The 63068-nt window shown below is 36.8% G+C and overlaps 1 protein-coding gene across 1 annotated transcript; it reads right to left on the reverse strand.

Annotated features, from left to right (window-relative positions):
- Window positions 1-8864: 8864 nt before the first annotated feature.
- Window positions 8865-49475, reverse strand: EBS1 (EMS-MUTAGENIZED BRI1 SUPPRESSOR 1). The gene is made up of 37 exons (XM_059591627.2): window positions 49155-49475; window positions 35593-36033; window positions 35346-35499; window positions 34035-34206; window positions 31348-31421; window positions 30428-30524; window positions 30221-30333; window positions 30005-30120; window positions 28926-28983; window positions 26707-26859; window positions 26508-26606; window positions 26244-26399; window positions 25962-26030; window positions 23936-24024; window positions 23641-23803; window positions 23266-23400; window positions 23071-23170; window positions 22888-22982; window positions 22625-22737; window positions 22295-22505; window positions 22107-22175; window positions 21846-21991; window positions 17414-17515; window positions 17038-17185; window positions 16565-16621; window positions 16352-16482; window positions 16096-16184; window positions 15635-15981; window positions 15438-15512; window positions 14255-14319; window positions 12526-12628; window positions 12228-12386; window positions 11969-12109; window positions 11811-11854; window positions 11603-11717; window positions 9743-9895; window positions 8865-9446 (listed from the first exon to the last, which is right to left on the reverse strand). Exons 1-37 carry the CDS (start codon window positions 49316-49318, stop codon window positions 9273-9275), a joined length of 4890 nt encoding a protein of 1629 aa, XP_059447610.1. The 5' UTR covers window positions 49319-49475; the 3' UTR covers window positions 8865-9272.
- Window positions 49476-63068: the final 13593 nt, after the last annotated feature.

Here is a 63068-nt window from a genome sequence, read left to right on the forward strand (position 1 = left end):
CTATATGACCAAATTTGCTCAAATTTTTGTTCCCCGCTTTAATCGCATTTACAATCTGCAAGGCATCTCCCTCCACAATTATATCATAGAATCTCAACTTCTTGCAAAATTTCACCACATGTAACGCTGCCAAAGCTTCAGCAATAATAGGGAAAGCCAGTAATCTGATATGACAATCATATAGAGTGCCTATGTCATAAGATTCTTAGAAGATACCTCACAACTCCTCCTATTCGCAATTTCTGACTGGTTCCCATTTTAATTTGAAGCAATTATTTGTAGTATATGCCTCCAAATAAGACAGAATCGGATCCTCTTCAATTCATTTTCAATCCCTTACATTTGAAGGACAAATTTGTCATATTACTTTTTCTACACAAATTTGCCCCTCAAATATAAAGAACCAACTCCTCCCAAATTCCATTCATGCCATGCATTGGAGTAGCTAGCTCTAGTTTTATTCGAACTATCAAAATTTAGTTTGCGCTAACGAAGAAGCAAGGAATTGAGCTTTTAAGCCTCGTGATGGATAGATGGGGGCAAAAAATTCATGTAATTGATTCGTGGATTTGCTTTTTAGGTTATCGGGGAGACCCGGGGGATAATAATATTCTATTGATTAATTTTTTTTCAGAGCATATTATTATCATTAATCAGTATAGGCAGTATATTGAGTGAAAATAACCTTATGAAATGATTACAATAATTTCTGTACAAAGATGCCAATTGCTAAATAACAAAAGGACTTTGGCAATCATCTACAACCAATACCATTTACCCAAGATGGCAAATTTTATTGGACAACTCTGCCCCTTTTACACTACTATTAGGACAAAATGTTCTTAAATTAAAATATAATTTATGCACATCCCACCCTTGAATTGTCTTTGAATACCATCATTAAGGCAATGTTTGTTGTGATGTAAAAACTTTTTGGGAAAATGTTGTCTTTTTTTTTTTTTTTTTTTTTGGTATGTGATACGATCGAAGGTCAAACCGAATCATTTTTGATTGACCAAAACAACGTTCTTTAAGCTGCCAAAAATGGTTTTCTTTTTTATTTTTGTAAACCATTTTTTCGAGCTTGAACTTTTCTTTCGCACACTCACTCTTTGTTGCAGTTCATTCTCTGTCTCCGACGGAAGTTACCGGCTGCCTTCTCCATCTCTGTCACAAATTTTCCGTACAAATCAAAGGCCGAAAAATATTTTCAGCTAAAGTAAATTTTTTGAAAAATAATTTCGCTAGAAATATTCTACATACTAACTCTTAAAGTCAAATCATTATTTATATATTCAAATATTTTCGCTACTAATTATGCCGAAGGATATGGTTTCCTAAAACACAATCCTCAATCCAAAGAAAGATATCTTTTCCATTACCAACTAGCCAGCTAATACCTTTACAGAAAGAAAAGATTCCCTGCATTCCAAAATGTTCATCAAAATCCGGATCCTTAAGCTGAAAAGGGCTAAATTTTACTTGTGCATCTTCCCCTAACCATACATACAAATCCAAAGCTTCTTACGTTAACTAAGGATTCATTTAGGTTTGCGATTTCAAAATGTGATTTCTAAATACGTAGTTAACTATTTAGCAAAATCGCAGTTTAACCTTTAAAATTGTGCATTTAAAAAAAAAAAATGCTTTTTGAAAATTTCAAATCGTATTTTTTAAAAGACACAATCACAAACGATCTATTTTCTACAATTTAGATTAAAATCGCACTTTTTGTCTATGAAATCGCAATCTCAAACGTGCTACCTATTTTACCAGAAAAAAGTATGGTCTCATTTGATAACGTTTTTTTATCTTTTTAACAAATATATATATATATATATATATCAACAAACAACTCCAAACATTTTAGATCAGATCAAAATATTTTTTAACAAAAAATATAAAAAAAAAAAAATCCTCTGAAAAAGCTTTCTCAGCTAATTAGTTTGTATTGTAATATAGGAATATACCTTAAACATTCAAAATGGCTCATTGTAAATTACGGTTGGGACCAGAGCATCTGCATATAGATTAGTTAATGGTGTGGGCATTGAGATAAAAAGAGGAAAAAGTGTTGCCCCACAATCTTCGAACTTCTGCAATGATGGTGACTCCCTAAATTCTCCACCGCTTGGAATATCACTTCTCAGACGTTTTCTTAATGTTTTCTTCTTTGATTTCGAAAAGCATCTCGAATAGGGCACCTCATGTCACCATCTCAGAAGGATTTCAATCCGGATGGGAAGGACTTTCTAGGGACCATTTTTTTTGTTTTTGTTATTTTATTCCTTCGAGATTGATGTAACTTTTAAAATTATCATTGAATTTGTATTTGAGAAGAGAATCACTTTATATAGCATTATTCTACTTTTTGTATAGGACAAAAACTCTATATCCGGATTTTGAGCTACATCTGTTTGATTATATTTGTTTGTGTTTTGAAATCATTTGTTCGATTACTTAAAACAATATGTTAACTGCGTTTTCACAATATTATAAGAAAATTAGTCACAATTTTTTTTTTTTTTTTTTGAAAGAAGTCGAGTGATTATATAAATATGAAAATCAAATCAAGTACAACGCTCAGCTAAGATAATAGCATAAATATATTAGGGAAATTCCTCTAGGAGAATATATTCATTCCGCAACATCAACGCTTCCTTAGCAAGCCTATGTGCCGCGCCATTTAGACAACGCTTGACATGCTTTACCTCCCAATGTTGAAAGGAGTTCAAAACCCCTCTAGCTTCATCAATTAGGTGTCCATACCTACGACAATTCCATCCCTTTTTGTTTAGTGCTTGCACCACAATATTATAAGAAAATTAGTCACAATTGAAGATATATATATATATATATATATATATATATAGGCAGAATGCTTGAAATTACATTTTTATCTTATAATTATCCCATAATGTTAACCTGAAATCTCAATCAATCTTTGGATCAATTCTTGTTAGGGTTACATGGAATTGCCACGTCATCATTGTGGGAAAACAAATGATATATTGCATTACTCATATATATAATACATGCTTTTTTTAATATAAAAAAAAATAAAAATAAAAAATGAACTACCTAACAAGAAACTCAAAACAAAAATAGAGAACAGAAAAAACAACATAATAGTAAGAAATTGACAAAAAAATAACCCGGTCCTCAACACAAATTAGCCCAGCAAAAAGGTAGCCAAACTAGTACTCCCATTCCCATTGAAAGTGGTTCGGCCACCCCCTCAATTTATTATTATTATTATTATTATTATTATTATTTTGAGGTGATTCGGCCACCTCCAGATATGGTCAGTTGTGGTGGCCAACCCTGGGGGTTGTTCGACCACCCTCATTTAGCACATTAACAAATTTTGTCTACTCTTTCTAACACTAGTGACTAATTTGTTTCTTCTTTTTTTGCTTATCCCAGTGAGCATTTAATTACTTTTTAAAACCTGGTGAATTAGTTGTCAAAACTCCAAACTACATGGACCAAAAATGCATGTACCCCTAATTAATATTAATAATGTGAAGCTTAATTTGTGTAACCTTGGTGATAGGGGGAAATTAGAGTGACAGAATTGATTGCCATACTCCTATGGATCCTGTCATACATTTCAAATCTTGTATCTTGTCGTTGAAGGTGGGTGACAATGAGTGCACTATATCCATGCATCCATTGATCATCATCCATCTCTACACCCATTTGTTTAATTGGCTGTCACTCATTTGATTTGAATATTTTGTGTCTCCACAAAGCATGCATGAATGGCAAGCAACAGATGGTGGACACTCATGCATATACACTTGCATTCAAATGAATATTTGCAGTATGCACTTTGTCATGGCCACCATGAATAATTTGTACACTACTCGTACGTACAAAAGCTGTGCAAAGGCACACAATTTATTTATCAATTCATATTAAACATATCTAACATCCATACTCACATGTCTCTATCATCAACTACAGAAAAGAAGATATTAATCAAACACGGTGGATACACGAAGTGGCCGGACCTTTGAGGGTTTTTGGGCATCAAAAATTTGTTCATCAGAACACATCGTATGCTGTGATCGACTTAAAAAAAACTATTGACTGGCTACACAATGTATGTGAGAAGCTCTTCATCCATCACCTCCCATTTTTGCTTTAGTTTTCTTCTACGCATTGAAGATTTGTGTAGAAGATTACTTCCAAAAAAAAGTAATTTTCACATCCATTTGGCGAATTACTAGAGAATTAAGAGCAGCAAGAGAAATTAAAACTCTAATAGTGGATATCTTTTCAAATTGTATATGTGTCAAAATATTCATCTCTTCTCTTTGTCTAAATCCTTAGCAACTAAACAGGCTTTGAACTTTGTAAGAGTACCATCAACATTAAGCTTTTCTTAAATATCTACTTACATTATATCGTTTTTTGAACCAGAAAGTAAATCAACTAATTTCCAAGTTTGATTGGAAATAATTGATTCCATTTCATCATTTATAATGGTTTCCAGAAAGCTACATCTTGTGAGGACATTGCTTGTTGATAAGATGAAGGATCACTATCAACATTAATTAAGCACAAACTTAATTTCCTTCTTCACCACATTTCTATCTTCTTCCAGGGGCGGAACCACCCATTCAGCCCCCACAAGCCATACGGTGGTCTCCCAATTTTATTTATATATATATATATATATATATATATATATATATATATATATATATATATATATATTATTTTGCCCTCCATTCTACAAGCTAGATAAGAAAATATGGTCCAAGACTCCAAAAGGTCTTTTACTTCTTCTTAGTTCAAATTCATTAGGATGTTTATTTTCATTATCAACACTAGTAGGATTACAAACAATAGTACTATCATCCTTTCGAAAATGATATTTAGTCAAATTTTCAAAAAACTCAACTTCGCTAGATTCATATTATATCATTTGAATCTAAGTTTAAAAATCTAGAAGTCATGCTATTTTGTGAATTTCCAATAAAAGCACATTCAATAGCATTGCATTTACCAATTTTCCAAGAGTTCTATTTTTTTTGTTCTACAATGCCATTTTTGTTGAGGTATACAATGTGTTGTGACTTGGTAATTGAAAAAAAAAAAAAAAAAAAAAAAAACATCTTTGCTTTTTAAGTAAATAAACATGGATATATCTAGTGCAATCACCTATGAATGTTAGAAAATACTTATTAGCACCATGTCATTCTACATTTTTCCACAAAATCCCACTCTTGGACTAAAAAAAATTAATCGATTCATACATCACCTTGAAGCATCTCTTATTCAAAAGATTGCTAGAAATTAAATTATCTTCCATTTTAGAAACATGATGTACTTTTACAAGAGTCAACACTTTTCTAGAGATGAACTTTAGCACAACGGTTCCTTTTCCAATGACCTTGGTTCGAATGTTGTTCCCCATTTTCACCTCAGTCTATCATCAACCATTTCATAAGTCTTGGAAAACGCTTATATCCTTTGAGATATGAATTGTAGCTTTAGGGCCTGTTTGAGATTGCGTTGGAGGGGCCTAAAAGTACTTTTAACACTCAAAAAGTCTGTTTGAAGAAAAAAAATACTCGTTTGGTAAAAAAATTAAAAGCACTTTTAAGGGTCTAAAAAGCCTAAAAATAGCCAAAACGAACTTTTGGCAAAAACTTAAAAATGAAGCTTTTGCCCAAAAATACTTTTTAACTTAAAAGCTCTATTTTTCAAATGCAATCACAAACAGATTCTTAGTATCGAGCTACCATCCATTATCAGATATCGCATGATTGGCTTTGGTTACCGTTGCAACGACATCTTCATTCACGACATTTACTTCTTCTTTCTTATACCAACATTGATAGGAGCGATTCCCATACTTGTCACAAACCAAACAATGTTCTTTCTTATTATTGTTTTGATTTTTGAGGTTAGGATCATTCTTCTTGAACTTTTTATCGTTCTATGCTTGAAACTTTTTTTTTTTTTTTTATTCAAGTCTTCACATCATAATTATCATAATTTCTATCTCTATTCCTAGAATCTTCTTCATTGCGTAAGTAGCGTTGAAGAGATTCTAAGGAATATTTTGTATCATTATGCTTAAAAGCTGTCTTTTGTCATTCCATGTCGAAGAAAATTTGTTTATAATTGCCCAATTCTATTCTCATTGTTTTAAAATCTCCAACGATAAGCAATAATTCATACACTTGGCTTAAAACCAGCTTAATGTTAGACATCTTGAACTCCATAAAATTAGAGATGGTATAAGTTTGGGGTAACTTCATCTTAGACCCCTGAATTACCACACGATTTGACAAGCCCTCCTCAAACTTTAAAACCTCTCAATTTGAACTCCTGAACTTTCAATTGCAATCAATTTAAACCATTCCGTCAGATTTTAAACATTAAAAGTGAGATAATGACATTTATACCCTTGAGTTTTTAATAAAATTCCAAATTTAACCTTAATTCCAGATTTTAAAAAAAAAAAAATCAAGGATATTTTGGTCTTTTTAGGTATTGTCATTAGAAGTTAACGGCTAAATCTGATGGAGGGGTTCAAATTGACTGTAATTGAAAGTTCAAAAGTTCAAATTGAAAGGTTTTGAAGTTTTTTTTTTTTTTTTTTGAGGGGAGGGAGGAGAAGGCTTATCAAATTGCGTGATAATTCAGTGGTATAAAGTGAAGTTACTTGCCTCCTTGATTTTGTACTTTGTTTCTAAGCTTTTCCAAAGTTCTTTTGCTGATGAAGATATTTGGTACACATATTTTGTTTGTCAAAGCGATTAAGACAAACCAAGTCCTAATTCATCACTTTAATTGATTGTGTTAGTCTCCATAACCGAAAAAACGCTCTAAATTTGTTGGAAAATATGTATGGAAAAGGTAAAATATGAAGGAAAAAAAATTAAGGACTTCGAGGGCTCGACCACAATGAGATTTCTTTAGAACGTATTTTGTGCCCTTTCTGAAGTCCTAAAAGGATTGGACAAAATAGTTTACAAGATACAATGAAGCCAAGAAGTTACTCTAGAATTGAACTTTCTAGAGTAACCTAAAACACCCTTTTTATGAGAATAGCAGAAAAAGATTATAGGAGAAGGAATGATGGCTATTGTGTTGTGTTTATGGAGATGACCATATGGTCATATTTAAAATGGTCTTGGACTCATCTCAGCCTTGTTTTTTTAAAAATAATTTAGAGCCTATCACTTTCAATGTGAAGTGAAAAAAGTGTGCTTCATAATCCCAAAGCCCAAGCATGCGCCCATGATGTGGGTAGCGTTGTCGCTGCTAAGTGGCTAGCTCTCTTCTCTATCACTCAAGTTATAGTTAAAATGATAATGATAATGAAATGATTGTCTTCACTATCTCTAGCTAATGTGGGGCAATTTTTCTCCATACACTTCAAAATTTTGGATTGATATAAATAATGTAACTCTTTCAAATAAATGCACTTAATACTTTGGATAGAAAATACATTTTATAATTATTTAAAATATTCAAAATAAATAATTTTATTTATTTATTTAATGAAATAATTTAGTGTGCAACCCACATTTTTTGATGAATGTATAGTCGTCACAATCCAGCATTCATTAAACCAAAGGAAGTTACAAAACAAACTTTGACAGCACAGACATAAAACTAATACAAGCATAGACAAAAAAAAAAAAAACCCAATCCAGACAGACCACTAGCACCTCAAGGAATTGAAAGGAGATCAAAAAAATGAAAGTCACTTGCGAATGCAGTCAATGAAAGCTACGGCGCACTATGATGGATACTACCATCTAGAGTAAGAATACCTCTATATTACATCTAAACAAGCTTCCAAATACCCTTGTAACCTTTTTCCGCATTTGATTAAACAAAAAAAAAAAAAAAAGCTTCCAAATAACTTGTGGAGATTTAGATGAAAATGAACAAAGGAAAAATGGTTCCCTTCACAAATAGCGAGTCTGAAGCTCAACCGGTTCGGGTTATTTTTAAAAACCTCATCCAGACAGACCACTAGCACCTCAAAGAACTAGAAGGAGCCCCTCTCCCGCATTGATTAGAAAAAAAGAACTACATGGAGACCAAAAAGGTGAAAAAAAGATAAACTTCACACAGAGTCTAAAGCTAAACTAGTTCGGTTTAAATAGTAAGCAACGGAACACTACAGAAAAACATATAAAATAACAAGAAAAACTCAAAAAATAGCCACTGCGATGGAGGAAGGCGTCAAGAGGAATCTACTCGGCGCTTGTGGCCCACACCCCGGCGTGTGGGAGCCGGGAGGAGGGACAAGTATTTGGCGCATGGTATTTTACCTCCAAATTGACGTTGGTCACAAGACTCACAACCCAGCCAAGCCAATGCGGGCCACCAGCCTCTTTTAAACCTCAATTGAATTGCAGATTCATAAAAGGCGAAGTTCAATCTAACAGATTATCAATTGCACTAGGATGTCTTAAGTGTGACAGTTCGTATTCACATATTGAATTCATATTGAGTTGACGCGTAAGTATAAGATTATATAAGTCAATTATAACCCGACTTATTTAATTAAGTGGGTCAGACCACTCAACTCGAACTCACTAATTTCATATTGAGTTCGTACCGAGTTCAAGTAGTGTCAAGACGAGCATAATACTATATACATCAATCATAACATAGCCCATTTAATTAACTAGATGAGACCCCTTAACCCTAACCCACTAATTTCATATTAAGTTCGTGTCAAAAATTGTTTTGCTTAAATTGCCTCATTCCCTCGCGTACCCACTTGTGGGATATGCCCAATACCATGAAGCACTAAGCACCAAGCACGCATGCCACTCACAACTCAAGTCTCAGTTGTTAATAGAAAAAGAAAAAGGGTTGGCTTAGAAGCAAATCCCAACTCAAATCAGATAATTGCCTCAAAATTTGTAAATGGAAACAATATTTCTCATGTTTTCCCTAGTGTTTCCATATAAATTAGCTTTAAAAAGTTTCTTCAAAGCTTTTAGAGTAGCTGGTATAGGGATCATAAGCCCCAGGGCAAATGATAATAACATCAACAGCTAACTAGTTCTACAAAAGTCATGACTTGAAGTTCTACTTTCTGAACTATATTAGATAGGGGCAGCACAGCTCTACAGCTTGTTTTGCAGAAAAAAAGAATTGCTGAGCTTAAAATCCCTCCTTTGGCATATAAATTCTGGTGAAAAGGAACACTACCTCAGATGATGCCTCAAGATCTCCTTGGAAGGTTCTATAAACTTTGAGCTGAAACTGTATGTAAATTATATTCACAACTCTGACTTTGATTCCAGGTCTTCCTCTGAAGAACTGTCTCTTGTTGAACTCTGTGATTGAGTAGAAGATAGCTCTTGGAGATCCACTTCATCACCTAAGATTTTTGCGGTGAATCGTCTTGCTTCCAAGTCGAGATCTGGCCACTCTGAAACTATTCTTCTAGCACCCTGTGAAAATCACAACTAAAGTTAGTAAAAGCTAAATGGAAAAGTGAAAGACAAAAAAGAAGAAGAAGAAGAAAAAAGACCATGTTTAATGATTATGTGGTTTCAACTGTCTAAAGGACCATGTTTAATGATTTGTAGGGAAACTTCCAAGGGTGCGGTGTACAGGACTGGGGTTTACTCTACAGGGGTGGATCTGAAGGGTTCTGCCTTGGAGTGGTTCCCCAACATCAAAAAAAAAAAAAAAAAAAAACTGTCTAAAGGAAGAGGGAGCACAACTCCAGTGAAGAAGCATTTACCTGAAGCTTGGGTTCCTTTGTCATGGGATTGTTGCAAAGATCAATGGTTTTTGCTCTGGATTTTGTGGCGTTACCACACCAGGACTCACACCACAGCCATTCTTGCGGCAGTGAAAAAATGGGTACCATATGCTGAGCATAGTTTGGAAGATCCTGAAATACGAAGGCACTCAGCAATCTAACTTTAAAGACAAGCATAAATGAAAAAAGAAAATCATGGGGAATTTGAATGTTCATGAAATATACACAAGTAAAATTTTTGTACAGACCATAACTTGACCAAAAAAAAAAAATCGTTTCCGCTGAAATACAATAGCTCTAATAATGCATTGTTTGGCCTCCATTTGGTATCACTACTTTAATGGACTTATTTGCTTATGACTCAAAATATCTGGTTTTAAAACTTGCCATCATGTTTGCTAACTCTTAAAAATCGTGGTCATACAGAACCACTTATCATGCCCCTAAGAAGTGATTTTCAAATGAGTTCTACTTCAAAATAACCACTTAAATTGGCTATAAAAAATTTCTTTTCTTTTTTCTTCAACCCATCTCTCTCTCTCTCTCTCTCTTATTTTTTCTTTTTCCTTCAACCAAAGCCTTCTCTCTCTCTCTTGCTCTTCTGACACTCGACCCACACTGTCACCCCAAAACATTGTGATCTCCGGTGTCCAGCCCTCACTTTGGCCCCACTTAAAAATTAAAGGACTATTTTTTATTTTTTTTATAAAAAATAAAAAAAAAATAAAATAAAAAATGGAAAAAGGAAAAATTAAAGATGGAAAAAAATGACTTTTCCAACTATAGCAATATGAAAAATGGTAATTTTTCTAACTACTGTAAAAAATAGGTTGATTTTTCAATTAGCAGAACTACTTTTCAGTTTCAGATAATTGCCTTTTGCTTCAGATCATTATTATTTTTATGAATAATACCAGACATTATTTTTCAGCACAACTAATTTTCAGATAATTACTTAGAAAAAATCACAAATTCAATACACTTAACGTAGTTCATTCCTCTGCCATCTCTGCCATCATTCCACCAAGGATTCAATAAAAAATCTTATGATAATAATGGTAAATTGTGCAAACCTCTCTCAAGGTTTGAAGAAATGTCAGGAATTTGCCTCTTATACTGAAAAATGACATTCTAACCCTTGAGATTTGTGATCCATATGATAAATACACCTTTATGACCACTCATGCATCATTATCAACTGACAAAATATTTCTTTCTCAAACTATATTCCCATCTAAAGTAACCTCAAGTGATGGTTACCAAGCAGATTGGTCAGATGACAAGGAAAATTAGGGAAAAAAAAATTACAGTAACCGAGGGGTAGAGTTTAATTTCCAAATTTAGGAGGCAAGTTCTTGACATTTCCCTAAATTGTGAAAATCATTAATTAGCTTTTCACTATTTGTGGGTAAAAATTGGAAATGGCAAGGTTAATACTAAATTAAACATCTATAGTTTCTCATAGTATTTTAAAATTGGTTAATTTGCATTTCACAATCCTAAAAGGCTTATTTGTTGCATGTGCATGATCGGTTTTTTTTTTTTTTGGCTGGAATGAATATGATTTATTCATAGCTTATAACATGATGTTGATTACACTAAAGTTGAAGACTCCACAATCTCATAACATCGGATGAATACGATATGACTCCAAAATTACAGAAAAAAATGGAACTTATCATTTTCACAAGTCATACAGAGTCAGAGAAATGCTAATAGTAAGTAACTGTTCAATAAACAATGGGAAAACATGATATTGCTAACATAAGAGGAACTGGAATTGTTAAGGAAAAAAAAATTAACTGAAGACATTGAACATCTTGAACTTAAACCACCTACCTGATCCAGATTAGATAGACTGTTTGGATCCTTGCTAAGACTTTCGTAGAAAACTCTTAGATTATCTCCTGCTGCAGTCTCTCGGAATTTGTTCAGATCAACAACATATAAAGCACTGAAAAAAAGTAAGTTGCTTGTCAAGCCCAACTGCTATTCTTGGAAAGGGTTATTTAATTTAGCAACACAATGAACAAAAGCAGTTACGTACCTTATATGGTATTGTTTGCCACGTAAATGATCTTTCCAGAAACCCTGTTCCACAGAAAATAAAGGGAAAAAATAGGTAGCAGTGTATTAACATGTGTATGACGGATCACCTAAAAAAATTAGAAGATGAATAAAATAAAAACAAAAAGTGGAATCTACTTGTCTCCAAAATCGATATCCATCCATATCCTTGTTGTTGTCACAAAAAGGAGTATATGCAAGAGGTCTTCCTTTAATATCCATGTCATAGAGTTCTCCCATGTCTGCCCTGACAATCTGATCTGCATCAACAAAAATAACCTGCAGATAACGGAGGACTTTTAAGCATATCGTATTATGTGAAGCTGGCAAGCAAGAGAAGATAAAGAAGCAAAAATAAAGCAAAATAATTTTAAGTAGAACCAAGAAATGTTAACACCTTTTCCAAAGAAATTGGGAAGATAACATCAAGGAACAAGATTTTATAGGCCCAAATAATTCGCTGCTTCTCTTTCTGCTTATGCAACCATGTGGGCCACTTGTAGGTGACTAGCTCATAATCAAAACCATATTCTTGTGCCATATGTGGAATCACATTCTGCATGTTATATAAACCACCAACAGAGTGCATGCACGTTAAGACGATTTTCTTTTATATTATTTTTTCTCAATTAAGTTTATTGACAAAATAATATGAAGATTTGACAGAAAAAAATGATCATAGATAGACATACAACCTTAAATTGAGGAGAGAGATAGTTCTTAATGAACCAGAATTTAACTGGACGGTGTGTGTTCTTTAGGACGCTTAGAATCATGATTTTCAGAAAACGTTCATACCTGCCAAAACATATTATGAGAACGTTACCCAAAAAAGCAAACACAGTTTGTGAAGGGGGGAAGAGGGGGAGAGAGAGAGAGAGAGAGAGAATCACTTGGTCAAACCATGAAAAATTTGTCAATAAATGAAGTATGGATTTCAATTCAATATGCAGCTGTTATGTGTGGGATAAAGGGTTGCTGTCTATTCATCAAAAAATAAAAAATAAATAATGGGTTGCTGTCTATTCATCAAAAAAAATAAAGGGTTGCTATCTACCACCTAAAAGCACTGGCAATGAGTGGATTGTAAAAGCATTGGCAATGAGTGGATTGTTGTTGTTTCCATCTCTCTGACACACACATGGTCTGAGCATTATCACAAGCCAAATAGTCTAACAATTGCATCCCCTCAAGGAATTAACTAACAGTATCAGCGGAGATATCCAGGGTCGTCAAATGTGGAGAATGAGAATCAAATTTCAAAACATCTCACTTTAATTTTTCAATGAGATTACAGGGAATTGATTTTGAGAACCTGTTCCACAATACAGATACCAAAACAAGCCAAAAAGTGCAAAATGCATGCTCCTACCTCAAACTCCATTAGAATGCATTTTTTTGTAAAGATACCAAATTCTCTTTCTCACACACACACACACAATGCACACACAATCTGACCATTACCACTAGCCAAATAATGTACAGCAATCTCATTGCCCACAAGGCATCGAAGATGATATCAGCAAAGATATCAAAGGTGGTCAAATATGGAAGTACCCATAACTATTTCGAAAAGATGTTCTATTTTAATTCAAAAAAAAAAAAAATTAAAGGTGTTTGAGTGCATTTCAGAATATGAATAAATATTATGCAGTACAAATACTGTCTGTAGTTACACAATGTGCTACCATGCTTTTCAAAAAATCTAAATTATTATTATTGTAACACTCATATATTAGCCAAACATAATTTCAAATTCAAACAAAGTTCATTTAAACAAGAGAAGTCTAAAGAACAACTTACCAGCCAATATCCACAGTATCTCTTGAAAAGGAGCACAATACATAAATAATAATAATAATAATAATAATAATAATAATAACAATAACAAAAGCAATAAATATATTTTAAAAATAAATGAACTTTCTATAGATTTTAAGATACAATAAACCATCAATCATACTCTATTTAAATACTCCTTTCATTTAGCTTCTCATACTCCTGTATTTAGAAATTTTTATTAACAATTATAATGCAAAGTTTGAAAAGTTAAGGTTGGTGCAGTAGGCTGTCCTTGAATAAACAGTGACTCAGTGAATCAAACTAACCAAATATCAATAGTTGGATTACTACATAGTTAATGAACTTAAACAATCTATTTTAAGTTAAATAATTTTACTGTTTTGGGTGTGTCTTACAAAACATCTTGATAATGACAGAAGTACTAATCAGAGCAAAGTCATTACTTAAAGTTGAAACCTCATGTATATGTATGCATCAGACATATGCAAGTATATTTTAAACAGAAGACCAATATGTAAGTATAATTTAAACAGAAGATCAAAATTATAAACTGATACCAGAAAATTACTTCGAGGATTCTATAAAATTAGAGGTGAAAGGTAAAGAATAATAAACACTTACAGATGTCCAGAAGCGATAGAAAAAATATTAATTGTTTTCCCAACTCGCCCACCCTTTCCTTGCTCCTGAAGGGAAAAAGAGGTCTAGTTTTATCACCATCTTAATCACAAAAGACCAGGTAATCAATATATCATTTGTCAATGGTCTTTGTACCAAATGGCATCTCCAACCTTTCTAATAAGGGGTGAGATCAGGGCTTCATTCCTATTGGATGCATTAGTTATCTTTGTCATTTAAAAATAAATTATTTTGATCTTGGTGTATAAAATTGGTGAGGATACGTCATTAGCACTTTTATTCATCAAAATTAATAAAAGAGAAGCTAGGTCATGTGAAGTATTATAGATTATATAATGCATAATGGCAGAAGGGGAACATGAATCAGATGCAAGATGCAAGTGACAACTGTCAAGATAAACAACATAGAATTTCCCAAGAAGTTACTACGTTACAGTGAAACACAATATCAGTACAAATATGTGGAGAGCCTATCGAGCACCTTCTTCTTCATTGTAAAGTAGCAAGAGATTTCTGGAGCTCGCTATGTAATTTGTTTCGTGTTGATTGAGTTATCCCTAGAAGGGTGAGAGTTGTTAATGAGTTAAGGAGTTCAAGTGAGGCATCGTGACATTTTAGAAGTTTGGAGGTTGGCTCCTTTATGTTTAATGTGGTGTACTTGGAGAGAGCAAAATGCACATAGCTTTGAAGTTAGAGAAACTTCAGTGGTGGAGCTGAAAAAGATTATGTTCAACTCCCTTTACACATGCATAGCAACTCATAATAGTTTGCTTTTTTCTAGTTTTTCTAACTTTTTGAACCTTTGTTCTTTTTTTTTTTTCTACTGAATAGAAAATTCTCTTGTATAATTCTTCTGTGCTAGAGTTGTACACCTTTGCGCTTTTCATTGAGATTAAATTACTTATCAAAAAATTTCTGCTCAAGTTACCAAGGTATGCCCTCATAAGAGAACAACATTCACATAGCACAGTTGGAAAATTAGGAATAGAATTTAAGACCATGATTGACAGTTGATTTCACCATATGATGATGGGCGAGCTGAGATATCTGAATAGAAATTGAGAAGAACCATCACATTGTCATGTTTGCAATAAGAAGGCATGGCAAGGCACTAATAAGTTCTAACGCTACAGTGAGATCAGTCGAACAGAGACAGATTTCTCACCACTAAAGTGCTTTCACCACCACCACCAATAAAACCAGAAGCCCATTTCAAGAGATTTGAGTTCCAGCTATTTCCCTATTATAAGACAAAAGGCATTTATTTATAAGGCTACAGAGTAGTGCATAAATCTCTGGAAAACCTTATTCACTAACATGATATTTGGACAACAATTTGCGGCCAAAACAAGAAGCACTTACTTGCTTGTCTTGAGAATGATCGTCATCATCAGAAACAAGCAATTTCTCATGCTCTTTTCCCTTTTTCTTCACTACTTCTAAATGAACTACTTTACCCCGCAAATCATTTATCGTTATACGTTTTGACAATGGTTTTTCCTGACTTCCATCACCATCTTCCTTCAGAACATAAAGCTCAGTACTCCTACCTGAAGCAAGTTGCAAATACCAAACCCCAGGAGAGACTTTCATTTGCCAATAACCCAGATTTGCCATCACAGTAGTATCAACCAAGTGTGGGGTACTCTTTGTTCCAAGAATCAGCTGAAGGCCCCGGGGAGGATCATGGCCTTTCTCAGAACAATGACCTGGATAAGGCGGTTCATTAATATAAATGATGACAGAATTGGCCGTGTATCCCTCACCTTAGCATTGTCATGCAAAGCACCAAGTTCAATTCTCTTAAATAAACAAAACCTTACCAGTAAGGACAAGAGCTTCAAGATCAAACACTGCTTGCAATGTCCTTGTGTCGCCAAGGTTCTCAAGCAAAATATTATCCAGGTCATGGCTGAAAATTCAGAACCAAATTAAGAGAGGAAAATGTCAAAGAAAACATCACTGATAAACTTATGTTGTATACATGAAAATCAAGGCTTCTAAATTTTGTAGAGACAGAAAAGATAACAATAAGGAATGTATTCAGTGAAAAATAAGTTAAATAAGGAGAAAGCATACATAGCAAGAACAGGCTCAACAAGCCAAGGCTCAGGAACATCAAGATTCATGGTGAGGGTTTTGGATAATGGCATGTTAGCAAAAAATGCTTTAGGGCCATTTATCATATCGTTAGTGTTGCTGAAGTCATCCTGCAAAATCATAGCAGAAGTAAGACACCAAGTGTTGGAACTCAAAGCAAGAGTTAATAAGAATTGGACATCTTGGCTATACCATAGTTGGTACTACATATCTGTAGTAATTCTTGAGAGGAAGATCAACAAGGGAGCTCTGGCAGGAAATAAATAAATAAATGTCAGTCACCTAAATAGTAGATAGAACTTTACCCAATTATTTTATACAAGTACAGGAAGAGACACCACACAGCTGACTGAATATGCAAGAAATATAATTTATTTAATTTTTGATAAAAGATACAATTGTCCCCTTTATCCCTTCTTGCAGTACACTCGATGGGGATGACTATTCTATGAAAAATCTAAAGCCCAGAGGAAATGGGAAATAGACTATGCAACATGTTTCACGAATGTAAGAAGACCTTAAAAGAAGAGACATACGAATATAAGAGATCATCAAGACATGTTAAATCATCAATTTACTTGGCTCTTGGCTCCTTTATTTTAGACAATTTTTTCATAAATGAAAAATGAATATAAAAATGTACCTAACTATCAGCATTAACTAACCAGTGGATTTAGTACAATCCTCATGCTAGGCTGAATGTATTTCTGCACAACCCGAAGAATTGAGGACAGCTTCTGACCGGATGGACTTAAAGGATCAACAACCGCATCGATATGAATAGTAGAATGTTCATTACTAAAAACAACAGCACTGTGCACAGTAAAGAACAAAACAGAAACAGTTAAGGCTTTACGGAAAAATAATTCTAAGAATCTCAAAATCGATAGCAAAGAAAAAATACTTATTTCCACTGAAACCACATCTGTAAATTTCTGTCCTTATTTCATAGCTCACAGGACATAGTATGATTACTCTTGTGTAATGAGAATGAAACATTAGCAAAAATCTGTCTACTCAAAGAAGCAGTAGTTTTTTTACCTATATTGTGCATTCAAAATATCGAAATTTGCAGTTTCTGAACTTCGATCCCTCATAGCCATTGAAGATGACACAATCAACATAACATCACTAATGAATTTGCTGCAAGTAACATTTAGAAAATCATCACGGAATCTCGTGCGTGCTTAAGAAAATTAGATGCTGAAGAACTACAAAATTCTATCCAGTATAATATCTTTTTTTTATATATAATTAATTCAAATTCATTAAAAGCGCATAGGGTGTGTGCAACCATAGTACATAGGAAGTAAAAAAGAGAATCCCTAATTTAGACAAAAAGAACAAAATTCCAAAAACTCAGAGAAATTAGAAATGGGCAAACTATTGTAAGCTACTATCCATATGTAAAGTGATTGGAACATCTTTTTCAACTCTAACATCACAGTCTCACTATTTTCAAAGTTACTTGTGCTCCGTTCTCTCTAAATACACCATATTAAACACAAAGGAGGTTGCCACACTTTCAAAGCAGTATGGTGTCCCTTTTGTCCTCTACAACTCAACAACAACTTTGTCACCCTCTAAGGCATAACCCATGCAACACTAAACAACTGGAAAAGCGAACTCCATAATTCTCTTGCAATCTTAAAATGAAGCATAAGGTAATCAATAGAGTCCCCACTTTTCTTACGCATACAACACCAACCTAGCACAATAACATTCATCTTCCAAAATTGTCCAAAGTCAAGATTTTTCTTAAAGCCGCCGTCCACACAAAGAACACCACTCTCAAAGGAGCCTTAACTTTCCAAATACACTTCCAAAGATAAGGGAACTTACCAAAGTAAATAACAAATTATAGTAAGTCTTCACCTCAAACAATTTCCTTTTAAAATGAATCCAATAAATTTTATCCTCAACTCCTTGCCTTACTTTTTGAGAATACAACTTAAAGAAAACAAAGACCACAAGTCTTGTAAAGAAAATATTCCAATAAATATTTCCACTCTGGAACGGCATATAATCCACCACCCATGCATTCTTACAACATGAAATATTGAACAGTTTCGGATCAGAAAAATTCAAACGCTGCTCCACACACCATAAATCATGCCAAAACCGCAAAGTAGATCCATCTCCCACCTCATGCCTAACAAATTTAAAAAAACCTTCCCAGCCCCTCACTATACATTTCCACACCCCCACACCATAAGGGCCTGAAAACCTCCCGAAAACCTCCTTAGAACACCAACCTCCCCTCAAGCTATCATATTTAGTGACCACTACTGATCTCAACATAGCCTCTCTCCGGAGCATACTACCATAACCACTTACCCAAAAGGGTTCGGTTAAGCTGAATCAGATTTTTCAACTCCAAACCCCTTGAAGTATCGGCAAACATATTTTTGACCACTTCAGTAAATGAAACTGAAATCTATTAGCCACTTCTCTGGAATAGGGAAAAGAGACAAAATATGTTGGTAAATTAGACAGTACTTTTTATCAAAGTTAACATGTCTCCCTTAGATACATAAAGCCTCTTCCAACCCACCAACCTATGTTCTATTTTCTCAATAATGTCATTCTAAATGGTAGAAGCCTTGTAAGAAGCTTCCAAAGGAAGACCCAAATACTTCATCCGCAGCAAAGTTAAACTACACCAATAATGCTAGCTAGAACCTCTACATCACCCACATCGCTTACAAGAACTATCTCCGACTTGGACAAATTCACCTTCAACCCTGACACCACTTCAAAACATAAGAGACACCGTAGGTTACAAAGTCGTTCACAATTAGCATCACAAAAAATCAATGTATCATCTGCAAACAATAAATGCAACATTATCATCTCCTCATGATTCCTCGATCCCACTAAAAATCCTGATAAGAGTCCACAGTCCACAGTCCACAGCAACAAGCAACATCCTACGTAATGCCTCCATAACGACCACAAACAATAAAGGAGACAATTGATCCCCCAATCGTAATCCATGTGAGCTACTAAGGAAACCAGGAAACCACACCATAGTTATCCAATGCTCTATCCAATCTTGCCATAATTCCCCAAAGGCGCATCTCTTCAACAAGTATAATAGAAACTCCTAATTAACATCATCAAAGTCCTTCTCCAAATCCAATTTACACAATTCTCCCACTTCCCCAGATCTAATCAAATAATCCAGACACTCATTCGCCACTAGTACTGAATTCGTAATTTGTCTACCTCTAATCTGTAATTTCTCACCACCTCCAACACTTCACACTCCACAAATTCTCTATCTATCCAATTTCTTTCATCCGCATCATCTGAAAGGTATGAAAGGTCATCCAACAAAGTCTCCAATTATACTATTCAACATACAACTGTTTATAAAAGTTCACAATATGCTCCTTTATTTCTGCAGAATCGTGAGTCATGGTTCCATTTACAACTAAGGACTCCACCAAGTAACTTCTTCTATGCGAATTTGCCAAGCGATGAAAAAATTTAGTATATTTATCTTCCTCTCTCAACCAAAGGGCCCTTGAATTTTGTCTCCAGCTCACTTCTTCAAGAAGGACACTCCTCTCCAACTCTTTAGATATATCTTCCTTCCTCAACCTTTCATCTTCAGTTAAAGGTCTTTTCTCGGCAATCATATCTAGCTCACAAAGACCATCTACCATCTCCTCCCGCTTCCCAACATACCATAGACCTCTTCATTCCATTCAAATCCAATTTCAATGCTTTCAATTTTTCTGCCAACACATAACTAGAAGAACCTGTATAACTATAGGACACCAACCAAGTTTTTACCTGCCCCACTAAACCCTCTTAACTTCAGCCACATATTCTCAAACGTAAATACCTACTACCCCTACTCCCCGCACCATAATCAAGCATCAACGGAAAATGATCTAACAAAAATCTAGGAAGGCATCTCTGAGATACATCCAAAAAATATTCTTCCCAATCCGAAGATAGCAAGAACCTATCAATTCTAGACCATGCCTCATAATATCAATTATTAGACCAAGTAAAATTCCCCCTACAAAAGGAATGTCGATTAGGCTTTGAACGTAAATGAATTCTAAAAATTCCATCATCGCTTGAGACTGTCTGGGATCACCTGGACTTTCATAAGGATCGCCTGAGCTCTCACTTCCCTTACTCTCCTCATCTGAACAGGACACCACAGCCAAAGGTGGATCAAAACCATCTCCATTCACACAGTTTACCTTCATCCCTTTTATATTCCAACCCTCTTAGCCTCCTTCCCTCACCCCATTCTTCAAAAGCTCCAGAGAATTCCCAAAATATAAGTTCAAAATGGGTCTTGTACTCTGTTGTCCACCTACCACCTGATATAGAATTTGGTTACCCACAACAAATTCAAACCTCTGCTCCGAAACACTCACCAAGAACATCCCCACCTTCCATCGGCCATTCACCCCCAAACCTTTCTTACACTGATATCTAGGCCACCACCCGAGCTACTCCCCCTCCTACCATTGAACTCCTTCCCCACCAACCTCAAATAGTCATTTGTTCCTGTCTGTGCACTACTGAAATAATTTAGCTATTCCTTTTGATCTCTTCTGTGTATATAAGCTTCAACATAATTTGATAAGCAAGCGTTAACTGCAGATTAAAGTCTTAAAGATGAAGTCAAAGAGGTTTGAAGGATAGGAGATAAGATTTTGTTGATTAAACTTGTAAGGAGAAGAGAGGGATAACAAATTTTGTGCTTATGCTCCGCAAATAGGTTTAGAAGAATCCATTATGCAATGATTTTATGAAGATAGAGATGAATTCCTTAGTTTTTCAGAGGATACAAACGGAGAAAAGATATTTATTTGAGGAGGCCAAATGATCATGTTGGGAAAAGTAGAGGACTTAAAGAGGGTATGTGGAGGTCAGTCATATTGAGAAGGGAACAAGATAGGTGATGCTATCTAAGATTTTGCAATAGTGTATGGGATGATATTGACAAACACTCAGTTTAAGAAATGGGGTTCACACTTGAAACCTTTAAGAGTGGATCAAATGTTAGTTAGATTGTAGATCATGTTGTTAATTGATAGCAGGAGAAAGCGTAACTACACATGGCAGTACTAGATGTTTGCAAAAAGAGATAGAAAAGAAACAATAGAGGACAGAGACACAGAATTAAGGGCTGGAACTTGAAGGGAGAGAAAGAAGTTCTTTTAAAAAATAGAAAGGTAAAATACATTAAAGGGGACTTAGATAAAGATGCTAATGGGTTGTGGTCTGAGATAGATAGTTGTATTACAAGAGTGGGAGAAGAGATTGTTACAGAAATTTACAAAAAATTCAAGTTCAAGGAAAGAAGAAAAAAAAGAGAGATTATTGTAGATACATAAATGTAAAATGAGCAGATCTATGATCACCACCCCATCCCCCTCCCCCCCCCCCCCCCTCCCCAAAAAAAAAAAAAAAAAAGAACAAGTAACAGAAGCCAACTTACCTTGTTACAATGTCAGGATCTATGTCCTGCCAGCTCACTTCTTCAATAATTTCCACAATGTGCTTTATTCTCTGCTTAAGTTCCACAGACTCTAGAAGATGCAGATCATGGCTCAAAAATGTGCTTTCATCACTGGGAAACATTACCTGTCCCATACCAATTTAATATTAAAGAACACAGTTGCATAGAAAAAAAAAAATTGAATAGAATTTATAAATGTCTTATACAGAAATAAATAAATAAAAACTCTTATAGACTCACCCTTCCATTAGTAATGACTGCATTAACACCAGATTCATGCCCAAGTTGCCTATACACAAATTTTGACACCTGCATTCCGTCATAAATAATTAAATTTCCAAGAACCCTTTGACATAATGATCTATAACCTTAAGAAACCAAAAAATAAATAAATGGTGGCCCACAAACTAGAATGGAAAATCATATACCTTATTTACATGTTTCTTCAGTTGGTCAATAGAAAATTCAGTAAGGGCAGATTTGAAGGCCTTGGATGGTAACCCATTAGCCTCAGCAAGCTCATAGACCTTATCCAGAAAAGCTTGAGTGTTCTCAGCTGCTTTGGGAGATGCAAAGAAGTAGTTTTGCTCGTAGAATGAGCAAAGCTGATCCAAAAAGTCTAATGCATTTTTCTTATGACTGCATGATACCATAAAAAACCAGGCATACACATTAAAAATGAAACTTGGGACTTAAATTTTGCATCCAAAGCCATAAAAAAATTACAACAGTTATATGCCTTCATAAACTAAACAAACCTGAATGAGGATGCAGTGATTTCAAACACCTTCACAAAAAGGAGACTAGATAAATGAGCATCCGAATTGACACTAAATAGCACGCCTACTCGAGCACGTTTGGACCCTTCTATCTGCATCATAGCGCACAAATTGCAAATACATCAATAACGATGATGGTGGTGATGGTGTGTCAGCAATAATGGTGATGATAGTCATAGCAAAGGTAAATATAAAATGAAGAAAACATATGATAGATTTGCATTGAGGTCATTAAGAATAACCAGGTAGCGTAGGCCTTCATGTAGCAACTTCATTCCTTTCTTTGATGCAGCATCAACAGAAAGGAGATGAGTGACAGGCTTCAAATCATCCATAGCTAGACAAAGAAATCACGTGTCAGGATTACAGTGACTCAAAAAGATTGTAAGCATGAAGCTTATGGTTTCAACTTGAATAAAGCTTACTTTCAGGAGAATGCAAATAATTAATGTCATTCAACACGGATTCTCCTCCAAGAATACATGTAGCCAGAGACATGAACTTTGGTTTGCCATTAGCAATGATCTACATCAACGCATTAATAAGACATATTTAACCATGAGTAATAGAACATTATTAGAGAAATATCCCCAAAATGTAATATAACCAAAATGCTTTACCTGTGGATTATAGCGACTAATACCATTTTCTGAAAGGAATTTGTCCAGCACATCAGTGCGAGATTGTATATGCCCATAATAAACTTGTTCCTGTATTCTGGGAAGCTCATCATTCATGGCATTTATGAGAGACTCCTGTTCAAAATAACCGCAAAAGAATTATACAGTGTTGGCAAAAAGCTTATACGCTACACATAAATAATGATGTCCCTGCAACATATCAAATCCAAGTCAAATGGATAAAAAGGGGCTCCAAGGTAAAAACTGAATGCCAAGGAAGCAATCATGACCTATGTACCTAAATCAATGGAAAATAAGAAAATTATGATTATAAGGGAAATATATGTTAAAAGCAAAAAGAAACTTCAGCAATACCTCATTAGAATCAAAGACAAGTCCATTCATCAAAAGGCAGCACTGCAGCTTAGCAACACCAAGCTTAAAAACAAACATGGAGCTCTCCTGTGACTCCTCCATAAAGGTTTTCTCCCTCTCCAGCTTTAGTAATATATCTTGCGGTGGAGATTTTACCTTTGGTCTGCAGATACAGAATGACCACACTTAATAAACATACCGAATGCTTGAGGATAGCAGCAGAAACGAAAATAAATCATTACACATTGGCATACAAGTTGTGGCAATCAACTATAAAAATTCTTTAAGAACTTACAATACTGTTTCAACAAATGCTCCTTCAACATGGTGCATTTCAGGTGCATCATCTGCAGAACCATCTGCCTCAATCCGTAATTTATTTACCTGCCACATTACAAAATAACTCTCATCTAGATATGCATAAAGGTTTATCAGATGATACTGCCAGAGCATTGAAATTGCAATATGTATATGACAAGTCAAAACATAGTATAGGAAGATGATAAGAACATGAATAATGTCATGCTGCCACTAAGCAAGAAGCAGGTTAGGGGAACAGACCTGAACCGAATAAATTGTAAAATTCAAAGAAAGGAAAAAAGAGAGGCTTCTTTCTCTATACTCTCCCTTCATTGATCAATCCCCAACACGCTAATTTATGCAAAGCCTATTTATGACAGAACAGGATTTCAAAATATCTTTTTTTTTTTTTACAAGGAATTGAAAATATCATTAAAAGCGAAGCACAACCCAAGTATACAGGAAGTATACAAAAAAGAAAAAAAATTAGCTAGAAGGAGAAAAAGGAACAAAGAAATCATGAAAACTAATCTCCAAAAGAGCTGCAAACGCAGGTGTCCAAATATAAAGAAAATAAAAGGACTTAAGCTCCCCCAACGTCATCTCGAGGCTCTCAAAGATTTGATCATTCTTTTCCCTCCAACAGCACCACAAAAGGCAAGAAGGTACCATCTTCCACACTACAGCACTCCGAGTGTTACCACCCATCCACCAACAAGCGAACAAGTTAACTACCCAGCTAGGCATAACTCAAGAAAACCCAAAGCGACTGAAAAAAGCATTTCATAAGGCACAAGAAAACTCACAATAGAGTAGAAGATGGTCCAGAGATTCCTTATTCTTCTTTCACATACAGCACTCATTGACCACAATGATATGCCGTTTTCTAAGATTGTTTATAGTAAGGATCTTCCCTAGTGCCGCCAACTAAGTGAAAAAAAGTCACTCTCAAAGGAACCATGGTTCGCCAAATACACTTCCAATGAAAAGGAATGCCATCATTACAGACAAGGACATTGTAGAAGGAGCTAACAGCTAACACCCCTTTTTTCGATGGCACCCACCAAAACTTGTCTCCACCTTCCCATCTCACTCTATAGGAATACAATAAATTGAAGAACGATGCAAAGACATCCACCTCCCAGTTGTGAGTAATGAAGCTATCATTCCATTGAGGGGAACCACTAGAAAGCTCCCAATATCCTAGAAACAATAATTTATAGATCCACAACAAGGTGGTTATTTAACCAAAAAAAGAGTATTCCTTTGTTCGTGATGCGCCTCCTCTTCTCTCACATAAGACAGGTGATAGAGCATCTATCCGCAAATTTCAAAAGTAAAAGTTGACAGACAACACTTGGAGAAAACAAGAAAAAAGAAGTGCCATTGACGTCGTGGATTGCAACTCAACCAAATTAGGAGGTTTAGTATTCAGTGGATTAGGTGGCAATGAGTTAATGTCCAGTGTTAAGATATGCAAACATAGATACGCACACCAACACAAAAAAATAATTGAATCCCAATGCTTCTCAGCTTAACATATACTCTTCATTTTTAAGCACAGACTACATGTAGATCTTTCTCTTTAATAGGACAAAAATCTATGAAAAGAGAGTAAACGAGGATAGCAGCGTAGCATCAACATTGTGAGGACAGGAGAAAGAAAAAAAGATCGGAAAATGATCGAATTGAATCTCAATTTAATGGAAAAGAAAGTCATAACAAACAAACAAAGTGCCCAAATTGGCAAGTAATGACAAAGAGCACAGCAGTATAGCACAAACATCGTAAGGAAAAGTAAGAAACAGAAAAAAAGTGGCTAAATGGAGCTGTGGAGTGCAACTACAATGCATTAGGGGGTTCAAATTACACCAATCAGGTAGCAAGAAAAATATATTAGAAAAGAGCAGTGCGGTATTGAAGTTACAAAAAAGCAGCAGAGTGAGAACTGATCAAGTTTATGTTCTCAATGGCATTAATAAATATGTTAGAAAAGTATAGTTAAAGAGATGAATCCATACATTGCCCAAAAAATGGAAAGCTGTTTTGATTCCATGGTTCTCCTTGATATAAATGAAGAGACGTATAATCTGCAAAAAAAGAATGGTGTCACTATAGATGTTCATTAGCCTTCATGGTGTGCAGAACAAAAACACTTTTCAACAATAGTTACCAACATTATAAGAGTTACTACTCGAAGATATAAATAATATACAATGCAATCTGCAGACCGCATACACAGTAGCTCACTCTGAGAAAATGTAGGACAAACAGCAATATGAATAGTTGAAAGAAATAATTACCAAACTGGATATATCCTCCTCATTTTGACTGTCATTTTCCTTGGCAGAAGAATCACTGTTTATTTCTATCTGCTTGACAAACTTTGAAGAATACAGTATAACCCCAAATCTCATAGGAAAATTATTCTCGTACAAAGATGTAATCATGTCAATGGACTGCAAGATTCCAATTATAAAAATTAAAATAAAATAAAATAAACATTAAAAATCTCACCAGCAAGGTATTGCAAAATAAGGAAATTAAATCATTGACACAAAACTTGCCTCAAGGCCACAAATGGTACCCGGATCAAGAACATAAACCGCATGGAAAAGGTTCTTACGAATATAGCGTAGTTGTCCAGGGAATACTGGCATCAAAATCTACTCAAAAATAAATAAATAGAAGTAATGTTATCCACAACCAAATCTTATAAAAATAGTCTTCGTATTGAAAATGAGGCAGAAAGAAGGATTCAACTACCTCATTTATATTGCTTCTCCATCGCTTATACATATCATCTTCCTCCAAGTTATTGAGAAAATGAACATGAGTTGAACGAAAATCAACGCGGAACATATTGGATTCTGGAGGAGGCAAAGTTGACAGGAGCTTCCGAATGATGGTATGAGGAATCTGTGATTATCGACAACAACAATAATACAATTCAAGCTTAGTCAGAAGCTAACATAATCCAACACAATATATTTACTTCCGTAGCCTAAAACTGATATATACAAGGTTGGAAAGTTTTTTTTTTTTTTTTTTGGCACTCTGTAATGTCTTAGTAATTTACAAAATCACATTGAAAGACTTACAAAGTGCAAACAGAGAACCGAATAACATAACATTAGCAACTCTGCATTCCTTTTAGACTCTTAGTTACATTCCTTTCATTTAACACGGTTCGGCCAGCACAGATCGCCCATTGATGGAAACAGGTCATAATGAAATGCTTAGAGGTGTAGTCAAACCAAGAATTCACAGACCATAATTCTCAGCTGAGCTACAACCTTTTGACACAAACTATTTAAATTTTCTTTTTAAAATATAGGCTCAGTTCAGTACTTCAGTCAAATTGGGCAAGAATAAATTAGTATATTACCATCCTATGTTATCTATGCTCTGAGCTCTTGGCATCTCATGCGTACAAACAACAGTAACAGAAAGCTCTTAAATTATTCTTCTCTACTATTTGTTAGGCAGTTCAAAAGGAAAATAACCACCAATTTTTTCAAATGTAGCAATTTTCATCCAATTTTGCAACTAATTGATGCTCATTCAAGAACCACATGTCAGAAATAGAACTTAGTATGCTGCAAATGTTCGATTTTCATTAAGACTAGACCCCCTCATGCATAGCTTCTTGCTTTTCTATTCCACTCAGTATGTACATGTAATACATGCTAGGAAAGATGAACATGCTTTGCACATGACCTTATTTCTATTCTAATAAAAATAAGATGTTTGGAGAGAGCAGAATGCAAGACATTTTGAAGATCAAGAAAAGACGCTAGACGAGCTCAAAAAGCTGTTTATCATGACTATTCCATTGGGTGGGGGCTTTTAATGTGCCTCAGTTTCTATTATGCCTCAATTTGTGGCTTTTTGTTCTTCATTTCACCTTTAGTGGGGCATTTCTTTATATACATCATATGTACTAGGGTTGCGCTTTTCAATAAATTACTTGTTTATCAAAAAAAAAAAAAAAAAAAAAAAGATGATAATATTCATGAGGATTTGACAAAACAAATGAATCAAAACTAATACATTACAAATTGAAAAAGGCCTTATTATTTGTGAAAGTATTAAACTCTATTCTTAAAATGATCTTTTATTTTTTGATAGATAATCAAGAAATTTTATAGAAAGCGTAGACGCCCCTAAGCATATAGGAAGTATACAAAAAGGATGCAAAATTCTTCAAATGATCTTATCTACATAAGATTTTAAATGCTATTAAAAATAATTTAAATGAAGTGGGGGAGAATGAGAAACCTAGTTCAACTATTGGATTAGCCAGATTTGCTATAACATCCTAGTTTAAAACTACTCGGCCCATGTAAATATGGTTATATTCACATGTAATTCCATAACATCACAATTTGCCATGGAACTTAACGCGCATTTAACTGACTGTGTCACAGATAAAATTAAAGCTTCCAAATAACTGGGCAACTCTAGGGATAGACTTTTGTTTCATAAAGTTATTTAATTGAAAGACAAAGTGAGGACTATCTAATGTGAGGGTTCTATATTTTAATTGCAAATGAAGAGAATTTTTCTTTTTCATTAGCAAGTATGCAATATATAGATCCAACCAAAAAAAGATCTATTGCTCCACGTTGCGAAAGATGTAGATGCTACAATCTGATTTGAAATAAAAGATTTAAATGGGATCCATGAGCTCAGAAAGTTTTTAAAAAATAATGTGATGGGCTAACCTAACTCCACCAAGAATTCATTGAGGAGATTGATCACGTGGGACCCATCAGATATTGGATATAACAATTTATCAAGAATTATTTCGTCCCATAAGTTGACACTTTTCTCATATACAGTATAGATTATCCAATGAAATTTGATAAAAATCAGCATTTTTGTCCAACCACAACCATTAAGCCATTTGAATAATTTAACCACAACCTTAGTTCATCATCGTTGCCAATACAGCTAATCAAAGAAAATTTAACATCGCTCACCTTCAACTTTGAATATTGATCAGCCAACAATAAATCCTGATGGACCATGTCAACCAACCTAAGAAAGGATAAGATAAAAAATCATACAAAAAGTTAGCCAAAAATGATAAAATCTTGATTCTGGCAGCATCAAAATGAAGCCTCTGAAAAATTATTGAGCAAGCTTAACAAAACCAATCCTCTTTTTCCACGTGCAGAGTAAACTGTTGAAAATATTACACTTAAATGAGACAAAATGAATGTAAACAAGGAAAAATAAGACAGATTTCATGTGTACTAGATCAACTGTTTTGTTGTCTCAAATGTTTGCCTTTGGATTGTGTGAAAAAAATAACTCGTGTATAAATAATTTAAAAATATAAGTAACACAAGTTCCCACATTAGGTTTGTCATTTTGGGTTTATCAAACTACAATCATGTATTATAATAAGCTTGTATAGCCTTCTTAGCAGTTTAATGCAAGTCATGCATGTAGGGATGTAAATAAACAAAGTTACTCGTGAACTCGCTCAGGCTCGACTCAGTGAAACTCGGCTCGAGCCCAACTCGATTATTAAACAAGTTATTCATGAATACGAAACTAGGCTCGATTATTAAACGATACATACTCGTATACTACTCCACTCGACTCCGTTAACATTCATGAACAAACTTGTACAAGGCTCCACCCGCTTGTTAGCTTGACTCATATATTTATTAATATGTACATATATATTAATAAAAATAGCTTATATAGTATATTACTTATTAAGGCAACCACACATCAAAGCACAAACTATCCAAAATTAAATAGAACTACAAGGCTCCTAATAAATGCTTCAAACCAGCAAATAATAACAATAGCATCACAACATATATTTAAGTTTTAACATATAAGCTCAGAGAAAAAAACAAACATGAGCCCATATTTTGAAATTAAAAGCCCAGCCTCAATTCTCTCAACACAAAACAAGGCTCGAAAGTTCTAAAGTACCAGACCACATGATGTATTAATGTTAAATAAATATGAAAACTTTGGGAATGGCCATGATCTTTAGGATGGAAAGGGTAAAAGGTAACAGTGGGAGCAAAAGCATTACAGATAAAGGTCAATATCGTCGATACTGATTAAAGCACCATTGAGAGCCATTAAGGACTTGCCAGGAGGGATCATTCGCTGGTTTGCAATTATTTCATCCTTAACAGAATCATTGAGCTGCCAAACATTAATGGATATTAATCAGGAAAATGAATAGCATACATCTACTTTCGATATTAGATATCAAACCTGATAATCTGTAACAACATTACATTACCTTCATGCGAGATAAGGAAGAAACTATGCTTGGAAAATTTTGACTGATTTCTTGCATTGACTGCAGAGGATCAGAGGCATGAACTATTCTCTGGGCAGTTTGATGTCCTAAATCTGTTGGAACACACCAAAAAAAATAAAGAAAAGAGCCATTATAGAAATTGCAGTTTATTAAAGTTGACAAAAGAAAATTATAAATTGCAAATACCCTTTAGTTCCCAAACGTCAAGAGTATCCGATATTGTTGATGACAATAGGGAATCCCTGAAAGCCATTATCTCAGATGTCAGCTCAGGTTTGCGTTCCTGCAAGTGAACAAACCCAATAGCCATTTGAGTCTATATTGACAGGGTGGACATTTTGATCTTTAAAATCATCTAAACTACATTAATAAGGATAATCATATTACAAAAAATCATTTTAGCACAACAGAAATTGTTCCCAATTGCACCAGGTCAAAAAGAGAAAAACACAGCTCAAATCTACTCTATAAAATTACTTTTTTTTTTGATAATTCCAAACAGTTGGGCCACCTTCAACATGAATCACAGGGTTTTTCAAAGTCAATGACAACCTTGCAAAGTCCTTTTTAATGTCACAAAATTCGCATCAATTGACATAGAAAATGCTAATAAATACCATTTTTAGCATTAAATCAAATTGATCTTCTAAAACGTTTTTTCTCATTGTCCCTATTTTTGGCAAAGCCATATCCTAATCTCGCCCTTACATGTATCGAGTGTTAATAATGGAACATTTAATGAACCATGAATGCCCATAGGGTCCCTGTAAGCAGGACCAGAATAAGAGTAGGGGGGAAGATTCAAGTTAAAAATCATGTGGGAATACAGTAAACAATAAGAACGCCAACGAAACAAAATCAACAATAAGAACACACCACTTTCTAGGCTCCACATCAATCAAACCAAAGGAAACACTCCAAAAAAATAAATAATAGCATACTATTCATAAATACACTATCCTCACATATGTTCTCACACCACTCCCATCCACAAACACACATGCACTCATTATATTCAAAATGAAGACAAAGGGTCCTGAAAGCAATTATAATTATTACCATGAGAAACAATCTAAACAATAGTGTAACATTAAGGGATAACCAACCAGAATTTTAGAGAAAATAAACCCTCTAACTTCTTGGCTGAGGTCTTCAGTACGAGGATCCTCCAGAGTGACACCTGCAACTCAAACCTTACATTGTTAAATGCATGTATTCTTAACCAAAAAAATACAAGTATTAAAACATGGTAGAACATATACAAAATATAACCATTTGTTACTATTATAAGCATCAATATCCCCTGAACAGGCTATATGGATTTTATATATATAGACACAAGATTAGCATTTTATATCTCTTATAGTAATTAATTCATTGGCAGGCAATTATTTTAAGATTAAAATATCTAACTCAACTAAATCTTAATCCTAATTAAATTAGGGTCAAGTATGGATCCTCCTCAACTAATCAGAACAGACCATGTGTTCATTTCCGCCACTGTCCCTATATAAAATCATTGTATACTCTCTCTCTCTCACCTCCTTATTTGATATATCTTTTTTCACTATTTCTACTAAAATAAATTTAGGCCGCCCTCTACCTCTTTTAATTCCATGAACTTGTATTAACTCACTTTCGCACCGGTGCATTAACCGGTCTCCATTGCATATTAACAAACCATCTAAAGTGGCTCCCTCATCTTTTTAAACTTAAAATTAAACTAAGAAATAAGATATAGTAACACCAACCATGAAAAGAAAACCAAGAGAAGAATAACTAAAATCCAGATGATCAGTAGAATGACAAAGTTGTCCAATCCATCACTAGATAATTGTCCAAGGGCCACAAGTGGAAGATGTTAGATATATCCGTAGAGCGGTGGAGAAGAAAGACAAGATGTGCATATAAATATCTAATCAAACAACAAGAAACCTGCTATAAACTTTTTTTGATTTGGCACCGGGTATCCAAAGCTTCGCTCCGACTAATCCCAGGGGTGCACAGGCCCTCGGCAAGGAGTTTCCCGCAAGTGCACCTCAGTTAATTCAAGCGGCGAATGCTACGTCATTTGCGGTGCTTGTTCTTTTGTTTTGAAGTTGCGTCGGGCTTGAAGATTAATTTGGCTAAGTCAAAATTGGTTCCTATGGATAATGTTCATAATGTAGATGGGTTGGCTGGCATTCTGGCATGTAGGGTTGCTTCTTTGCCTTTGAAGTATCTTGGTCTTCCGTTGGAGGCTTCTTATAAGGCCAAGCCTATTTGGGACAGTGTTAATGAAAAGATAGAGTGGTTGTCGGGAAGTTAGAAAATGATGTATTTCTCTAAGGGTGTTAGGGTCACCCTCATTAAGAGCACACTTTCCAATTTGCCTACGTATTTCAGGTCTTTCTTCCCTCTCCCTGCGGGTATTACAAATTGTATTGAGAAGCTTCAACAGGATTTCTAATGGGGTAAACTAGGTGAAGAGTTCAAATATCACCTGATAAGCCGGTCCAAAGTTTTTTCTTCGATCTATGAGAGAGGGTTGAAGGTTTAGAACTTCCAGGGATTCAATCGTGGCTTTCTTGGGAAAATGGATGTGGCATTATGTGCATAAGAGAGAGGCTTGGTAGAGAGTGTGGTGGACTCTAAATTTGGTAGTTTGTGGGGTGGGTAGTGTTCTAATGAATGTCTTGGAGCATACAGAGTGGGGTTATGGAAGAATATTAGGCGGGGTTGAAGGATGTTTTCAACTCATACCAGATTTGATGTGGGAGTTGGCTCCAAGGATAAATTCTGGCATGATCTGTAGTATGGAGATATGCCCTAAAGGAAGCCCTCTCAAATCTATACGGTATTGCTTGCACGAAGAATGCTTCTGTAGCAGCTCACTTGGAGCTTTCTGTAGGTTTCAATTAGTGAAACATAAGCTTTGCTAGAGTGGCTCATAATTGGGAGGTGGATATCTTTACTTAATTTTTTTAATTTGATGTGTTCAATTAAAGAGACGGGAAGGCGAGGACAGTTTTGGGCGGGCCCCCTCAAAAAGAGGGTTGTTTGATGTTAGATCCTTCTACAGTGTCCTAGTTCGTAACGATGGCTTTCATTTTCCTTGGGGACTAAGGTTCCTTTGAGGGCGGCCGTTTTTGCTTGATCGGCAACACTAAGAAAAATCCTTACCATGAACAATCTTAGGAAGCGACATCTCATTATGTTCGATAGGTGTTGTTGTGTAAAAAGAGTAAAGAGTCCACAGACCATCTCTTCTCTATTATGAGGCTGCTTGTACCTTATGGAATGTTTTTTTGGGGCGCTTTGCGCTGTCTTGGGTTATGCCTAGACAAGTAGTGCACTTGTATACTTGTTGGTTGACTGTAGATGGTGTCTTAATGCCTTTTGTGGTGTTTATGGAGAAAAATAAATTACTGAAGTTTTAAGGACCGTAAGAGAACATTAGAAGAGCTTAAGATTTTTTTCTTCACAGCTGCTTTTGTTTCTCCTTTGGTGCTTACTTATCATGATTTCCCCTTTTTTTCTTCTCCTAGCTAGGTTTTTTCTCTTCCATACTATTTGTGTACCTAGGGGCTCCTAACACTTTTAATGATATTCGATTAATTATCAAAAAAAAAGTCTCATGGAATTGCATCAGAAACTTGCTCAACATTATTGAAAGGTGCGTGGCACCGGGGCAGGGGGGAGGAGTAAAGGTGTTAAGTCATGCAATAAATCAAATGCTTGCAGCAGACAAAAGGCTTCATCTTTTAAAGTTTGACAAAGAAAGAGGGTTACACCGTGAATCAATCATTCTAACCTTTCTTTATTGTACTGTCATCCATAGCCTTGTATTCCATGTTCTTCATGGCAAGTTCTACTCCATAACCACCCAAGTTCAAGGAATCTCTCGTACCAACGGCACCACAGTGGCCAATTTTTTCTTCACAGCCAGAAGGTAATACAGGTCTAACAACATACTTAACTTTTCCCTGGAAGTTATTGAGACAATGCATCAGCAATTATCTTGCAAATATGTAATAAAAGCGGAGAATCTAGAAGACAGATTACTTCAAAAGCCGTTAATTATACCAGCAACAGGAGAGAGTAATTATAGTATTGGATTGATAACTAGGTGGTATAAATGGCACCATAATGCTTGAAGGTGCAGACACATAGGGAATAATACATAGAAACATTTAAAAGAAAACACAGATAGCTAGTTTTCAAGCCATCAATTACATCAGCAGAGAAAAAGAGAACCCAACAACAGTATTTCAGAATTAGGGAGTATAAATGCATATTGCTTTAGACCCACAAGTTAAATTGTGGTTTTCTACCTATCAAAAAAAATGTGGTTTTCTAGAACTGTATCGGCCTTCATTTATTTAAGGAAATAGCATTACCGAAAACAAATCCATTTATCATCTGCCACACAACCAACAAGACAAAAAAAAAAAAAAGCATACATGAAGCTAAGCAAGATTAGCAAAAGATAAATTTTAAAACCTCTTTTAAAAAGAAGCACCTAATAAGAAGGCAAAGAAAGTTATAAAATTCTAGTCATTAAAGCAAGTGCCAGACGCACTAGTGCTACTCGTTTACTAGGGATATATTGAGACCTTCATAGTAGAAACAGCTATATGTAATCTTATTAAAATGCTTTTTACTCTATATTAGAGGTGGGCACAACCTTTGATTAGCCTTTCAAAAAAATAAAGAGGCTAACATAGGAAAATGAAGATATGAGTGCTTCCACATTTATAAAGTGGATGGTTATTTTGGAATATCCCAAAAGCAAAAGACACTTATTTTAGGATGGAAGGACTAATTTTTTGAGCCTCAAAAATCTAAAAGTATTAAGTAATGAATCAACACATATTGCTTGATGAATGGGAAATAGTCATCAAAGAATAACAGAATCTCCTGATGAGGATCTGTAAATCAAACTTAAGACATCTTTAGGCCAATGAAAACTGTCCATGCCCCTGATTTTCAACTATTTCCTATGTTATAATATACTGTGAATCAATTTAAAGCAGTCATTCCAATTACAGAAGCAACAAAACTAACAAATTATTACTTTAATATAAATGTAATGACAGAAACTTTTCTAACACAAGTGATAGACCTCTTTGGCAGCTTCAACTAGAGTAACATGAAACTTCCTAAAGCAATCAGTTCCAAGAGCTCCATAGAGGATAGCAACTGGGCTTTCAAGACTTGAATCAATATGGACGTGATCAAAATCAAACAGTTCAGGCTGCTGAAATGAATCTCCAGCACTGACAACCAAGAAATGAGCAAATAAAAATTAGGAAGACTGTAATATATGACAATTATCAGATAGAAAAAAGGAAAATGATGGCAGAACTTACAGTTCAGTAGGATTCTGAAGCCACAATAGCACCTCTGCAATATCAAAGAACAGTGACCCACCAGTATCCACCCAACAACATTTTCCACCAGGACTCTTTGGGTTTACACCAACAAGCAAGAGATCCGATTTTTTAATCTCCATTTTTGAATTTGTTTCTAAAGTTTCCTCATTATTTGAGATGACATCATCAGCCAGTGGAAAAGAAGAAAGAGACTCCTCTGCTAATTGCCGATAAAGCACCAATCTTGGGGATGCTGATCTCAGCATAAGTGAAAATTCAAATAACGATGCCAATGGTTCACTTACAAGAGAGCGTCCGTGTTCTACGATTTTCTTAAGGCAGCCTTTAGCTGTATAAGAGTCAAGGCCGTCCTCACTATGAAGCCAGACCTCAATGAAATCCCAAAAAAGGTCTTTCCATTCCTTAGATAGTAATTCGCTGTTTATGAAGAAAAAAAAAATGGAAGTTATTACAGGCTTAGGGAAGGAAATTCTGTTTACCTAAACTAAACTGCATGTACAAACAGTAGATAAACATCTGTTTTCTGTTTCCAATTGCCCACTAAAATCCCCAAACGAAATTAAAAGATAAAATGCAAAGAAAAGATAACATAATTATTTAAAGTATACAACCAGTTACATTTTTCCCTAGGAAGCAATCCAGAGAATAGAATTCATTTCTAACCAATGCTACTTGCATCAGCCATAAAATCCGGTACAGAATTGGCCTCTAAAAACATGCCTACGTTTCCAGCACAAAGCTAGTTTCAACTTGCGAATCTCCCCCACTACTCCCCTTTCACCAAGAGCATCCTCAGGCCTATTCAACACCTCCCTTGCAGAGGTAGATTAATTGCAAGCCTGTTTCATGATTCAAATCGCTCCCCAAAAGCCCCAACACTGATAAGAGATCCATCTGATTTCAACAACCAAAACCCAACAGGAATCTTTTTTTTTTTTTATAAATAATGAAAAATTTTATAAAAAGCGTAAAGCCCCCATACGTACACATGCAATATACAACAAGAATCTCAAAAAAAAAAAAAAAAAAATTCAATGAAGAGAATCACAAACAAAATAGGACATGTCAATGCTCTAATAAAAAGGACCCTTTGGCAGTTCTCAATAAATTTTTGCACAAAACTATCTGAAACACCATTCTTCAGTACCACTGTACAACAAAATCATGTATTCCAAGAAAATGTTAAATATGAAATCTTTTATGGATGATAATAAATAATATCGGCAATAACTACTTTTTTTTTGATAAGTAAAGATATATTATCAAGGCGCAAAGGGGCGCAACCCTAGTACACAGGGAGTATACAAGAGAGCGACTAAGAGGAAGAAAAAGAAGAAGAGAACATAGAAAGGAAATCAGGGAAGCTTATCACTAAGGGCGCTAGCCATCCAGCGGTCCAAGTGAAAAGGGTATACAAGAAAAAGTGTAGAAGATCCTCAATATTTCTAGACAAATCCTCGAAACATCTAGCATTTCTCTCGATCCAGATGCACCACATAAGGCACAGAGGAACCATCTTCCACACAACAGCGCTACGGGACTTGCCACCCGCCCACCAGGAAGCATACAAACCCCTGACACTCCCAGGCATCACCCAACACAAACCAAACCGAGAGAATACAGCGTTCCACAAGGTACTCGCAACCCCACAATGAAGAAAGAGATGGTCAACTGACTCCCCATCCGATTCGCACATGCAACAACGGTTAATCACAATAATACCTCTCTTCCGAACATTATCCAGGGTTAGAATCTTCCCAAGCGCGGCCGTCCACGCAAAAAAAGCCACTCTCGAAGGAGCCTTGGTACGCCATATGCTCTTCCAAGGGAAAGGGGAATGATCTTTGGAAGCAAGGATTCTGAAATAAGATCTGACCTCAAATTTTCCTTTTCTAGAATCGTTCCACCACATCCTATCCTCCCCTACCCCTCGCATCAAGTGCGAATACAAGAGAGAATAAAAAGAGGCCAAGACCTCCACTTCCCAATCATGAACCCTGCGAATAAAGGAAATATTCCATTGCACAGAGCCATTTAAACACTCCCTATTATCCGCAATAGACGCATCCTTATTGGTGGCAATATTGAAAAGTCCAGGAAAAGCATCCTTGAGAGACCTGTCACCACACCAGATATCCTCCCAAAACCTGATATTGGACCCAGACCCAAGAACCAATCTAATCTGGCAATGAAACGACCTCCACCCCTTGCTAATGTTCTTCCATAACCCCACCCCGTGCGAACCACTAGGCTCCCTGGAACGCCAACCACCCCAAACCTCACCATACTTTGCCACTAGAATCTTCCTCCACCAAGCCTCTTTCTCATGAGCAAATCTCCACAACCATTTTCCCAACAACGGCTTGTTCATCAGACGCAAATTCCGAATCCCTAAGCCTCCCTCTGAGATCGGAGAACAAACCTTGTTCCAACTAATTAGATGGAACTTAAACTCATCATTAATCCCACCCCATAAGAAATCCCGTTGAATTTTCTCCATACGTTTCGCCACAGATGCAGGGATAGGAAATAGAGACAAAAAATATGTGGGAAGATTGGATAAGGTGCTCTTGATGAGAGTAACCCTCCCCCCTTTAGACAGATATAGCCGTTTCCATGGGGCCAGCCTTCTAGCATACTTCTCCAACATGTCCTCCCAACTGGCCTTAACCATAAACGGGGCCCCCAACGGGAGACCCAAATACTTCAAAGGCATAGAAGCTGAGCCGCAACCAAGAATGCCTGCCAAAGTGCCTGTATTGTTCATACTACCAACAGGGACCAACACAGATTTAGCCAGATTCACCTTTAACCCTGAAACAGCTTCAAAACAAACAAGTAATGCACCAATGTTTCTAACTTGATTAGGGTCTGCGCCACAAAAAACCAAAGTGTCATCTGCAAAAAGAAGGTGAGAAACAATAACCCGATCCGACTCTCTTCTTCCCACAGAAAAACCCGAGATGAGACCCCTGCTTATCGAGGCATTGATCATCCTGCTAAACGCCTCCATGACTAGAACAAACAAGAAAGGAGAAAGAGGGTCTCCTTGCCTTACGCCCCGTGAGCTATCAAAGAAACCGGAAGAGGAGCCATTGATCAAAATCGAGAAGCGCACAGTCGAAATGCAATGTTCAACCCACGAACACCATTTCTCTCCAAAACCGCATCTTCTTAATACATAAAGAAGAAACTTCCAATTCATATGATCATAAGCCTTTTCCATATCCAACTTGCACACCAAGCCAGGTTCCCCTGATCTGATTCGGCTGTCCAAGCATTCATTGGCAATAAGAACTGAGTCCAAAATTTGCCTACCTTTAACAAAGGCATTCTGCGGCTTAGAGATGACCCTATCCATCACTTCCTTCAATCTGTTTGCTAAGACCTTTGCAACAATCTTGTATGTCCCTCCCACAAGACTAATCGGACGAAAATCCCTAATATCGGAAGCTCCATTGGTCTTCGGAATAAGGGAGATAAACGTAGCATTGAGGCTTTTTTCAAATTTACCTCGCTCATGGAACTCTGCAAAAACCGCCATAATGTCCTCCTTAATCACCCCCCAGCAATCCTGGAAAAACGCCATAGAAAAGCCATCCGGGCCCGGCGCCTTGTCCCTATCCATACCTTTCACCGCCTCCCACACCTCCCTTTCCTCAAAAGGAGCTTCCAACCTAGAGGCCTCTCCAACATTCAACATATCAAAGTCAAGATCATCTAGCCTCGGTCTCCAGCTGAGACTCTCAGAGAAAAGGGACTCATAAAAGTTGGTAATGTGATTGCTAATGACCCCTTGATCTGAAGTTGTGGAGCCCCCCACAGACAGAGACTCAATAGCATTATGTCGTCTGTTTGCATTAGCAATCTGGTGGAAAAATTTCGTACATTTATCACCCTCTTTCAACCAACGAATTCTAGATTTTTGCCTCCAACTAATCTCCTCCTGTAAGAGAAAAGCCTCCAAATCTCTGGCTAACAACCTCTTCCTCTCATTTTCATCCGCCGATAACCCGCTCTCTTCCTCCACCCTATCAAGAGCCTTTATATCTTCCATGCACGCCTTAATGCGCTCTCCCACATTGCCAAATTCCTGGTCATTCCAACTCTTAATGTCCCCCTTAAGAGCTTGCAACTTCTTAGCCAGAATAAAACTCGGAGTGCCATGGAAAATGTAAGACTCCCACCAGCTCCTTACTTTGTCCACAAAACCCTCCACTTTAAGCCACATATTCTCAAACTTGAAGGGTCTCTTACCTCCCAAGAAGCAACTACAATCAAGAATAATGGGTGCGTGGTCCGAACATACCCGAAGCAATCTCTTTTGACGCATACTTGGGTAACGAGCTTCCCATTCCGGAGAGACTAGGAAGCGATCTAGCCTTGACCAGGAGTGGTTATTGGACCAAGTAGATACCCCCCCGACTAACGGGAAATCCATAAGACCTTGCTCTGAAATGAAATCTGCAAAATCTCTCATTGCGGATCGAGAATATACCCCCCCCGACCTTTCACTAGGAAACAGAGTAGCATTGAAATCCCCACCTATACACCAAGGCAAATCCCACCAACTCATAAGACCCACCAACTCCTCCCAAAGGAGACACCTGATGTTGTCTTTGTTGGGACCATAAACCCCCGCAAAGGCCCACATGAACCCATCATCAACGTTTCTGAAAGAGCATGCCGCCACAAATCTGCCCAAAGCAACCTCAACCTTCGTAACTACTCTTCTATCCCACATCACCAAGATGCCGCCCGAAGCCCCTCTAGAAGGAACATGACACCATTCTACATAAGGACACCCCCACAAACTCCTCACAAAATTGTTGGTGACGAAATCCACCTTCGTTTCTTGAAAACACACTATGTCCACCTTCCAATTTCTAAGAAGATTTCTGACCCTCATCCTTTTATCCCTTACATTCAAACCCCTCACATTCCAAGAAAGGATCTTCGGCTTCATTAAAAAGTCCGAACAGCCCTTCCCTTTTTACTATCCCTCAAGGAGCTTCCACTGTGCACCTCATAATTAACGGAGGAGAGAAGGTTATTGAGCTCTCTCTTACCTTTTTTTCCCGTATGTGCTTCCATGGCCTTTCCCGCATCTCCCACATCTCCCACCTCCTCATCAATGAACTCATTATCAGCCATTATACACCCAAAAGTCTCAGCCAATTTCCCAGCTTCTCCATCACAAGAGACACCCACGAGCTTGCTAAAATGAGTAACAAACTCCACTGTAAGAGGCTCCTGATCTTCAACTGACACCAAGGCTAAGGAATCAGGAGCAAACGACTCACCCTGCGAACTATAATCCCTAACTCCTGACCTGACTTCACCCAAAGAGCATAAACTATCTTCACAGACACTGACCATAGCCCCCTGCCTCCTCAAAAGATCATCCGAACCTGGCAAATCCCACTTCTCCAGACCCGGTGGGATCTCCCCCTGCCAATCTAACTGCAACTGTCCAGCACTAAGCCCCTCCCCCATGTTGCCCATCTTGACACTCATCAAATGGCCTGAGCCTCCTCCCTCCCCCTTGTCGAAATTCCCCCCTGCCTTCAGAACTTCTGGCTGCCCCATCATCACTGACTTCTTCAATATCGCAGAAGCATCGGCAGCAGACCCAGAGAATGTCGATAGGATGGAACAGGTCGGAAACTCCCTATGGGCATCTGCCGGAAGAATCGCCAGCTCCTTACCCACTATCGCACGAGCACCGGCAGCGGACCCAGAGGGTGTCGACAGGACAGAACAGATATCCTTTTCGAACACCTGCCGGAAAAGTCACCGGCTCCTTACCCGATATCGCGCGATCACCGGCAGCAGGCCCATATGGAAACGACAGGACAGAGCTGGTCGGAAACTCACTTCGAACTCCTACCGGAAGAATCGCCGGCTCCTTACCCAGAATACCCGGGGCTGGGTCGCACACCCGCGTCGACGCCGAGACTTGAGCAACATGGCCGGTCATCGAGGTGAACACCGTAGCCGCAGTCTCCTTCTTCGACCCCTCCACTAGCGGCAGAACCTTCAACGGCGCCTCTGCCGGCGACACAGATAGGATCGGCACCCCTGGTACCTTCATCGGCGCCTCTGCCGGCGACACAGAAAGGACCGGCGCCCCTTGAACCTTCATCGGCGCCCCTGCCGGCGACACAGAAAGGACCGGCGCCCCTGGAACCTTCATCGGCGCCTCTGCCGTCGACACAGAAGGGACCGGCACCCCTGAACTCGTGAAATTCGAGAAAGGACGAAGTCCTTTGTTGGGCTCAAACGCACCCAAGTCCCCCTCCTTACCCGCAACCTTCCTTCTATAATAGCTCAGGGCCTTGTTGGGTCCAGCTCCCACAACAACGGCCTTCTCCTTCAACTGGCCAGTCGGAGGATTGGGATGGGCCTTGGCCTGAATTAACATCTGACCACTCGACTGGACTTGGGCCGCCTGGGTTTTAGGCCCAGATAATCCAAACCCACAACTACAAGAGCAGCGTGCGTCACAACCTTCAAGACAGATCCTGATTTCCTCCTGAATCTTCAACAGTGATCTCTTCAGCTTTTCCTTCTCCCCTGCACACACGCAACCCTGCCCAGACGATCCTGAAGTATGGTCTTCGCAGATTTGCTCCTCGTAACTTGCAGGTTTCTTCTGCTGTACCCCACAGCTCGCACGACTGTTCACCTTGTACCATGTCGCCGGACCCTTCGCCGGAACAGCCTCCTGAACTTCATGACCAGCTTTAACATGGCAGTCAGCATGCAAGGATTTCCCAAACGAATTACTGGTCCCAGCTCCTAACAGCCATTTAGGAACTCTAGCAACCGGCTCAGCAAAGGACCCAAACGGCTCCTCTACCTGTTTCGATGACGAGAGCAATACCTCTGAAAAGCTTCTTCTTTGTTTCCCTGTCGCTGCCCTCCTTGCGTCCCCAACAAAAGGTTGAACAAAATCAATGGCAATGCACAGTTCCGACTGAAACTGATCCCAACCCTTCCTATGCCTGCCCTCTGGCACCATGACTCTTCCTCTCCTATCTCTACCATCATACTCCTCTAAAACCAGAAAACTCCCATGCCTATTGAAGCATTTCTGGGCTATGGTACGTGGGAAACTACGACTAGATTCATCCCTAAAGACCCTTGAATCCTCCACCATCTTCAGCTCATTGAAGATGTTCGCTAGCCAAACCGCATCTCTCCATTCCAGCCGTATCCAATGCGTCTTACCCCTGCATCTCTCTTGTAGCTTCAGCACCGTATCTCCATCCTTTACCATCATCATAAATTCCTTAGACTCCACCGTCCAGGCCCTTGACAACCCCATTGGAACTCACTACTTTTTAACTACCCACACCACTTCTCCATTGCTCCACATTTTTTTGCTCTTACTCTTCCCTCTCCTCCACAATTTTTCCTTCTCTCTCCATCTTTTTTACCAAAAAAACAAAAAGAAAGAAAGAATATAAAGCATTTGGCGCAAAGATCGACAGATGCCAAGTGCTAGTTGCTAAATTTTTCATTTAATAAGTAAAAGAAATATCATTAAAAGCGTGACGCGCCCTCAGGTACACATAAGTATACAAGAGAAAACACTTAACTAGCTAGAAGGAGAAAAAAGAACAAGAAAATCAACGGTTTGGCAAACAACACTCCCTTATTTTCAATTATCCCAAAAAAAAAAAAAAGTCAACCTCCTTTCACCAAACAACTTTCACTTTTCTCTCACAAAAAAATCAGAACTCATTTTTACTTTATATCACATCATCACTTCTTATTACTATTCAAACAAAAAATCCACAAGAAAATTCTTTACCAAACAACCCCATGATAACTAAACACCAAGAGAGAAATAAATGCATTTGTCTAAAGATAAAAAGTATAGAAGAAAAAACGAGTCAAGCTCCTCCGACATCGTATCAGATTCTAAAAATTTCTATCACTATTTTCCTTCTAAAGGCACCACAAGAGACAATGAGGCAACATCTTCCACACAACAGCACCCAAGTGCTACTAGTAGTCCACCAACAAGTAAGCAAGTTGACTACTCTGCTAGGCATAACCAAACACAGCCCAAAGCGCCTGAAAAATATAAATCAAAAATCAAAAAATAAAAAGTCCATAAGGCGCAAGCAACCTCACAATGGAGAAAAAGATTGTCCACAAAACTCTCATTCCTCTTACACATACACCCCTTGTGAATCACAATGACATGTCACTTCCTAAGATTATATGTGGTAAGGATCTTTTTGAGGGCCTTCGACCATGCAAAGAAAGCAACCATCAAAGGAGCCTTTGTTCACCAAATACTCTTCCAAGGGAAAGGAGACTCATCAATACAAACCAGGACACTATAGTAAGATCTAACATCGAATAACCATTTTTTGGAAGGTTATTCGCCTAGCCCTCCACATAAGAAATTTTGTTGAAGCCTCTCAATGCGGTTTGCAACACCCACAGGGAGAAGGATGAGAGACATGAAATATGTAAGCAAATTGAAAAGGGTACTCTTCATAAGGGTAATCCTGCCACCGTTAGACAAGCATATCATTTTCCAACTAGTCAATCGCTGCTCTATCTTTTCAATGAAACTGTCCCAAATAGATTTGGCCTAATAGGAGACCCACAACAGGAGATCAAGAAACGTCATAAGCAAAGAAGAAACCCCTCAGCCCAGAATGCCAGCCAGCCCATCCACATTCTAAACATTACCCACAAGAACCAATCCCGATTTTGTCAAGATTAATCTTCACCGGAAACAACTTTGAAGCATAAAAATAAAGGATGCAGACTTGGCTCCACAGCAAACCAAAGTATCATCTGCAAACATATACGAGATGTTAACCACACCAGAGTTTAGACCCCACAAAAAAGTCTAAGAGAAAGTCTCCATCAACAGTTGTAGAAAACATTCTACTTAAGGCCTCCATAACAATAACAAAGAGAGAAGGTGACAAAGGATCTCTCTGTCTCAAACCACGAGAGCTACCCAAAAAATCGGACAGAGTGTCATTCACCAAAACCAAAAAGCGCACAGAAGAAATACAATGCATTATCCAAGAACATCATTTCTCCCCAAAGCCACACCTCCTCAACAAGTAAGAAATCCCAATTGACATGATTGTAGGCCTTCTCAATATCCAACTTATAGAGCAGCCTAGCTCAGTAGATCTGATCCTACTATCCAAACATTCATTAGCAATGAGCACAAAATCAAGGATTTGCCTACCTCGGACAATATCGTCCTAGGGCTTCAAAATAATCTTCTTGACAACCCTTTTCAACCTATTGCTAAGGACTTTAGCAATAATATTGTAAACTCCACCCACAAGACTGAGAGGGAGAATTCATAGGATTAATGGCCCCAATTTTCTTCGAAATGAGGGCAATGAAGGTGGCATTGAGGCTTCTCTCAAACTTGCTACTACCATGAAAATCACAGAACACTCCCAAAATATTTGCCTTGATCACCTCCCAACATACTTGAAAGAACGCAATAGAAAAAACAATTAGGGCTTGGCGCCTTCTCACTATTCATACCTTTCACCACATCAAGGACCTCACTCTCCTAGAACGGTCTCTCTAGCCAGGCAGCCTCCTCCACATCAATGGAATTGAAATCAAGGCCATCCAGCTTGAGATACCACCTAAACTGTTTTGAGAAAAGATTGTCATATAATTGCACAATGTGATCTCTAATTGCTGGTTGATCAGAAGATATTGAGCCATTGATAGACAATGACTCAATGGAGTTGTTTCTCCTGTTCGAATTGGCCACCCGATGAAAAAAAATCCGTATGTTTGTCAACCCTCTTTTAACCACAGAATCCTAGACTAAATAACAACAGTACTAAAGTTTTATCCCCTTCTCCTAAAATCTATAAATTATTCCCACCCACATACAGCATTTAACACTAACCACCACGACATCATAAAGCTTTTAGAGAAAAGTTTTTTTTTTTTTTTGATAAGTAATGTTTATATTAAACAAAAGCGCAGAGAGGCGCAACCCAAGTACACAAGGAGTATACAAGAGAAAACGCCTAAAAATGAGAAGAAAAAAGAACAAGAAAATCAAGATAGCTAATCACTAAAGGGGCAAGCCAAGCTGCAGTCCAAGTGAAAAGCGTGTAGAAGAAAAACGCCCTGAGTTCCTCCAAAGATCTCTCCAAGTCCTCAAAGCATCTCGCATTCCTTTCTAACCATAAACACCACATTAGGCATAGGGGAACCATCTTCCACACAACTTCGTTCCAAGAACGCCCACCTGACCACCATGAAGCAAACAAATCCACCACCTTACTAGGCATAACCCATGACAACCCAAACCGGCTAAAAATAGCATACCATAAAGAGCGTGCGATCTCACAATGGAGAAGAAGATGATCGATCTTCTCCCTGTCTGATTTGCACAAGCAACATCTATTGATCACAATAAGATTCCTTCTTCGAAGATTATCAATTGTGGGGATCTTCCCTAGCACCGCTGTCCAAGTAAAGAAAGTCACTCTCGAGGGTGCCTTGGTGCACCAAATGCTCTTCCAGGGGAACGGACTAGCCTCTGTGCTAGCCAAGACATTATAGTAAGATCTAACATTGAACTTCCCCTTACGAGACGGAATCCACCAAATTTTATCCTCTCCTTCCCTATTCATTCTATGGGAATACAATAGAGTGTAGAATGAGGCTAACACTTCCAATTCTCAATCATGAATCAACCGAAAAAAGCTAACATTCCATTGAAGAACACCACCCGTGAAGTCCATATTGTCAGCGATAGACACGTCTTTAGCACAGACTATGTTGTATAGGCCTGGGAAGACTTCCTTAAGGCACACTTCTCCACACCAAACATCATCCCAAAATCTGATTTTGGATCCATCACCTGGATCGAATCTAGTATGGCTGGAAAATAACTGCCACCCCCTACTAATATGCCTCCAAAGACCCACCCCATGAGGCCCAGAAGTGTCAGCAGAATGCCAACCACCCCACTCAGAACCATACTTGGCTTCCACAACAATTCTCCACCAAGCCTCCCTCTCATGTGCATAATGCCACAGTCACTTCCCTAGCAAAGCCTGATTGAACAGTCTCAACTTTCTGATCTCTAGACCTCCTTCGGAGATAGGAGAGCAAACCTTGTCCCAGTTAACCAAGTGAAACTTGAACTCATCGTTTAAACCTCCCCAAAGAAAATCTCGTTGGAGCTTCTCTATACACCTGGCCACCGAAGCAGGAACAGGGAATAGGGACAAAAAATAAGTAGGAAGATTAGAAAGAGTGTTCTTTATAAGAGTAACCCTACCTCCCTTAGAAAGATACAATCTTTTCCAACTTGCCAACCTACGATCAATCTTTTCCAAAATATCATCCCAAATGGTTTTGGCCTTAAAGCGTGCGCCGAAGAGGAGCCCCAGGTATTTCAAAGGCAAAGACTCCATTTCACAACCCAAAACACCAGTCAATTCTCCCATATTGGCCACAATCAATTCTCCCATAGAGAAAAGTTAGAAGAACAACAATGAAAGAGAATTAAAAGAAGGGGTACAAAATTTGCCATATCTAACAGCTGCATTGAAATTTCCAACACTACATATGCACATGTGAAATCATGGCAAGTAAGCCTAAACTCAAAAGTCATACAATTGCCAAATGGTTACTGATTTCATTATTTATAGAAATTTGATATTTCACATACAAGACAAATCTCAAGGAAATCCTAGCCATAACTGGGAAAAATAAAAAAGATCAATCTGCCAATAAAAAATAATAAATAATAAATAATAAATAAAATAAAAAAACTCAAAAAGAACAATATGGCCCTTAAAGTCTTCATAGTTACTTCAGATTTTCTTGTACACTTTGTTTCCATATCTAATCTATCAAAAATTCATAAACCATAAATACAAAGGATTTAACCAAGCAACTCTATGTGGTCACCCATACATCTCAGTTCAGCACTAAAAAAGCCCTTCAAACAGAATTGATAATATCTCTAGAAAAATTCTGAATTGTTTCCCATTTTCTGGTTGCATAGGGAGTACTCTGAAGATCTCCATCAGAACCACTGCACATACCCCCGCCCCCCCTCCCCTCCCTCCCCCAGGGCAGGGGAACAAGAAAAAAAAATAGACTCTTATGCACACACAAACAAAGAAAGAGAGCATGTGATCTATAATAGAACAACAGAAAAGTAGTACTAGTGAAAGAACATAGAGAAAGAGAAGTGTTAAGAAAGAAAATATAGGAGAAACTGTTTGCGGATGAGGCCTCCAAGTAATGGGAATAAAGACTGCTCATTGGGGCTTTTGCCGTAACCTGAACTCAGAACTATACTAACATGCACTCTCCAATTCAGAAGGTTTTTGATAGCATTCTAAAGTACAGTCGAGTACAAGAATTCTAGAATCATTGTGTTTGGACCAGGGGCAGAACTAGAATTTCAAGTGAGGGGACAAAAAAAAACATCTTTTGGTGGAGTAAAAAATTAATTTTAGAGGGTTTATTACATGAAATTTAGATGAGTTAGATTCTTTTGCAAAAACATAAGCTGATGAAGAGCTAAATTCTTACTTACAGAAAAAATAAAAATAAAAGATAAAAGACCATGTGGCCACCTTAAGTGGAGGAGAGAGTGGCTGTGTGCCACCCTGAATTGGTTGTGGTAGCTGTTGTAGTGGCTGTGTGGCAACCTTTGAGCAGGACAAAGGTGGCCTTGCAATCATCCCTCTCTCATGCATTGAGGGTGGCCATACCACCACTCTTTTTTTAAAATAAATAATTTTTTAAGTAATAAGTTAGTCCTAATTTTGCAACTTAAAAATTTGGAATGCTCCATTAATTTTGATGCTAGAGGTAGTGGCTCTAGTCGGGGTAAAGGCAAGATTGTTTTGCGAGTTTAGGGCTTCCTTGGGCTTTTTTTAATTTTAATTTTTTTCTTTTTTTCTTTTTATTTTTTTAGCGTTCTCTTGTATACCTTCTTTATAGTAGGGCTGCGCCCCTTTGCGCTTTTGATATACAACATTTCTTATCAAAAACAAAAGAGTAATAAGTTAGGCCTAACACTGCAAAAATTAAATACTTGTTTTATTAAAATATTCCTATAACGACCTGTTTTGTCAAAATATTGTTACAAGAATGTGTGAAAAGTCTTTTGAAAAGTGTTTTACATTTTGAGTTATTGTTAATGATTTTGTGAAAAGTGCTCTCAAAGACATTACCAAACGTAGTTGCTGATTTGCAGAGCCATGTTTGCAGCATTGAAAGAATTAAAGAAACTATTTTCAATAACGCAGCTCCTATCATAACCCATCTCAAAGTACAAGGTAATGTACCCGTAAAAATCATTCAACAAGAGAAATCTAACCCAGGAACTACAATGAGTAAAAAGGCATGTAAACAAATACCGATTTCAGGATTCAGGTAAAGATAACAAGAAATGAAAGTAACGGACCAATTCAACGACCAATAATAACAGAACAAAAAGTACAAAAAGAAAGAACAAAGCAAAATAGAAAAGAAATGCAACGTACCCAGCTTCGAGAATAAGTGGGGTACCGGACCACTTGGCCTGAACCGCGACCTGCACGTTTTTGGGTCTTCGATTCTGGGCACAAACCGAACCAATCTCACTGGGTCCCAAAAGGCCAACCAGGACGATCAGAACCCACAACCCAGATCTTAAACGGGTCCCCATTTGAATGCTCACCAGAGAAATCAAACCGGGTTCGAATCCTTCACGACTGTAAAGGTTCAAGTAGATCCACCATTGACAATACGAGAAGCAAGTGACGGATCAAAGACCGAAACTTTAGAGGTTTTGGCACTGAGAGAGCGAGAAGACTTGAAGAGAAGACTGTTAATTCGTAATATGGAGGGTGTTTCTGTGGAATATGGAGGGTGTTTCTGTAAATTCGTAATATAGATATTATATTTTTATTTTTTAATTTTTTAATAATATTGAGGTGACATTTTAAATTAATTGATGTATTTTTTGTATTTAACAAATATTAATTCAAATGTTAATCGAGAATGTCATATCAATCTTGTTGAATGAATTTGAGATAGAATTATACTATTTAGAATTTTCTCTTTATTTATTAGTATTCAATCATAAGCATCTATTGTCTCCAAGGAGTAGTTCAATCACCTGAAAATTATCCTTTATAAAGTGAAGGTTACTAGTTTAAATCTTTCTCTCTTATTTTCCTCCTCTTGTGTGAACATGTCAAAAAAAAACCAAAAAAAGTCATAAGCATCTATTTGATAAAAATTAAAAGCACTATTTTTTTAAATAAAGAGTGGAGGCACAACCTGTGAACTTCAATTTTGTAATCGGTGTCAACTTGATCTTTAAAATTATAATATTTTAAATAGATAAAATTATATATAGGGAAAAGTACACTTTATCATCCCAAAGTTTAAACCGATTTTCAATTCAACACCTAATGTTTCAATTTTTGAAATGCACCCACCAAAGTTTAAAATTTTTGCAATTCGACTTATTCGTCAGTCAAAGCCATTCTGACTGACGGAAAAGTGATCACGTGACTCGCATGTGATCAATGTTGTCATTTTGCTCCCCAAAATCCCCCCACCGTCATCTTCATCCCCAAAATGCTCTCAAAATCGTCGTTTATAGGTCTATTTTTCTAGGTTGCAATCGTCATTTATATATCAATCTGAAACGTAATTCCGACCGATTCGATCTCTCTGCAATTCCACCAGATGCTCTTGGATGGATGGGAGTAACAATAGTAATAATATTGTTACAAACTACAGAGGAACTCCAACGGCTTCATCGGAAGCCAATTGGAATAGCCGGAGTGGTCTCTTATTGAATCCTCCCGGCGCAATCCCACTTTCCATGCACACTCATTATCATGATGAGAAGAAAAAGAAGGGAGTAGTCGAAAATGGTCCATTTTTCGAAGAAAATGCCCCTTCTCAGGCAAAAAGTCAATTCAAGTAGCAGAACCCAAGAAAAACCCACCACCGCAACTACCTCTCAAAAGGCAAAACCCCATTTCAGTGGAGAAAATCAGCAGAGTAGTTTCAGAGAAAGCAAGCAATAAAAGTCTTTTTCCTGATCACCGCGGTACTACTATTGCAGAGTGACAACATCTGAGAGTGTCGCTGACGAAAAAAACGAGACAATCTATCAAATGACGATTTTGAGAGCATTTTGGGGATGATGATGAGGGTGGGGCATTTTGAGGAACAAAATGACAACAGTGATCACGTGCAAGTCATGTGATCATTTTTCCATCAATCAAAACGACTTTGACTGACGAATAGGTCGAATTGCAAAAATTTTAAACTTTGAGGAGGTGCATTGCAAAAATTGAAACATTGGGGGTCAAATTGAAAATTGGCTCAAACTTTGGAGAGTAAAGTGTACTTTTCCCTTATAAACCCACCACCGCAACTACCTCTCAAAAGGCAAAACCCCATTTCAATGGAGAAAATTAGTAGAGTAGTTTCCAAGAAAGCAAGCAATAAAGTATTTTTCCTGATCACCACGGTACTACTACTGCAAGGTGACAACATCTGAGGGTGTCACCAACGAAAAAAATGAGACAGTCCATCAAACGACGATTTTGAGAGCATTTTGGGGATGATGATGAGGGTGGGGCAATTTTGGGGAACAAAATGACAACAGTGATCACTTGCGAGTCACATGATCATTTTTTTGTCAGTTAAAACGGCTGTGACTGACGAATAGGTCGAATTGCAAAAATTTAACTTTGGGAGTTGCATTGCAAAAATTGAAACCTTGGGAGTCGAATTAAAAATCGACTCATACTTTGGGAAGTAAAGTGTATTTTCCCTTCTATATATATACACACACACACATATATGATCTGCAATGCCAACCTTGAAAACAAAGTACATCAGATGCTAGAGATCTTTTGACTCCACAATTTATTACAATCTTTTTCTGAAGTCTATGTGAATGGGGTGTTTCAGGTTAATCGACCGCATACCCACTTTACAAAACAAGGTATGAGGAATATTGAAACAGCATTTAAAAAGATCTGGTGAATCATATACATATCGTAAGTTCAATAATAAGTGGGACATATTGAAGAAATATTGGATTGCTTGGAAAAAAAAAAATGAAGTGAAATTAAATTTGGATAGGAAATAGTTAGAGGAACAATAGGTGCAAAAGATGATTAGTGGGAAAGGAAGTTAAATGTATGTTTCTCATAACCAATTTATGTGTTTTTCTTTTTAAAGAATACTACGTGCTTTTAGTTATTAATATATTCATTATGTAAAGGTTCATAAGGTTGCAAAATTATGGGAAAAGGGTTTATAGAATCTTCATTTACCATACATCATGTTCTAACACATTATAGCCACTCGAGAAGGTACACTGTAATGCCCCTAAAATTGGCATTGACCAATCTGGCAGGGTTACTAGCAATTATCCCACTTTAACCAACTGGTGGCTAGATGGGTAACTGCCCCTCTAAGCATCATCAGAGTTAATGTATAGGAAGGTGAAATAAATATGAGAAGTATATTAATCATTACAAGGACAAGTATAATCCTCGAATTAAAAACATGGAGCAACTAACAATAATATAAAGCAAACCTAATAACAGCATGAAGATCTTTCTTAAACAAGGTCTTTAGTGGCAACCGTGCCACTCTTGAGTTCTAGAAATAGGTTCCCCATAAAAGTAATAATCGCGTAAGTCTAACGACTTAGTAAGTAAACCTCACGGTAGAGTATTACATGAGCCCATTATTATTAAGTATAAATAAACGTGTAGTTTTGGTAAACAGTTAAAAGAGGTGTTGTTTCCGTTAATACACCGTAAAAGTATTGTTTGTTTAATAAAAAGGGGGGGTGTACTTCCGACGGTAATCGCCTAAGTATTTTTAATGCAGAAAACTAATGTTTATAGGTCATAAGTATCATATATGGTCTATTCAAGATATTACCCCTTCTCAACAAGGTTGGTGCTGTCCTGAGGGACCTATAATACAATGCCAGTGCCCCAACCATTGTACGCTACTGTTCTGAACACTAGTAGCCTAACCGAGTCCGACCCCGGGTGGCTCATACTACTAATGATGTACATCCTGTAGTGACCCGCCCATTAAGGCTGCGCCGGTCATGAAATAACTATTGGATCCAAGGCCTATATAATCACACACACGTTTGACCATAGAATCAAATCTATATAGCAAGTCCATGGCCATTATACCGCACATACTAGTGTACCATGTCATACAACGCATCTTATCAACTAGTTATTAAAGAAGTTACAAAGTTGAACAAAAATGTAGACATTCCCATATCATACGCGTGCTTAGTCAACTGACATATCGCACATTTTTAAGAAAAGTGTTCGTAAGTGTTTACTTACCTCGTGCACTTGCTCGAGTCCTCCGACATCACAAATCCCTGCTATAACAAAACACTACTCATCGTTATAAGCAATACTAGAGAACCCTACGAGGTTCCATCTAACGAAAAGGGCTGCTAAAAACCTTTGTATCACATTTTCGGGCTAAAGGGCGTATGCCATGCTTTCTGGGCGAGCGCTCACTCCCTAGGGTGAGCATTCTACCAGAGGGTTAAGGCTTGGCCATAAACTCCCAAAAATGTGTTTTAGGCTCCTATCTAGAACTTTGGGTTGATACATCTCTTCCTAGGCTGATACTAGACATATGTTTCGTAAGAAAATACAACACAAAGAATCAAAGAGGTGTTTAAAGCTTTTTGAAAACATTTCTTCATATTTTTAAGAAATAGGCATATAACCCCAACAATGCATCTCTAGAATTTGAAATACTTATGAAAACAGTAAGAACAACATGAGGGTTACGGAATTGGGCAAGAGGTTACCTTTGAGATGGCAAACTCCTCAAAGTCTCTTTGGCTGTGTTTGGCAAAGGAGTGGACTGGAGGTATGTGGGCTTGCACTATAGCTTATATGACATGTGGCAGGTGGCCTTCAGCAGATGCATGTTCCCAATGTGAGAAATATTACATCCATTTGGTTGAAGGATCAAAACCCCCCCACTTTTTCCATATTTTTTTTCAACTGCAAGGTTCCTCACTTTTTCCTATGCAACTATGGTAGAGATTTCACAGCAATGACCAATTTAACAGACAGAGAAAGCGAGAGAGAGGGAAATTACAGCTAGTGTAGAGAGTTTACCGGACCAACCCACAACGACGTCGTTGGGTTCATCATCTATTCTCAAACAAAAGCACCTCCTCCCCCCCCCCCCCCCCCAAACAGCCCAAATTAACATTAACCCCAACCCCTAAACCCCACCTTAATGACCTTAGTTAATGAATTTACTCCCCAACACAAAGCCTTGGACCACTCTGTTTTCAGACGAAACTCAAATTGTGCGTTGCAGAAGTTCCTAGCTTCTACAACATCTTGACAACGAGATCTGCAACGCCTTCTTGCATCGGCAAGTGCAAAGTGTTCCATTTCCAAACCTTTGTGCCGCTAGTGAGTTTTCGTCTTTCAAAACAGTGTTTGTCTTCTTCTTGATTTCTCTCAACCCAGCAACAAACAAAATATTCTTCTTCCTCTCACTCCCAATCTCAAGAGCACTACCTCATTTTGGGCTCGACGAAACTAGACATACAATCTCCTCAGACCAGATCATCAACCAAGGTTAGTGGCATAAATTTCCTTTCACTGGCCTTTTTTTATTTTTTTTTCCACGTTTAGTTGTAAGTTTTGTTGAGTTCTGTATAAGCACCCACTTGCCCGTTTTTTATTGAGCTTTTTATTATTTATTTCTTTAATTGTAATTTGTGTTTGGTTGCTAAGAATTCCCTGAACAGAAAGTTGGCTCATTTTTTTTTTCCCCCCCCATTAAAATAGATTGCTAAATATGGTAGTGATATGATTGGTTTCTTATTTATGGGGGTCAGTTTTGAGAAGGTCGTTTGGATTGGTAATTATGATCAATTAGGTAGCTGGTACATTGAATTCAAAGTATTTCAGAGGTCTAAATGTTTATAGTTTTTGTATGTTTAAAATATTAACATTAATTAAACCTAAAGGAAAGAATTTAAGATTGATCTTGCTATTATGCATTCAGATCCGGCTTCTATATTGTAGTAATAAGTACAGCACCATTCGTGGTTAAAAATGGATGGTGTAGATGAAGTTTTGATTTTTTTTAACCAAACAATGAAGTCTATTCTTAAAAAGACGTTTTGACGCCGTCTGTTACACCAGAATCAAGGTGATGCTTTCACGTTTTTCGCAGTAGTGACAAGAGATGGCTTCAACCATTTAGCAGGCCTTTCTTCTACATATCTTCGAAAGCTTATATAATCGGAACAAGAAAGAGAAGAAAAATTCAGAATGAATGCGACATGCAAGGAGGAGAGATGCAATGGCACAATGCTAGGAAGACTAGGCTTGTAATGGTAAATGGCAAGCAAATGCTTACAAGAAATTTATTTTTCTCGCCTGAACTAATTACGTAAAAAAAAGCAAACAAATAATTAAACCGAACCCAAATTAAAAAAATTCTTGTTCTTTCTATTTTTGGTTTTTGCTTTGTGAATTATGAGAATCAATTTCTGAGCAACTAAACCCACTCCTCAAAATTCTTTATTTCTTTTTTGTGGATGAGTGGGAAGGAACCCATTTGCCATCGATTTGCTCTACAAGTGATCCTAAAGGCTATATTTGATTTCTGGTCTGAGTGGTCTCTTTAGCTGCAGAGATAAATGTGTGTGAAGTTTGGCTACTGAGAAATATAATAGTTCGACGCCATTTGAAATGTCTAGTAGGTTGGAAAGAAAAGATGACGTCATATGCTAAAAATCAATCTTAACCACTTATATGTTTAACAGCAGATGGTGCAGTACTTATTTCTATCACATGAAAGTTGGATCCTATGCATTCAGGGAAAACTTGATATAAATTAGCACCTAAAGCGGAAATTTTAAATGAATCCTTTTTTAACTTCAATCTGATAATGTTATAAAAATTTCACATTAAATATCCCTCTCCCTTGGGCTTAATTACTTATAAAAATATTTGCATTAAAAATGAGAATATTTTTTTAAAATTATTTAAGAGCATTCTTTTTCCTTTTTGAGATGCAAACTTACTAAGAAAGAACAATGCACAAGATGGAATTTGGCAAATTACGTATGTTTTAGTTTGTTATTGGTTACTGAGAATTGGTAATTTTTAGTTTGTTATTGGTTAATGTGAATTGATATTTTTTTGTTTGATATTGGTTAATGTGAATTGGTAATCTTTTGTTCTGTTTTTCGTTAATGCGAATTGCTATATTTTAATTTGTTATTCGTTTATGTGAATTGGTCTTTTTTAGTTTGTTATTTGTTACTGTCAATTGGTTTTTTTTTTTTTTTTTTGTTATTCGTTAATGTGAGTTGGTATTTTTTAGTTTCTTATTCGTTAATGTCAATTGATATATATATATATATATATATATATATATATTTTTTTTTTTTCTGTTATTCATTAATGTGAATTTGTTTATTTTTTTAGTTTGTTATTGGTTAATGTCAATTCATATTTTCGTTAATGTGAATTGGTCTTTCTTGATTTTGGATGTTTAATTTACTTACTCTGTTTGGCTATACTTGCTGGATTGAAACAAGTTCAATAATTCATTATTGTTTACATTACAATTCCACATTTGCTTGTTTGAAACAAGATATCATAATATTCCACATGAACACGTTATGATTCCTTATTTAAAACAAGAAACAAAAAACTGAAATCTGCAAATAAAGTGCATCTATCTATTTACAAAAAATATGTGAAAAATGACGGTTGTCATTGTGCAGCATGGGGGGGCATTTCCTTTGATCATTAGTGAAGGACCGACCAGCCACCTCAAGACCATCTGCATCAAGTCTTCTACGACCTTGAAAATCAATCACAGAGGTTTGATTTTGATTAGTCCATAAGCTTCATTACTTATACGTTTGTAGCATCATTTGTACGTCTTACTTACTTTTACTGACCTACATGTGACTGTATTCTGTTATGAATATTTAGTAGCATATAATTAATGTTTAGTGTCATCTCATTCTCTGTCTATAATATATTTACACCTATCACACTATCTGACGCCGGGCAGAACTAGGATTGTTCTGACAGCGTATAAAAGTAGCAGAAACTAAGATTTGAAGATAGAAAAGGGAATTCAGGAAGAGAGAAAATAACAAGTAGGGAAGAGAAAATCCCTAAGTGCCCCAAATAAGCAAACAGAGAAATAACTCTGAAGACTTAAATTTAATTGATAGTATAAACTGGATTGAAAAACAACAAAGACTAGATGCCTTTATATAGGCTAGGCACCTCCTAAACTAACAAGGAAAAGGAAAAGCAAACCTAATTGGAAAAGGAAAACAAATCCTAATAGGAAAAGGAAAACAAATCCTAATAGAAAAGGAAAAACCCAATCCTTATTGAAAAAGGAAAACTAAAACACACATGCATAATTAAAATAACAATTTTCTAAAATTCCTCCTGCATCAGTCTCTCCAAGTTGGAAAGAACTCGCCCTCGAGTTCAAATCATCTTTTCCTCTATCTTTTGGATGTCCAATTAATCCCTTCCATCCTGTACTTCTCAATATCAATGCAACTTGATACCGGAAGAGAAACTTTTTACAACCCATCACAACATGACTGTGAATGATAGTTTGAAAATTCTTCATATCATATTGAGATAATTCAATCTTCACACGGTATTCATTTATCTTCTCCCATTCGTGCGGCATATAAACCTCCCAAAAAGGATCAACTATTTCTTCCTCATTGAAAATAAAATTTTCCTCCACCTCAATAAAATCTTCATCGTCGACATATGTATCATAAGTTGGTGGAGAATTCCAATCCACGAAACATTGAGAAGGATCTTCAACATCTTCCTCATATTGAAACTCTTCATCAACAAACTTAATTCCAAAGTCTAAGTCTCCATGTCGTTCATCCCGAACACGCTGTTCCCGAAATAGAACAGGCTTGTGATACGGGTTCTCGAAATTGGATTTTGAATTGCGACCGTCAATATCGCAATACATCTCCAAGTTTTGCGCCGCTAGACGCTGGGTTAACTCCGCAACCTGCCTCTGCAAATCTTCAATCATCACGTCTTGTATACTGCGCTCATGGTAAGGGACTTCCTCCTTCGGAACCTGTCCACGTCGACCACGACAACTAGTCATGAAAAACTAATGAAAAAAATTCATCCCAAGAAGACGCTAAGCTCTGATACCAACTGACGCCGGGCAGAACTAGGATTGTTCTGACAGCGTATAAAAGCAGCAGAAACTAAGATTTGAAGATAGAAAAGGGAATTCAGGAAGAGAGAAAATAACAAGTAGGGAAGAGAAAATCCCTAAGTGCCCCAAATAAGCAAACAGAGAAATAACTCTGAAGACTTAAATTTAATTGATAGTATAAACTGGATTGAAAAACAACAAAGACTAGATGCCTTTATATAGGCTAGGCACCTCCTAAACTAACAAGGAAAAGCAAAAGCAAACCTAATTGGAAAAGGAAAACAAATCCTAATAGGAAAAGGAAAACAAATCCTAATAGAAAAGGAAAAACCCAATCCTTATTGAAAAAGGAAAACTAAAACACACATGCATAATTAAAATAACAATTTTCTAAAATTCCTCCTGCATCACTATCCCATAGATGTTCATGCATGGGACACCCCGAAAATCACCCCGTGAGCACCCAACCTCAGTCAATGTTCACGCACCAAAAAAGGTTGCCAAATGGGTTCTTGCCCACGAACTTCAATTGCAATATATTCTGCTAGACAAGGCAATTGTTGGTATGACATTGCCATACAGCAAAAAATTGCTTGCTGAGATCACAACCCAACTGAATGTTAGTATTCATCCACACGAATTCACATCCCTCCAAGTGAAGAATAAAATTAAAAAAAAAAATTAAAATTAAAAGCTAATTATTCAGATTTCACAACACTCTTGAAAGGGGATCTTATCTCTAGTTTTGGCTGGGATCCAGTGACCAATGTGGTATCCGCCTCGGATGTGAATTGGGAGCGGCTGAAATATGTAAGCCTCTCATCTCAATTCTCGTATTCCAATACAAATCTTAACAATATCAATTACTTACTTATTCGCAATTGACCATCAACATAAAATTTTGTAGGAACACAATGAGAAGTACTCACATTTTAGAGGTGGTGGACCACCAAACTATGATTATCTTTGCAGTATATTTTGTAAATCATTTGCTACTGGGGAGTTTGGCCATGCATGTACTATCACCCCACCGGATTTAGGCGAGGGGGACTACGGGTTCAACCTTAATTCCCCAACACCCATCACCGACCTGTCAGATGCTGACGATACATCGGCACCAAACAAACCGTCCATGTTCAAAGGAAAGCAAAAAGTATCACATAGTGAGTCATGTGCCAGTAAGCATGTGTCCATGGAAGACAAAGGCATTGAGGCTTTTAAAATCAAGTTAGATGATATGTGGGGCAATGTTAATACTTTCAAGGAAAGTGTATCGAGAATATCATGTGCATCTAGCGCAAAGATAGACCCTGTTGAGTGTGCGATAGGCATACTTAATGAGATCAACACACAGATTGACATTCTTGAGGATAAATTTTTCCGGGTTGCCTACTACATAACGAACCAAAACTGTGCCAAGATAGTTATTAAAATGAATGATCTATTTATTCTTACAATTGTAGATGATCACAGTCGGTTTACTTGGGTATATTTGATGCATAATACATCCCAAACCATATTTCTCATTAAGTCTTTCTTTCATTTAGTAGAAACTCAATTCAACACCGAAATCAAATGCTTAAGAACTGGTAATGGTAGTGAATTTAGCAAGACTGATATCTTTTCTTCAAGGGTATTATTCATCAACTTACTTGTGTTGAAACACCACAACAAAATGTAGTAGTAGAAAGAAAATATCAACATCTATTAAATGTTGCTCGTGCCCTAAAATTTCAATCTAACCTACCTTTACATTTTTGGGGTGAATATATATACTCATTACTGCATACATTATCAATCGTATGCCCACACCAATTCTCACAAATAAAACTCCTTATGAATGTCAATATTCAACATCTCCTCATTACACTCATCTCCGTGTCTTTGGTTATCTCTGCTATGCCTCCACAATCTCTAGAAATAGATCCAAATTTGACCTTCGTGCTTGTGTATGCATTTTTCTTGGATACCCTTATGGTGTTAAAGGTTACAAATTATATGATATTTCTCTCAATTAATTAATTTTTTTTTTTTTTTTGTGTCTCCCATGATGTTGTCTTTCATGAGAATACCTTTCCTTATTCCTCATCTAAATTTCATTTACAGTCTTCCATTCCAGACCAGAACGTCCTTCCCACATTCATTCTCTAATTTAGTATCATCCTCTTATCCAAATGAGTGCCAACATAATTTACATACCATACCAACTCATTCTCCTAACACTTCTCATGATGATAACACATCTTTTACTACTTCCATTCCTCCTAGGATACTTCGCAGGTCCACTAGATCACGTTCTCAACCAAGTTATCTACAAGAATATCACTGTCAACTGGTTGCCACATCATTACCAATTCCATCATCTCCCAAGTCCATGACAGTACCTTCCACATCAGGTATTCCTTTTAGTTTATCATCTTATCTTTCTTATGATAAACTATCATCTACTCAAAAATCTTTTAGCCTCTCAATCTCATCACATTTTGAGCCACGATTCTACCATCAAGTTGTCAAAATTCCTCACTGGTGTGATGCTATGAAGGCTGAGATTGCTGTTCTTGAAGCTAATGATACTTTGCAGCTGACTGCCCTACCACCTGATAAGTAGGCTATTGGCTGTAAGTGGGTTTATAAAGTGAAGCTTAAGACTGATGGGTCAATTGAAAGATACAAGGCATGGTTGTTTGCAAAGGGATATACATAGAGTAAAGGGCTTGACTACTATGAGACCTTTTCACCCAAGTTAATCACAATGAGATGTTTGTTGATAGTGGCTACAGCCAAGAATTGGCATCTACACCAACTGGATGTGAATAATGCTATTCTTCATGGAGAGTTGGATGAAGAGGTGTTTATGGAATTGCCACTTGGTTTTGGTGCTAAGGGGGGAGGGGGGGTTCTTAAGTATGCAGATTGACAAAATCACTCTATGGATTAAAACAAGCTTTGTTTATTAGATTGGTTGGTTCATCTTTCATAGCTTTATTGGTCTATGTAGATGACATTGTTCTGGCTCTTTCAAGTTTTACACAACTTCTTAATCAACAATTTAAGCTCAAAGATTTAGGTGATTTGAAGTTTTTATTGGGCTTAGAGATTGCTAAGAAGTCTATTGGGATTTAACTTTGTCAATGAAAATATGCTCTTGAAATATTAGAAGATTCTGGTTTTCTTGCTTATAAACCAACCAAATTCCCTATGGATTCCAATCTTTGGCTTTCTAAACATGAAGGTTTGTTGTTAGATGATCATACTTCATATAGAAGATTGTTGGCAGATTGTTACATCTCACTATTACTCACCCATATTTGGTTTATTTCATTCAGGTTTTAAATCAATTTATGGCTCAGCCTTGACAACCTCATTTGGATGCAGCTTATAAGATTATTCATTACATCAAGTCAGCACCTAGCCAAGGCCTGTTCTTTCCTACTTCTTCTAATTTCAAGCTCAAGGCTTTCTTGATGCAGATTGGGCTACTTACCCTAACACACGAAAATTTGTTACTGGTTTTTGTTTGTTTCTTCGTGATTCTTTAATATCTTGAAAATACAAGAAACAATAGACCATATCTCGATCTTTAGCAGAGGCTAAATATCAAGCAATGGTAGTTGCTTGTTGTGAAATCATGTGGTTTTCTTCTCTGCTTAAAGAATTACAAGTCATTTTTTCACAATCAACTTTACTATTTTATGATTCCAAGGCTACCATTCACATTGTTGCTAATCCTATCTTTCATGAGCGCTAATAAGTGTTAAAATATACATATTTTAGCCTCTTAATTTACATACGTTAAGCTCTCAGTTTTGTTATTATTTGATGTTTTGCTTCTTTTTTGTGTTTTCTAATGTTTTTGGGGTTTTTGAAGAAAAGCAAGTGTTTCTAGCAAGTTTCAAACTTAATAGACAAATTGGAAAAGCTGGAAGCCATAGGATTGATCGTAGCAAATCTAGGCTCGAGCACACTAGTGCTCGATCACATATCAAGCAGGCGAGCGCAGCATACGTTCAAGCACCCAATACAAGGATCGATCATAGGTGTGTGATTGAGCGCACTAACCTGCGATTGAGCGCACTCGCGCGGCCTAGATGCGGAAAGTGTCCGTTTCCACCTCAGCTTAGGTTTCCAGTCTCCTAGTTGGATTGGTAGACTGACCTACGATTGTATTAGGGTTTCTAGGGTTTCTAGGTCTTTTTGAAGCCTATAAATAGACCTCTAGGTCTATAGGAAAATGTGTGGAGAAAAAGGTACAAGCTTTGGAAATGAACAAAAGGCTAGATCAAGAGAAGTTTGGGTTTTTCTTTTCTTCCACATTTTATTTTGTTATGTAGTTTATATTTTTATTATAGCTAGATTGAAGCCCTAATCATGTCTTTTAAGGATTTTAATTACACATTTGTTTCAAACATATTTTGGTATTTTAATTGATTAACTTCTGTTTTTTTCTTTTTCTTTACTTTTTTTTTTTCTCTTTATATATATATAAAGAGAAAAAGAGTAAAGAAAAAGAAAAAAAATTTATCATTGTGAGATTTTTGTTAAGTAACTGGACATCTTGCTTCATTAAGCAATGAGTGTTCACATCAAAATGTGAAAATTTTAATATGGTTAATATCATGGCTAGTTTAGTTTTGTAGCCTTTTTTCTCGAGTTAGTAAGTCCTTAGGGGTGTGCCTTTACACTTAATGTCCTAAAGCCATCTGGTTTGGGAGTCATTGGCTTAACACTTATTACATTGTTCAATTAGAAAGTTTAAAGGAACTAAAAATTGTAGAGCCTGAAAAGAAAAGAAAGTTATGCATTGGTTATTCATTATGATTCCCAGTGAACTTTAAGGTATTGAGTCATTGCATATTGGAAATAATTTGGAAGCCTCATAGTTATGTGTTAGTTCACTTTACACTAAATTGAACTTGTGATGCCTTAACTTGTCTTTTGTAAGTGATTAGACTTTGGAATTCCAATTCATTGTGAAGATGGAGTTTATCTTTTTAAGCTTGATAAAGAATGAAAACCAATGTTTTAAGTGATACTTCAATCTTTGGGATAACATAAATTTTGCAAAAATGTTTGTGGGTAACATTACTGTTAAACCTCACGAGACTTCACTCGTCCTACAAGGGATGCTTATAGATTTAAAAGGCTTATTGCATACGCTAAATGCAATCGTACTTCCC

Source organism: Corylus avellana, chromosome 2, assembly GCF_965113065.1.
Source record: "Corylus avellana chromosome 2, dhCorAvel1.hap1.2, whole genome shotgun sequence".
Lineage (NCBI taxonomy): Eukaryota > Viridiplantae > Streptophyta > Magnoliopsida > Fagales > Betulaceae > Corylus > Corylus avellana.

Bases quoted from the DNA above. Each gene is read 5' to 3' on its own strand.
- EBS1 (XM_059591627.2), bottom strand. From the start codon at position 49,318: ATGGGGACCCGTTTAAGATCTGGGTTGTGGGTTCTGATCGTCCTGGTT. The intron at 28,984-30,004 runs GTAATGCTTTTG...ATCCTTTCTTAG, and splicing joins GACGATATTGACCTTTATCT to GTTGGTTGACATGGTCCATC. The intron at 22,983-23,070 runs GTAAGCTTTATT...TTCTTTGTCTAG, and splicing joins TTATTTGCATTCTCCTGAAA to CTATGGATGATTTGAAGCCT.